Source organism: Nothoprocta perdicaria, unplaced genomic scaffold (genome assembly GCF_003342845.1).
Source record: "Nothoprocta perdicaria isolate Ctin4 unplaced genomic scaffold, notPer1 scaffold_75, whole genome shotgun sequence".
Lineage (NCBI taxonomy): Eukaryota > Metazoa > Chordata > Aves > Tinamiformes > Tinamidae > Nothoprocta > Nothoprocta perdicaria.
In genome coordinates this window covers 1,821,520-1,890,698 of record NW_020456032.1, presented here as the reverse complement: position 1 = coordinate 1,890,698, position 69,179 = coordinate 1,821,520, and the positions used below count along the sequence as shown (strand labels likewise).

Sequence of the window (69,179 nt, the reverse complement as noted above, 5' to 3'; positions counted from 1 at the left end):
TTTTTTTTTTTTTTTTTTTAATTAAGAGAAGGAATTTGCTGTTTTTTTCCCCGGCTGCCCTTGCAGGAGAAAATGACAGTGCTCCAAGGCTTTCGGACAGGCTGGGCCGCCAGAAACAGTGCGGTTATTAATGGGAATTTGGAAAAGCTTTAAGGTAGGAAATGTCAGTACCCGGCTTGATTTTTAGGGTGTTTTTTCGCAGTGTTGGGGGTCACATCGCAGTGTTGGGGGCCAGTGCTCTGGGTCCAGCCCAGAGCTACATGGGGAGCGCACAGGAACCAGGTAGGGAAGCCGGGAGCCAGGACCTGGAGCAATACGATGCTGGGCGAGGGGCTGCAAGGCACAGCAAAGACCCCATGCAGTTACATACAGCCCAGGGAAACTGCTTTGAAAGGTCAAAAAAGAGACCCCAGATCCACTGGGCATCAAAAAACAGTGAAAAAATCCGCCAGCACTTTGGAGTAACTGATGGCTGCTGGAGCAGGAAGGGCAGCCAAGGAAAGAGTACATTTATTATCCTTGTCATGTCTTTTATTAGCCGAGCTTTATTACGGGCATTTTTCTCTCTCTGCTTTCCCGTTGTTTGCAGGGGCCCTTCGCTCATCAGGACTGTGAGCACCGGCCCCGAGCGGCAATGGGGGCTTGTTTAGCCCGAAAGAGCCATGCCGGGTGGTTTATTCCCCTAATTCCTTAAAAAATGAATCTCCTGGTGCCTGCGCTTTCCATGATGGATGTCGGCCCTGAGTGGAGCTGGGCAGCTCTTGCTTTCCGTGATCGTTGTTGAGATCGAGTCCCGTTGCCTCCGTGGGTGCCGAGCCGCTGCCCCGGTTGCCTCCTCGGTGCGTGCACCGGGCACCATCCCGCTGGGAATTTACGTCAGCCACAATTTGCAGCAGCTCCATGAGCATCTCTGGGCTTTCCGCGGCAGAGTGCCTCAGCACAGGCTCCGTCTCAGATGGACTGGACCGCCAGCCCCTCAAATCCTGGAGCACGGGAGGAAAATAACCCTGGAAGCTGATGGAGCATCCTGCCTCCGACGGCCCCTCTCCCCGGACGTCAGTGCCACCCGTGGGCGCGAGCTCCAGCTCGCCCTGCTTGGCACGAAGCGCTGCCGCTGCCAGAACGCCCCGAGCAAAATATATCCTCCTAATCAATAGTCATTAATCGATTACCATGCAACGTCATTGCGAAATGTGTATTTATTGCAGCGTGTCTTGCACGGTGCAAGGGTTTGGGCTGAGTCCTGGACCCTGTTCCAACAAAAACCGGCCTCGGGCTGGTGGAACAGGCTGCCCGGAGAGGTTGTGGAGTCTCCTTCCTTGGGGATCATCCAAACCCGCTTGGATGCAGCCCTGTGGCACGTGCTCTGGGTGACCCTGTGTGTGCAGGGTTGGACTAGGTGACCTCTGAGGTCCCTTCCAACCTTAAGCGTTCTGTGATTCCATGATTCTATGGAGCTCCAGCCCTGCTGCCAGGATGGACCCGGCGCAGAGCTGGTGCCAGCGTGGTCTTCACTGACATCTAGTGGCAATGGGACACCCGGAGCCACCCAGGGCCACCCAGCGGGGTGCTCCAGGAGCGGGGTGCTCCTATTCGGCACCGCGGTGCGTCCAGCGGCTCGAGGCTGCTGGCTGCTGCACCCGGGCAGATCCCACACACACCAAAAAACACAAAAAAGGAGCAGAGGTGTTTTTTCGTTTGCAGTGGAAGCAGAGTTTATAGCGATTTTTATGGCTGTTTTCACCTATAGGGTCCAAACTTGTCCCCTGGAGCAGAGCCAGCTCAACCCCTCACCGCTGCAGAGCGCGAGTGCTGCAGCACATTATCGGATAGGAGTCGGGCCGAGTGCTTTCTTCCAGCTGGAAATCCTTATCGCTGCCCAGCCGGCACGTGTCCAGGAATGCTCTTTCCCGGCTTATCTGCTGGAGATGCAGCCGACCCGTTGGCCTCTGGGGGCTACCAGAGCTGCAGCCCCTCTCCGGCTGCCCAGCACCACACTCCGGCTGTGGTCGAAACGGACAGTTTGAAACCTCATTTTTAGCTCAATCGCTGGTGGCCCGGAGGGACCAGGAGCCTGACGTGACCCTTTGCAGAGAGCTTCAGGTCCAGGCTGGAGGTCCAGGTTCTTGCTTTAAGCCAGGCTTTACCAGGAGGAGAACTGGACCGGTGTCGGAAATCCCAAGGGAGTTTTGTGCTTATGCATGGGTGAATCTCCATGAAGAGCTGAGTTCCACGCAGTCCCTGAGGTCTCGCTCCACGTTTCCAGGTGGGTGGATAAAGGTCCTGGCAGGACCAGGTGGGTGGATAAAGGGAGGTCCCGGCAGGACCAAACCCCCTTTAGTCACCTTGTGCTCTGGGGGTTGGGTGCTCTTTCTCCTTCCTCACTTATGTGGCTCCCTCATCCAACCACCTTCTGGTGATGCTGCAGACGTTCAAAGGCCCCTGATCAACAGGACAGATTTTTAAAGCATATTTACTGTGGAGCAAAAAAAGAGAAGCATTTTGCCAAGAAAACAGGAACTAACAACAACCGGCAGAAATATTCCCATTGCTCAGCACGGTCCAGGCCCAACATCACAGGGCCCAAGATGTTTAAAGCCTGAAGCTAAATGTTTTTGACGGGGTAACATCGCCGTAATATTTGTTTGAGGCTCGTGTTTTACATACAGGCTGTGGCTTTGCTTTTTCCCTTTTTTTTTTTCCCTTACTGCTGGGGAAAAAGAATAAAAATAAATCTGCAATCCTCAAATGTCAGCAACACAAGGGATAAGCTTTGGTTGCCCCCCAAAATGCCATGGAGGAGTTATGTTCTTCCATCTTCTTTTCTCCTTCAGGTCACATCCACCTAGGGGCTTGATCTCCATGGAGGCATCATAATTTCGCCCCTCTCTTCAGGTACTGTTGTAGCTTTCTGTGCTAATTGTTGTGGGTTTTAATTCATCCTTCTTCAAAGCTTATGTATGTCTTGATCTAAGACTTCCAGATTCCTATTCCCTTTTCCTTTGAACTCCGGTAAGGGAGCCTCTGGGACCCAACAGCTCCTGCTTTACGCTTGGTTTTAATCAGCTCGCTTTTCTTCCCGCAAACAAAGACGAGCACCACTGCAGCACTTTCTCCTTGGCAATTCCTCCTCGTCTGGAAGAAGAGGTTGAAAGCCTGACTTGTTAAGGGCTGAAGTTCTTGATGTCTTTCCTCTTTTCTTCTCATTTGATGCAAAACATCCCTTTAGCCGAGCCAGCGCACCTGTAATTCAGCTGCACTCCAGGCCGGCAATTCCAGGGAATAAAGGGAAGGTGGGTTGGGGTGTTGCAGCCGATATTGGTGCAGGGGTGAATGCTCTCCCAGGAGCATCGAGCTTCCCGGGATAATTTGGGAAAGCCCTTCCCAGCTGGAGGGGCAGCCTGCGGAGAGCTCGAGGATGGAGGTGCTTGCTTTGAAGTGGGCAAAAAAAGAAGGGAAAAGCTCCTTCCTTTCTGCCCGGACAGCGCCCAGCTGCGTGTGGCCCCACCACAGGGCCTTGGACCGTATCTGCGCGGGCGCCTGCTCCGAGCCGAGCCGCGCGGGACCCCTTGTTGTGTCCCAAAGGGACGCGGTTGGGACGGTTCTGCCGCTCCTCGTGCTTGCTCCCTGCCGCGGCTGCTTTATCCCCGCCGCCCGCACGCTGCTCTCGCGAGGGGACGGGTTTCGCCTTTGTATTGCACAAGACAGCAAATTACCGGCTTCGTGGTGTCAACCAGAGCTTGTCGGGGCCCACAGAACTTTCTCGCTCTATTCCTAGAGCGAGAAAGAACAGGAACAGGCACCAGGCTGCCTGCGGCGGGCGGGCTGACGCCCAAGGGAGGATGCTTCCAGCCCCAAGGATGCTCCTGGATGACCCCTGCCACACACTCATTTGCAAGAAAATACTAATTGTGGGTGTTTGGGGTGGTGTAGGGGGAGCTACGAGGGGAAGCCACCGTGTCCCCAGATAAATGAGACAGGAGAGAGGCAGATGGGTGAGCAAGGAGCAGAGTCCAGGCTCCACACACAGCACCGCTCCCTCCTTATTTGGAAAGAGCTCTTTATTATTACTATTACTATTACTATTACTATTACTATTACTATTACTATTAATACTATTACTATTACTATTATTAATACTATTACTATTACTATTAATAGTAATAGTAATAGTAATAGTAATAGTAATAGCAATATTACTATTAATAGTAATAGTATTAATAGCAATAGTAATAGTAATAGTAATGGTAATGGTAATGGTAATGGTAATAGTAATAGTAATTATTATTACTATTACTTTATTTTTAACCCCAAACATAAAACCAGCAAGTTTATAAATCAGAGATCTCGGAGTGAAATTGCAGTGCATTCAATATATTATCTGTAAGTGAGGTGTGCAGGGCATGGAGGGGGGATCCTCCCGAGAGCCACAAAAGCTGGACTTTTAATTTAAAACTATCCTTCACTGACTCCAGTGTTTCTCCAGCGAGTCTATTTTTTATTCCCTGCCCCGTGCAGCAGTAATGAGACGGTAACAAGGGAGAAGGGGAAGCAGATTGTCTTGCGGCTCTATCTGGTTGCTTTCAGGGCTGTAAATTATAGATATATATGGTACGAAGGAGTGCTGGGATATTAATTTCTGTTGCTGAAAATCACAGACTCTCTGCTTTAATTTACGGCTAAATAATAAATGACATTGTGAGATACTCAGCAAAGATAAAGACGCCCCAGTAAATCAAACAGCTCATAAACACTTATGGATCAGTCTATCTTGTATGTGTGCTTAAGTGGTTTATACTGTTCTCGGGAAGCAGAAGCAAGCAGGCGTTTAACGGATGCTGGCTGCCAAAACAGAGGATGAGCCACTGAATCAAATGGTTTCCTGCAAATTAGCATTTGCCTTTGCAGAATTAAATGAGCAGTGGAGCTTGAGAGATTCCAAAACATCTAGACCTAAGTCCAAAAGCTGCCCCTCTGGAGGAAGCAGATTCTGGTTTAACGCATCGGAGCGAGTTTATAGTCTTGAAGGTCACAGTTTGAAGTGCCCTGTCCTGCAAACCGGTGTGGGCAAAATGCCACTCGTGTGGCTGCTAGCCCCGGGTCCAGGCCTTGCTGCAAGCCCTCCTGCTTCCCCTGGGAATGAACGTCCACCTGGGCCATCGCTGCTCCCACGAGCTCATTTGTGGGAAGAGGGGGCTCAGTTTTTTATTTGCACTGTTTAAAGCTCTTTGTTTTTACCCATTTAATTCAAATGCCTGGATAACAAGAGAGCACCTCTCTTGCTATGGATTTGCTGAAGCTGCCCGCTGGAGTCCTGCGAGCCAAATACTGCCAACCTTGGCATTTCCAGCCTTGCCCAGCAAAGAACAGGAGAGAAGCCAAAGAGACTTTAAAGAACTTGCTGAATTATGTTTCCCCTCTTGAAAAGATCATCCCGAATGTCCTGCATGAGGCAACAGAGCCCCAGCTGTATCCAACAGCTTGTGTGGACCTGGGAACCACCGTGTCAGGCTGCACCGACACAACCGGGAGCAACGAGGCTCCCACAGGTGTATGATATTTTCTTTCCTACCTCTATAGAGAAACAGCTCTGCTTTGTCCTGAATGGCCACACTACAACCTGGCGCTGCAGGGAGGGCCTGTAGAGAAAACCACATCCAACAATGAAAGCATTTGGCTGGAGCCCTGCACGGGAGAAACAAATTACAGCAGCGAAAACAAGCGAATCCACCACGGGAGGGGAGAGGAGGGGAGAAGGGGGTTAAGGAGCCACGTGTGAGGCTGTGACACTGGTCCTAGAACGGCCCTATAGATGCCAAGGCGGGTGAACACAGTTTAAGGCAACGGAGATGCTGCTAAGGCGGGCGCTGCGAGCAGACGGATGGAGAGAGCTGCTTTTATCTGCTCCCGGTAAGAAAGAAAGAGCAGAGATAACTCAGCTTCATGCTTGACCTAGTGTGTAAATCTCTGGGAGATAATGTTTTCTTTTTTTGGGGAAAAAAAAAAAAGTTAGTTTTCAGAGGCATCTCTGCTGGCAGCAGCCACACAAGTTTAGCCGTAGATGGGAGATAGCCAAGGCTGAGAGGTGTCTGCAGCCCGCACTGCGCTGTATTGAGGACGCACGGGGACACAGGGACACGGGGACACGCTAGTCAATGGGTCGAGACCCGGTGGCTCCGCATCCTGCGGCTCCATTCGGCAGCACCCCAAGGAGGAAAAGAGTGCAGCTCTTTCCCTCAATCCTCTCATTGTCCCTGCCTCCGAGGGGGCGGCAGGGAAGGGCTCTGTGCTCTGAGAAACGTGGACGGCGGCTTGTCACACTGAGCTCTGCACCGCAGCAGGGGTTTGGGGTGGCGTTCCTGCCCTTGCATCCTGCATCCATCCTCCTTGCATCTCAGTTCTCCCTTTGCAAAACGGGGATCGTCGCCTCCGCTTTGGCAGAGACTGCAAAGAAATTCCCCGGTGTTTGCAATGCCCTCACATTGTGTATTTGCAAGCGCTGGCGGGCAAATGAGGACCTTGGTATTCCGAGCAGGCTTGGAGCATCCCGCAGGCTCGCGGGAAGCCGGAGTGCAGCATTCCCTGCTCCGGAGGCCGCTCCGGCGGGAAAGCCCAGCCATAATCGTGTTTTTCCAGCCCATTCTGGGCTTTGCAAACGCGGCGCTGCTCTCTCAGGCCGGGTTTTGCACGTGCGGTTTAGATCTATAGCTGTATCTCATAAAAGGGCTGCTAAAACGAGTTGTTGCAGACAGCAGAACAAGCGCTTGTTCCTTTCCCAGCAGCCGTCAATGGGAAAGCAAACTCTGGCACGCGCCTTGCAGCGTTTCCCTTCCGTTGGGCTATTTATATTGAAGTGTCTCGGAGGGGAATTTGTGATTAAATTACATGATTGAGATACCTTTATTCACGCTGGAAAGGCTCCCTCCGTCTCCCGTGAGCGGAGCTGCCAGCGGCATTGGGAGCGGAGCACAATTCAGCTTAAACAGGGGGTCTCAAAACCCATAAACAGAAAATTAGACCTAAACAGCGATTTGCTCCATATTAATGCACATCCTAGGAAAAGCAACCCCTGAGTTCACCATGTATAGAGAGACGTGAGTTTGCACCAGCGCTTTCAGAGGATGCAGGAGATTTTTGCTGGAATGGGATCGTGCTGTAATCTCTGCTCTAACGGAGGACGTTGCCCTCATCCCTGTTTTTCAGTTCTCCCCATGTATCCCCGTATTCAGCTCAGCCCTGGGGGCAATAAGCTGAGCAGATCCCCGTCGCCTCGTCCGAGCGTATTTTCCCTTGGAGAAATGCTTCCTGACAGCGTTTACGGCTCCGCACGCCATTACGGCAGCAGCAAACTCACTTAGCAGCAGCAGGGAGAATATTATTCCTATAAATCACATGTGGGACAATCATAACCTGTCCGTGCTTGGCTTGGGATGGAGTTTGGCTCCATGAGGGACAGCGGGTGGCTGGGACAGTCCTGGTGCCTGCAAGGAGCCATCACCGCCTTTAAAACCACGGTGGCTTTAAAGCTCCCAGGGTCTTTCCCACGGGAAGTGCCCGCTCCCCTCTCCACCCAGGCTCTCCCAGCAGGGACCGGCGCCTCGTGCCGCGGCGGAGCGAGCCGGGCTCGGGGTGTCCAGCGCCGCGGGGCGGAGGGGTGACGAGGCGGTGGGTGCAGCCAGCGGGACTCGCCCCCGTGTTCGCGCTGAGCCTCAGGCTGCGCTTTGCTCGTCCCCATAGCTCTGTGGGGCCGTCCCCATAGCGATGCGGGGCATGTCCCCATGCCAGGGTTGGTCACATCCCCATAGCGGTGTAGGGCACATCCCCATAGCAGTGTCGACATGTCCCTGTACCAGTGTGGGGCCATCCCCATAGCGATGCGGGGCATGTCCCCATGCCAGTGTTGGCCACATCCCCACAGCAGTGTGGGGCACATCCCCTAGCAGTGTGGGACCATCCCCATAGCGATGCGGGGCCATCCCCATAGCGATGCGGGGCATGTCCCCATGCCAGCGTTGGCCACATCCCCATAGCGGTGTAGGGCATGTGTCTATGGCAGTGTGGGGCACATCCCCATGGCAGTGTGGGCACATCCCCACAGCGGAGTGGACACATCCCCATGGCAGAGCAGACGTCCCCATAGCCATGTGGGACACGTCCCCATGGCAGCACAGGACACATCCCCATGGTAGTGTGGGACACATCCCCATGACAGTGTGGGACACGTCCCCATGGCAGTACACAGGACACATCCCCATAGCCGTACAGGCCACGCCCCCCAGCAGCACAGGACACGCCCCCACGTCCCCACAGGCCACGCCCTCGCGGCAGGGCGGGCCGGTCTCCAGGGCGCCGGTTGCCATGGCGACGCCGGCGGCCGCGCGGCAGGGCGCTGCGCGCGCGCGCGTGGGGGCGGGGTCCCTCTAAAGGCGCGGCTCGGAGGCGCCCGCGCGGCCGGAAGCGCCGCCCCCCGCCTTCCTCTTCCGGCGCGGGGCCCGCGCGGCGGGAGCGGCGGCGGGGCCGCGCGTGAGGGAGCGGCGGCGGCGAGCGGGCCCGTGGGGCCCGTGGGGCCGTGGGGCCGTGAGGCCGTGGGGCCGTGCACGGGGCGCGGCGAGGGCGCAGGGGGGGCCCGGCGGCCCCCTCCCCGAGCCGCTCTGATTCGGGCTTTCCCTCCGCTTTCCCGCAGGTTCCCGCCCGCTCCGGCGGGTCCGCGGAGGTGAGTGCGGCGGGCGCGGGCCGGGCCGCGGCGCGGGCGGGCTGGGGAAGCGGCCGCCGCGTGGCGGGAGCCCGGCGCTCCTGCCCGTACCCGCCGGCCGCCCCCGCGCCCCACAGCAACCGCGGGCCGCGGGCCGGCCTGCGCAGCACCAGGTGTGAGCACGCACGGAGCGCTGTGGTGGTCATGTATGATGCTGCAAACACCCCCTGCGTGCCTTAAACCGAAGGGGAAAAAACCCAAAACTTTGTGGCTTGTGCGCGACTTTCTTCAATGTATGACGAATCAAACTGTTACTGCCTTTCCTTTATGAAAAACAGACCTCGGAGTCAGCCCATAGGCACCTAGCTAGTAAGTTTTTGCTTGGTTTAGCACTGAATTCCCTATCTGAATCCCTATCTGAGTTACCAAATGTTATTTTGCATGTAACAGGATATACTCCGTGTCTGGATTCTTGACTTGGGCAGTTTGTAGGACATTTTATCTGTTGTTGTGTCTTGGTCCTGCAACTGTGACTTTCCTCGGTGTTCCCTGATTTTAATTTTTTTCTTCCCCTGCAGCCAACAAGTTCAGCCGAGGAAGTTGCAGCCGAGGAGAACATGTGTGTATAATACCCGTGAAGATGGGGAAGGGGGGTGAGGGCAGCCTGTGCTGTGAACACAGCTCCAATGTGATGTAGACTTTAAAAATAAATAAAAATCTGTACGAAAACTTTTTTCTGGTTGTTCTTACCAGGTGGGTGATCTGGTTTGTAAGGAGGTTGCTCCAGATGGTTGCTCCAGTAGCTGAGAAGCTGTCAGACTGTGGGAGGTAGAAGGAGCTGCTTAAAGCAGCCCTGTGCGTGGCTGCAGCTGATGTGTTAGCAGCAGCTGAGCTCTGGGTGCAGTTCAGGGCAGACTGCTTTCACGTAACAGTGCAGAAATGGGAGCCCCAGGGGTTGAATTGCTGGAGAGCAGCTCTGTGGAGAGGGACCTGGGAGTCCTGGTTGACACCAAGTTAACCATGAGGCAGCAGAGCCCTCGTGGCCAAGGAGGCCAATGGGATCCTGGCTGCATCAGGAGGACGTTGCCAGCAGCTCAAGGGAGGGGATCCTGCCCCTCTGCTCAGCTCTGGTGAGGCCAAACCTGGAGCTTGGGGGAGCTCTGGGCTCCCCAGTGTAAAAGGGATGTGGAGCTTCTCGAGAGGGTCCAGTGGAGAGCAACTGAAATGATGGACTGGAGCATCTCGTATGAGGAGAGACTGAGTGAGTTGGGCCTGTTTAGCCTGGAGAAGAAAAGGCTGAGAGGGGATTTGATTAAAATGTATAAGTTCATGAAGGGAGAATGCAGGAAGGAAGGGGCCAAGCTCTTCTCGGTGGTGGCCAGTGACAGGACAAGGGGAAATGGGTGTGAGTTGAAACCCAGGCAGTTCCATCTCGAGGTGAGGAGGAACTTCTTCACTGTGAGGGTGCCCGAGCCCTGGCACAGGCTGCCCAGGGAGGCTGTGGAGTCTCCTGCTCTGGAGGTCTTCAAAATCTGCCTGGATGCCACCCTGTGCCACATGCTGTGGGTGACCCTGCTTGAGCAGGAAGGTTGGACTGGATGATCTCTAGAGGTCCCTTCCAACCTCAACCATTCTGTGATTTGCATATCATGAACTGACGCTAGGGTTTGTCAAGCCTCTCTGCAAACTCTTTTAACCCAATAAAACAGCAAAAAGAAGCCAAGACTGGGGGGGAAGTGGGTAGTTTTATATTATGTTAGCAAAGATGAATATTATGAAGTAACGATGCTTCTGGGAAGAGGCACTGGTATCAAAGGTGTCAGGAGGGAGAGGACAGAGTGTGAGCAGCGGAGGGAGGGAAAGCTCTTGCCCCTATTCTTCCTTCTTTCCACACTTGGCTTTGTTTTGCTGGGGATCTACGCGGAGAGCGGAGTGCGGGCTGTGTCCGTGCAGTAGCTGCTAGGCTGTGTGTTCCCTGTAGGAACAATGTTTTAAATTTTTAATCAAGTCTTACAGACACTGCATGTGAGCAGCACATGAGTGAGAAGGGTTATAGAGATGTCTGTGTCACAGGTGCTCCAGCACACTCTAGTTCTGTGTCATGCTGTTTTAACCAGCTGTCCCCGTTATTTTCTGCACAGTGTTAATTTGGGAGCCTGATGGTTTAACAAGCTCTGTGTTAATTCTTTGTGTCACACCTGCTTGTCCTTCAGGCAATGCGTTTTGGAAGAGAGGCAGCCTGTTCTTCACCTGTGACACTAGAAATGAAGCAGCACATCTGGCTGTGGGCGCTGTTCCCTGCCACACTGAGCCAGTTTAAGCTCCCTTTCCTTGTCAGTCGTGTTTGCTTAATCTGGCTCTGTTATTTTACCACAACACCACAGTCTGAGAGGAGCTTCTTCCATGCTGGAAAGGAGACGGTGGGCAAAAGTAGTGACTGGTGCTGTTTTCATGATGCTCTGGGAAGGATTTTAGGGAGAGCTGGATTGTGAGGTGCTGCTAGAGGCTTCTAGATGGTGCTTATCCACAGATGTGTCTGTATAGGGCAATGCTTTTTAGCTTTGGCTATATTTCTGGCTATAGCTTGAGCAGGTAAACTTCTCTGTTCACAAAATACTGTGTTTTATACACATGGGGCAGTCTCTGTTTTAGGGTACTTTTCTACGGCAGGTAGGAGTGGACTGGCTTCTTTTTGGGCTTACACATTATTGTGTATGAGCTGGGAGCTGTTCCTGGAAGGGTTTAGGACAGCCATAGGAAGCTTGGCTGGGATTAAGGGAGGGTTTAAAGCACAGGATTCATTGCTACAAGTGGCTTGTCTGTCAGTGCAGGGGTAGTTTGCCCTTGAAAAAGAAAGTGTCTCTGGTTGTGTGCCCCCACATGAGGAACTGGGAGCTCTAGTTTCAGAGCAGAGGAGTATCAGTGGTTCCTTCTAGGTAGAGCTGCATTAGAAAAACCTTTTTATTATCATATTTTATTCTCATATCAGAAAACCTTGCCCTTTTGTTATGAGGAGCCTGTTACTAACTGATAATTAGTTTTATACCTTGTATTTTCATTAAAAAAATCACTTGAGGGGCTGTTTGAGTATAATAAAAATAGATTGCTTTATTCATGAGATAACAAAGCAACTGCTGTAGTTAGATGTGGCAAAGTTGTGCAATCCATTTTTTTTTTTTTCACAAGTTTATTCCTGAATATGCATTATTATCTCACCCTAGTGAAACAATCCGCTTGGTTACCTGCAGCTCTCTTTAGCATAGGTGGAATGGAGCACTCTGCTTATTTTTTCCTCCTATCTATTCTATCAAGAAGCAAAAGTTATTGCTTCTTCCTACACATCACACCTAAGCAAGAACTGTCCCTTCAGCATGATTGTAACAGTGATGCAGTTTAACCAACTAACCCTTTTGGTCCTCTTTTGGGCTGTTGTGAGGAGAATATCCTGCCAGGTGGATGACTTTTGAATCAAAGCAAAATTGTCCTGCGTGATTGATGTGCAGTGGCTGAAAGATGATGGAGTTTTCAGAAGCGCTTGGGGGAGGTAATTTCACTTCTGCACTGCAAGCTGGGCTCTTGTGCCAGGTGCCTGTCAAAACTAAATGGTATTCTAAAGCTTGGAAACCTCTTTAGCTCTTCTAAAGCCTGGGAAGCTACTTCAGTGGCTTTTTGGTCTATACATGTCAAAATGTGGTAGGTGTAACACTTTCTGCTCTCCTGTTTAGGAGTTCCTGCTGATGACAAAGTGTCTGCACCCGCTCTGAGGTAACTGAGCTGAGCTGGCTGACTCTCTGGCCAGATGAGAGACTAGCAACTTGATGACAAGTTGCTTGTTTTGAACCTTTAACTGACCTTTTCTTTCTGATTTGTCTTCTAATGTTGAATTAACCTCATCTGAGCTTTAGAAAACACTTCACCTTTGTGCTGTTTCAGACATATATCCTTTGTTTGATTTTGTTTGAATGAGCATTTCCCTTCATTTCAACTAACGTCACTCTTTCCTGAGTTACGAAATGTTATTTTCTGCCACATCGAGCATATGAAGCCTTAGGTAGAGTGATTGCATAGAGTCTGGCCCTAGTTGCTGCTGGAAAAATGAGCTGTGTTTATCTTTTTAAATCCCAAATCTGTAAATATGCAGCTATATTTAAAACTTGTTGGACTTACATCCAACTTTTCTCTCTTTTATCCTAAGTCAGAAAAAGATCTTCTTAGCTTGAAGAGTCTTCATTTTACAAATGAAATTTGTATTTCATTCTATTTTTCTGAGGGTTTTCTGTCAGCTAACTTAAATGCTAAAGCATTTTCTTGTTTCATTTATCGTGCAACATACGCAAAAGGGCCCTGGATCACTAGTACTTCTTGACAGCCCTGCTCAGACTGGCTGCCTGGCACACTTTAACAGTGCTGTTACCTGCCTAGCTTTCCACACAGTACCCTTTTTTTGATTGAATATCCTACCCATTTCTTTCCAGGTGGATGAACTGGAAGATCTTCCTGCATGATGGTGAGAATCCCATTCCTGCGGTTCACTTATTCCGTGTTTAGTCCTTTCAGATAACAAGGCGGCAAGCAGGAATACAATCACTTCTCAAAGCTGACTCTTCCATTCTCCTTATTTAATGCCTGCTGTAGAGAACAAACCAAACAAAAAATTTAAATAAATTACAAGTTTCTTAAAAGTAGGCAAATAGAACTGCTTCTCTTATACTGACTCTTGTGACTTTTGTCTGGAGTAATCACACCCCAGTGATATAAAATGATCTGTAGATGTGCTTTAGGGGTCTATAGGGGTAATTCAGTCTTGGCAGTCACTAGAGGAGCTGTGAGGATCTTGAGACCATCTCCTCACCTTGGCAAGCTCTGCTCTCCACTAGAGGGTGTGGAGCTCCACGCAACGGTTGAATTTCTCTGAAACTCCAGAAGCCGGAGACTTTCTTCCTTTAATCAGCTATGCATGCGGCAAGGCCACAGTGGGATTACATTCCAGTTCAAGAATTCTGTTATCGAAATTGGCAGCTGTCCAGCTTGCTTGTGGATTATATAACCCATCAGCTGCACCAGCAGAGAGGTCCATGTGCTCTCCAGCGCTGGCCGCTGAACATCCAGGAATTACTCTTAAACAAGAGGCCCGTGGCTGGGGGAGGCAGGTCTGGGTGTTCCCTGCAGTTCACGACAGCCCCCAGCACGGCTGCCTGCAGCTGAAGCTGCACATACCAAATATTCTCCTACCTGAGTAGCAAATTGTACCCCTGACAGCAGCTAATACTGCAACTTTAATTTGGACTGTAAAGAACCTGACTGCTACATTTTCTTTCATAGTAAGAAGCGATTTCCACTGACCTCACACTGAGCAATAAGACAGTAGTATCTCCATATGCTGCAATACTGCAAGGTTCTTCTGCATTTATTTTCAAGGAAATGTTGTATCATTTTGACCTTGTGGCTTCTGGAAAAAGGTTTATTTTCTTATTTATTTATTTATTTGTTTGTTTGTTTAGTTAGGTCAAAGAGGGGATTTATTTATTTGTTAGGTCAAAGAGGGGATGGCCACCATGTTCCTGTAAGAAACCATGCTTTTTTTCCCCTGTTTTTGTGGCAAATACTCTGTCTTGTTATGGTCACAAGCACATGACTGGCAAGCACGGTTCTCAGCTTGTCCCAGCTGATCTTTTGGGTTCTTGCTGCGAGAACAGCCCAACATGTGAAGCTGATTAGTGGAGCTACGAGGGCTGTTATGGTAAAAGCCTTCCCAGGGTGCTGGATAGCCAGGGCAGAGTGTCTGCGGACTTGGTGCACTGAGGTCTCTGTTTACTGCCGTGTAGAGTGGATTAGAGACTGTAAACATCCTTAATGCTAGGAAAGCAGAACTGACTTGTGAAAAAAATGGGTCAGCTGTGTATTTTGGGCCATGCAAGTTGCAAATCATACTTAAGTATCTTGTTTTTCAGCTGAAGTGATTCTCAAATCACGTTGTGTAAGCAAGTGGCTTATCCTGGTTTGGAGCAGTGAATGGTGCATCCCTTGGTTTCCTTCCTCTTCCCTTGTTTTGCCAGCTCGGCAGCCTCTCAATCCTGGGAAGATGAGTGAGTCCAGGTTTGCTTATCAGTTGCTCATTTGATTTTCTTACAACTTAAAGCCGCCCTGAGCCTTTTATATTTATATATATGAGAATTTATTGGGAAGGCAAACAGAGCACTCGGACATCCCAGCCAGCGGGTGTTGGTTTTGCCTGGACATGTTTTTAACCCAGAGCTGTTTTACCAGGAGATCTTTGCCCTCCAACTTGCCTCGCTCGGCCCTCGGTGCGGGTGTTCTGCTGTCTGCCTCGGGGACAACCAGGAATATGTTCCCTGGTGATCCGTGGGATGCTGAGCAGGGCCAGCTCCGTTCGTTGCCCATGAACTGCTGGTGACTTCATGGTTCCTGGAGCCATCTTGTGCTTAGAAAGTGCTTGGAGAAAGAGAGGGAGCGTGTGTTGTAGAGCACCAGGGCTGTGCGCTCTGCTCTGCTCTGCTCAGGGGGCTGAGATGCCACAGCCCGAGTCAGAGATTTGTGTCGTGTTACTGCCAGACAGACCCCTGAAATGCCGCAGCCCTAAAGTCACCTTGTGTTATGTTCACCTCGGGGTGTCTCTAGCTCGCAGTTTCTTTCCAAGATGCTCATCAGGTCATGATCTTGCTGCCCTTTTATTGTAAAGTTGGTGCAGATGCCGGCCCAGCTTTGCTGCCCCTAGAGTAAGCTGGGGTGTCTCAGAGCCAGCTGCATTTCAGTCTCAAGGAGTCTTTCTGTTCTTGACCCAGTCTTTCTGCTCCGGTTAGGCTGCACGGTCCGTTCGGTGCTACGTTGAGTCAGTGGCAGTAGTTCTCTGGTGAGAGCTCTCAAATGCAGCCCTGGGGCCTTTCTTCCCTCATCCCCGGGTCCGCAAAGCTGGGATTTACCCCGACTCTCCAAGCATACTCCATTTATTTTGCTTCTCCTGCTGGGAAGTAGGTTGTGAGCCAAGTGCTTTGGTCACTACTGTAGTTCTGTTATTTTTTATTTATTATTATTTTTGCAAACCAAACCTTACCGTTGAAGCATGAGTAATTGTTTGGAGGCCTTTTCTCTGGAGTTTGCATCCTGTGCGCTGCGATAAGGTCGAGCCATGCACTTGTTTGTGCTGTTTGCAAGACATTCCTTCCTGAGTGGGTAAGAATAGTTCATCTCGCAAGTACGTGAGCCTCCAGAGGAATGAGTTATCCGCTTGGACCACTTCCACGCGCTGCGAGGAAGCGTGCTCTGCTGGAGCCAGCCCCTGGCTTGCTGGAGGGAATGCTGCTCTTCGGCTATAGCCCTGCTTGCCCCCAAGCCCTGCATTTATCCTGCCCTCAGGATGAGATTACCCTGCTTGCGCTCCTACGGCAGCAGAGCCCCGATGCTGCCCATGGGTTTCTGGAGCTGTTGACCTTTCTCTGGTGCCTTTAGCCTGCCTGAAAATTGCTCAGTGGGCTGCAGCAGCATTAACCCTGTGTGCGTGGCTGTTCCTACAGGCCTGGATGTCCCCTGTGCCCTGGTACCTCCTCGGATCCTGGAGCACAGTCAGGGCATGAGGTTTCTCATCTGGTTGGTCTGGACATACAAGCTGGAGCTGGAGCTGTGCTGCTTGTGGTGCTCTCGCTCTGCCACGTCTTGCCCCTTGCTGGGAGCTGCTGCAGCTCACGAGTCTGGGAAAAAAAGCATTTTATTGTTTTTTTTTTTTTTTTTTTTTTTTTTTTTTTTTTTTTTTGGCTTAAACAAACTGAGCTGACCCATGCAAAGTCCCTGTGGGTGCTGGGATCGGGGCAGCCAGGAGCAGGACACGGTGAGGAGCCAGACAGAGGTCTGCCTTCTGGGAGCCGTCAGATCGGCCCTGCCGCTCGCGGAGCTGCCGCCTCGCTGGCACTGCCCTCTCCTCGAGTCCTTGCTTCTGGACAGTGAGGGCACGCTTTCCTGGTCCCATGGCTCTCAGGGAAAAAGTGCTGCTCATTGTGCATTGTGCTTTTGGGGTGGGAGACGGAGGTCAATCATCAGCTCTGCTGTAATGTGAGTCTAGGACGCCCAACAGAAACTGTCTGCAAGCTTCACTCCATTTCTATCTACATATATATATATATATATTTTAAATGTCTTTAGCAGTTGTTCTTCTTGCAAAGTAAAATCCTGCAGTACCAAAGGCATGAAGATCTTGGCACTGTAGAGTGGGCAGTCCCAGGCTCCACTAACTAGTGGCCAGTGCCTAATCCCTGCCAGATTTGGGCAGAGCTTTCTGGTTTGCAAAGGGAACAGCCAGATTTTCACTCCAAGAACACATATGTGTGTGTAGCGAGGTAGGGTTACACACGCTGGCTGAGCTACACCTACTCATATCATCATTTCATATGCATTTGGGTTTGGGAAGTGCTTTTCTGCTATGCTGTGATTTCTTTTCCCTGCTGGGAAGGGGCCTGCAGGCCATGCCAGAACAGGGCTGCGATGCCATCACCGTAAATAAATAAATAAATCCCTAAAACCTGGTCAGATCCAGACTAGGATGCAACTTCCCTCCAATAACTGCTATGTCTTTAACAGGCAAGATCTTTCACTCAACTGCAGGTGCATTTGGTGCCCTCTCTGCTGCACTTGCAGCCACGAGCAGTAACTGGCAGGGCCACCCGCAGCTCCACCACCTGCAGCACCGTGAGCTAAGCAGGTCCAGGCCTGATAAAGTCCTCTTCGCAACGAGAGGGACCTGTTCCTAGGTGGTGACCCACTCCCTTCCTGTCCACCAACACAAGGCACGAGGTCCAAGCAAGACCAGCCGCTTCCCAGCAAGTCATTTTCCAGCCCAAGCTGGTCCTCTGCCTTCAGGAATGATTCTCACTTCCAGGCAAGGTTTGAGGAGGTTATTTTTGTTCTTACAAGAGAATCCAGGTTTTGAGGCCCTGGTCTGACCATCTCCATTCCTGAGCTCCGGATAGTGTGGTTGAAGTTTGGATCTTAACTCTTCCCACAGGCTTGCATGTCCTTGTGCTAAAAGTTCACAGGGAATTCCTGGGAAGAAAGGTGGATTCCTGGGCCCTGCTGCGACCTCTTCAAGAAGGGGAGTTGGACTAGATCATCTCTAGAGGTCCCTTCCAACCTCAACCGTTCTGTGATTCTGTGGTGCTTGTCCGAACTACCCCAGGCTGAAGGATGCTGCTCCAGCCAGGCTGGGATATCGCAATGCTCAGAGTGGTTCTTTTTAAAGTAATCTCCATCCCAGCGCTCTAGAAATGCAGGTTTTCGTTTTTTTTTTTTTTTAACTTCTGCAAAAGAAAGTATTTTCCCTCTGCATTTGGCTTGATCTGGGGTTTTCTGTGTTGGAATTTCCTGTGGAATTGAAAAACTGGGCCTGGCCCAGGAGCCAGAAAGATGTGGAGAAACGGAACCTGCAGCGGGGTGCCCTGCTCGCCTCCAGTCTATACACAGTGTTTGGGATTTAAACGTGGGGCCCCTTCTCTGAATCCCTTGGGATAGGGAAATGCATTGCTGCATCAGGCAGCCCGAGGCAGCAAGGATGGGTGCTGGGCGTGAAAACTGGGGTGCAGGACAGATGATTTTCTGCCTACTGACTCTCTCTTCTGTCTTTCTGATTTTCCCCAGGGTAGGAAAAGGCCGGGCGATGCGCTGTGACCTCCTGCTCTCACCTCACCTGCTCCTGGATTCTGCTTAGCTCACAAGATCCTACGTCCGTGTCTCGCTGGATGGACCTTGAGCTGGGTCAGCAGCTAGTTAATCCTCTCAGTGTATTATGCAAACGGTCAAAGTCAGATGAGGAAGCAGGGGCTTTTGCCGTGATTCGCACAGGCGTTGGGAGCGCAGAGAGCTGGGGCCACTTCTGCTGCTTACAAAGCCAGGGAACTGCCTGGTTTCCACCTTTCCTCCCTCTCCTCTCCCCACAGAACAGGCTTTGGCAGCACTCGTGGAGCTGAACATCTGCAAAGGCTGTTAGCAACTGCCAGGTCAGCTGCTGGACCCTTTCCTGGTTTGAATGTAGCTACCTCACATTTTCCAGGATTTGGGGTGTTTTTTTTTTTTTTTTCTTCCTCCACCAGCAGTTGCTGCAGCAAAATTTTTGCTGAGTAGCACAAGGGGGCCTGATCCTTTGGGTATTTGCAGGCAATGTGGGGTTGGGAGAGACTTGGTAGAGCTGCCCTGTTCCAGTCTCTTCCCGCATCCGTGGCGCCATTCCCTGGCACCAAGCGGAGACCCCATCCCAAGCAGGGATGCTGCCCAGCTCACCCTGTGTCCCTGAGCTCCAGCCTCTTTTCACAGCAAATTAAATCCTGCCATACGCAGGGGCAGAGAGGTGACGGGCACAGGGAGGCTGTGCCCGGGTTTGCCACCCCTTTGGTCCACGGGAAGAAAGGAAGAGCGTGTGAGGTGCAGATGCCACCTGAGCATCACTTGGACCCCTAATCCCTCCTGCCACGGCAAGGGCACGGGCTGCCTTCATCCACTGCACTGCGATGATGGGGGGGAGGTCGGGGGGAAATCAAAGAAAGCCTCAAAAAAAAAAAATGTTTTCAAGTTCAAGTGATAAAATCTGCTGTGCTTCCAAGTCAGGCCTTGGAGCCAAATGTGATCAGGCTTAATTTGACAGCTATTTCTTAAATATTTCAAAAGCTGCCTGGAATAAACTAAATGCTTCCGAGTAGTGACCTAAATTCCGCTTGCTGTAGATTTCATTAGAAAGTGGGTTTGTGTGGCTGCCAGGAGCCCAGCACTTTGCAGCTCCATTGCTGTGCCCCAAGCGGGGCCGCGCAAGTGCCTCCCTCAGCAGATTTTGAAAGAGCTCTCAGCTGCCGGCCCTGCTCGCAGCTCCTTCCTTCGGCCTTTCCCTCCCTCCTCGCTCCTCCCCGTGCCGATGCAGCGTTCACTTGCTAGTCACGTCGCACCGTTTGCAGCTGCACGGAGCCATCGTGCAGGCAAGGAGAGCAGCCGGGGAGAGGCGCGTGGCTCCTGACGCTCTCCCTCAGCCACCCCGATGGATTTGGCTCTCAAATCTATGGAGACATTGGTGGGGATACCCACGGGCTGCTCTGTGGGGATGCCACCTTGGGCATCTTTGAAAAAACTTCGTTCTCTGTCTCCAAAGCACTGCTATCTGTGTGCAGCACTCGGGACCTCGGGCAGGGCAGATGGCACATCCGTCACCTTCCAAAGGCAAAAACACTTGGAAAAAAACGGTGTGCCCTGTTCTTTGGATGTGCTAGCACCACGCATGTCCTGCAGCTCCAACGTGCACGCTGGCTTGTCCAGCTTAAAGGTGGTACAGGACGGAGCAGGCACCACGGTGATGGAGGCCCCATGGAAGCTACAGTCACTCCCTGGTGTTGGATGTGGGCCGAGGCTGTGCTGGCAGCGTTAACGGGAGACGTTTGATGGTACCCAGGAAGGTCTGGGCTACCATGCCCGCCCAAAGGGACCTTTCCAGCCCGCTCCACCTCAGCGAGGTGTCTGCACGTTCAACACGGGGTTGAGGAAGGAGGGAGCCCTGCGCTCCCCAGGCTGGCGTGACAGGCCCTGCTGGCTGCCAGCGCCAAGGCCTGAACTAATTTCCCGTGACTTTGAGATGCTCCAGCGGTTCCCTGGACCCTGCTTGAGTGCCTGGTTATTTATTTGCTGGAAGTTGACTGTGATGGCCAGGGGTTCGGCGAAGGCGGCAGCTCCGGCCTTTCCACAGGCCTCAGCCCAGTCGCTGCCTCGGCGCTTTGCCCGGGCCCTCGGTGGCCCTTCCTTGCCCGCTGCCATGTTAAAAGCACTCCTTTTCTTCTCATTAACATTATTATTATTGCCTGCTGAATCAAAGAAGCGTGAGGCTGTCGAGACGGCGTCACTGGCTCGCGGGCGCCCACAGCAGGGGTGAGCCAGGTGGGCCGCGCAGTCGCGTCCCTCCTCCAGCCTGGCCTTCCCGCTGCTTCCTGATCTCTGCCAACGGAGCTGGAGATGTTTTTTTTTTTTTTTTTTTTTTTTCCCCTAAATTTAGCCTTGGAGGAATTGCTCTAATCGGCTTTAGGAAACTGGGCTTGCTCTTCTATTTTATCTTTTTTTTTTATCATTAAGACTTTGTCATGTGGGCTGCAGCTCACCCGTTCTCCTTGCTTGCTGGGCTCCTTCTTTTCTTTTCTTTTTTTTTTTTTTTTCCTGAAGCCAATTAATAATCTACAGAAATAACATCTCCAGCTGTTCCCTCTGCAGCTGCTGGGTCGGAGTCTAATTACGGGGCTGGTAGCCCGGGCCCTGCTTTGCATGTCGAGGTGCCGAGGAAGAGGAACAGGCGGTGGAGACCGCAAAGCCAGAATAAAGGATTGCGGTTTGAGGGGTTATTTTTATCTTTTTTTTCAAGCTAAATGTAAAAAGACCCTCAGGCTGCTTGTGTCCTGCTAAAGCTGATCATATGCGCAATATTGTTCCCATGGCACAATGCACGGCCTCGTCTTTATTTTCAGTTTGGGCATTCGTTTAGGTGGGTTAGTTTGGGCGGTGTTGTGGGTATGAGCAGTGTGCAGGTCCACGTGCGGATGTCCGGTGGCAATCACCTGTAGCTCTCTGTGTGCTGTAAATGTGCCGGGGTGGCCATGGCACAGTCTGCATCTCCTACAGTGGTGACTGCTGGCCCAGACTCTGTCCAAAATGTCTTTTCTATTGAGAGGAATATGGAATGAATTTATTTAGAGTCTGAGTGGATGTGCAAAGACCTTATTCTGCTCCCTGCCACGTCATCCTGCTTATCCTGCACCCTCCTGCTTCCCTGACTAGATGTCCCATCTTGCTGAACACGCTGGGCAGGTGTTGTCCCTGCTCCTTGGGCAGCCTGGGAGCTCTTCATGGCCTCTGAGGAGAAGGAGCTGCGTGTCCCACGCACGGGGCCACCAGAGATAAGGGAAACAAGAGAAGATGTGGGCCAGGGCCACAGCTGAGAACGAAACTCCAGCTCCCTAGTAAGATCCTGAGGAGCAATACTAGGACCTCTGGGAGACCTTGCAGGATCTGCAGCTCCCACAGGAAGTGCCCTGACTTGAGGGCACATCTGTGTGCCCATGATGTCCTGCTGGCTGGCTCGGGGCCAGCAGAAGAAGATGGCAATAGATTCACAATGGCTCTCTCTGTTGCTGTATACCTTGAAGTACAACTCTATTTGGAGAAAGAAGGGTTTAGATAGTCTAGTTTAGCGTCCTGTGCAGATGACATTATTGCTCTGCTGGTTCTTGCTGGACTTCCACCACTGATGTCATCTTCCCCTTGCTACCTGCTTACGTTTTCGAGACCTCCCTCCTTTCTCGTTCCCAGCAGAAGCAGTGCAACACGTGCTCTCCGTTGCATATTAGGTATCTCCTCAGTCTCCTGGCTGCTCTCAGAGCTGGCCATGGTGTCAAACACAGCCCTCTGGAGTTATCTTGACCTCCCACTTGGTGGTTTTGGAGGGCTGAGCCTGCTCCAGCCCCGCTGTTGAGCACCTTGGCACCAGTGAATATTTATTCTGTGCTACAGGAGAGCACTTTGCCTGTTGCAGGTCACATAAAAGTAAGTGGTGGTATATACTGAAGGAAGAGACATGGACATTTTGCACCTCCTCATGGAGCTCCCCTGAGCGGTGGCTGAGCAGCATTTTGGGCAGCATCACAGCAATGGGAACTGACAGTGTTGGCTTTGCCCTCCAGGAGGGAGTCTTGACAGACCTGGAAGGGCTTTTGAATCTTTTGATCGAAGCCAAGAAAAAAGCTAAGTTTCTTAATTTATACTTGAAGGATTTTGAGGCAAATTCAAGAATATTCTGCTCCCATAGCAGGAAGTCATCTGTCAGAAAAACCCAAAGTCAGGCAGGGCTCTGCCAGCACTGCCGAGGAGCCAGGAGGGTTTGGATCTATTCCACGCCTTTGCTGGCCGACACGGCTGCTCCCTGCATGTGCCTGGGTGATGATAAGGGAGAAGGAGCACGTACCGTAGGATGCTGGAAACAAAACACCCGATTCAGCAAGTCTTTAGGAGCAGGACAGGACCCGTCAGCTGGCCTTGCACAAGCTGTTACCGCTTATAACCCCCCTAGACAACTGTAATGGGACACACGGCTTGTTGCTGGACTCTTGTTTAATTCAGATTCAGGCTGGTTATGACCAAAAGCAAATAAAACAGCACAGCTGCTCCTTAGTTCATTTGAATATTTAGTGGTCAGGCATTAGTCGGTAGCTACTAGCTTGAAACCATGATTGCAAATAGGCTTCCTGTGCTGGAGACCGTTCAGTTCATTTGCACCAAATTATTTAGGGACTGCTATTTAGAAGCTGCCCTCAGAAAACTCCCTGGAAAACCAGCATTGAGGAGACAGAGCTCGGCTCCTGCGGCAGCTCCACCTCTGCCTTCACGCTCGGGCTTCCCGTGCCCAATGTTAACACTAAAAGAGCCAGGAGGTGTTAAACAGCATCTCTCATCTCTGGAGAAACAGGGCCACGCTCTGGGGGTGCCACATCAGCGGAGCCCTGCCAACAGTTCATGTAACCAGGGAGAGAGGCTGCTATCAATCTCCGTTCAACCCTGGGTAGCAAAAAGGACGGCAAATGGGGCTTTGCATCACGCGGAGCACGAGCAGAGCCGGGCCCCCCGGCTACCACGTTTGGGGCGGCCGGGCGCCCCGCCGTCTGACACGGACCATTCAATCGGAAAGCACATCTGCCTCCCGATTGCTCTCGCCATTCAGGCTGGCGCTGCTGCAGGCGGGTGACTTTTTTGTATTTTTATTTCCTAAACAGCTTGCCTGCTTTTTTTAATCTCCAAAACACAGGCCCTCCTGTGGAGCACAGGAAGGTTCCTCCCCCTCAACAAGGAGAAAGAAATTAGCAAGCAGAGCGAGCGTGGCTAGCAAATAATGAGATTGCCTTGGATCCGGGGCTGGAATCCATGCAAAGAATCCCGCTGATGGCAGGAGGGAGGAGGTCTTTTCTACTGCCTGCAAGCAGCATCATGAGACTTATATTTCTCAAGTGTTTTCTAAGAGATCCTTGCATGAAGGCTGCCAACACAGGCCTGGTTCGCAGACTGCGCTGCTTTAACTATTACGCTGAGGAGTGTGATTTAAAAACCCTGAAATAGCTATGCCGCTTATTTCGGTCCGTGAGTGCCTCATAATGACACGTCTCAGTTCCTTGGGGCAGGGGAATAAGCTGCGCACACGGGAGCACTTTCCTGCTGGCAGGGCTGGAGCCACAAAGGCAGCTTGTCCTGAGCGCACTCCAGTGAAAGGGGCACAGTGTTTGCCCACCAAGGGCAATGCAAGAGCTGGCGGAGCCGAGCACACTTTAGGAGGAGCGGGATTGATGGAACACATTTAAGAACGGGTGGTTGTTTCTTATCAATCCTCTGCTATTGAAAAAAAAAAAAAAAAAAAAGGAAAAGGAAAAGGCAACATTTTAGTGGCAAACGAGGATAAAGGGATAAAGGCTATAGCTAGTTAGCAACTAAGCATCTTGATTATTGAAATAGATAGGAGTATTTATACTGTCAGATTCATTAGCAAGAGGGCTATTAAACAGCCTTTGTATTTATTTTTAAAGGAAAATTACTCATCCTTGCATATGTTATCCCTCTTGGCTGGGATCAATATTTTTCTACGGATGGAGAAGTGTCATTGACTGACTGATGAGAGCCAGGCAGTCCCTCGAGTCACCGTTTTGAAGAGGCAGCTGGTAACTGTTTTCACCGTTAGCAAGTTTTCGTTAGCAAGGTTCCAGATGGCAGCAGTCGGGCACCAGCAGTGTCACTTAGTAAAATCAGGTGTCTCACAGCCCTGGGTGCTGCTGAAGGTCCAGCAGACCCAGGTTTGCCTTCAACTTGCTATTATGAGCATGGCCTCTTCTACTGACAATAGAGTTCCTAACGAAGAGAGTATCATCCCGACATTCTGCTTCTGTAGTGGAAAATATAGTCCCCGTGCAACCTTCCCTTTCACAGTTTGGCTCCACTTGTGCCATCTCCTGTGCCCAAGGGACAAAATTACATTGTAGGTCCCCTCAGTCTTTCCAATCTCCTCCTGCTTCCAACGCGTGCACAGTCAACCTTCCAAGTGATACCAACAGCCTACAGGGGACTGGAGTAAGTGTAGGGTTTGATGCCTCATGCAGCATATACACGACGCTCGTTCTCATCACACTTTAATTATTTACATCCTGCCAGCGCCCCCCTTTCCCACCTGCTGCATTAACACTGCATCGCTTACAAGCAGCGACACTAAATTCCACGTAGGAAGCATCGGACGGGATGAGTGGTGACGGGCTTTGCTATGAGAGGATGTGAACAAGACTTAGGATGCTTTCCCCGGGCACGTGCTCATCCTGATTCATGTATTTTATGAATCAGAAGTTAGTGCTCTTTGCTCGTGCTCATCTGCTTAACTCTGAGCACGTCACTGGCATCTCTGCTCCGGTGGCTGCAGCTGGAGCCCGAGCACTGGAGCTGAGCATCTCTGGCCATCTCCCAGCCTCCCATCCAATTTTCCTCTCTGTCACTTGAAAACACAGGAAAAAAACCATGTTTCTGACTATTTGTGACATCAAAAGACAAAAGGCTCCAGGGTACAAATTCATTTGAGGCTTTTCTACGCAGTGACACATAGGTAAGTTCAGATAACTCAAATGACAGTCTAAAGTTAATGCATCTTCATTTATACTGCACTAAAATAAATTAGGGTCAGCTTATTTCTGAATTAAAATCCCTACTTGAGAGCTTAATGCCCTTTTGCTTTCATATATTAACCTCATCTTCCTGATTACAGGCAGGTCTGGACACATTTTCTCCAGTTTCCAATCTTGTCAGCAGTGGAAAACTACTGTGAAGCCGAAAGGCAGCAGCATTTGGAAATAAGGTGATCACTGTGGAAGCTGAGATCTGTGGTCTGATCTCCAGTACCGACTTACTCAGTGACTTCTTGTACAACTTTTTGAGCCTCAATATTGATATCTGCATATTGGGCTTACTATTATCTTCCCTGTCATTAAAGAGTGCTTTAAGATCTCTATGAATATGTGGAAATACTTCTCCTGAGCATAACTTGTGCAGTCTATGTTTTACAGGGACCTTGCTCAAACACTTACAGTTGCTATAGAACAGTATATTGAGACACATCCCCGGAGCACCTAACTTACATGTCGCAATTACTATTTTTCTAAAAGTGAATGAGTGCTATAATTCAGACTACATAGTACCCAGCAGCACCAGATGCCTGCTCTTTAGACTGACAAAGGGAAGAAAAAATAGTGACACCTCATTTAGTATCTACAATGTGTTTAGCACAGACTGTGTGCAAACTGAATTGCATGTCCCCAGGGGACAATCTTTTTTTTTTTTTTTTTTTTTTTTTTTTTTAAAGGCCGTTGTCACTTGGGATCTTTTTCATGTTTTAAAAGTTTAGGATCTAGGCGTTTATTTCAGGTGAGCAAGCAGTACACAAAAACACTACACTGACTCGGATGGAACAGCTTTATAGGGGATTACCCTTGAACTTCTCAACTTAAAATGTGATGCTCTGTTTCACATACTTTCCATGTACTTGGTGCTTAGCAGCAAGAACTTGAATGGATGCACGTCCTGTCTTGTCTTATTGTACAACTTCCTCCTCTCCTAAGCACAAAAGCTGTAAAGATGAGACCTCCTGGACACTAAGAAGCAATGACCACTTTGCTCTTAGTCAGACTCTCAGGGATGGGATGCAAACAAAAGAAGACAGAGCAAGTTTTGGCCTGCTGAAATCCCACATGCTTGCACTGAATTGCAGCAAGGCCTGGAGGCATTTAGCATCTTTTCTTGTATGCATGCCCAGATCATCAGCCCCTCGCTGCTTCCAGTCAACTGCCTTTTAAGTTAGTTACCAGTATTAATAAGGGACCGACTACCAACAGTTCTCATTAATTTCCATCAGAGTATTGCTTGAAACTGAATAAATAACTGAGCTTTGAGTTGCACAATCAGAACTTGCAATGAGAGGGACTGCAGCCCAGGAAACATCTTCACACGGTGGGGAGCGACTGACCTTAACTAACCGCCCCAGCCCTCAACTTCCCCTCATATCTAGCAAGTTGCATTCATTATTTGCCAAAAATATGCACTGAGTTGCATTTCAGCCTACATTCCCTGGACCTCAATCTGCAGCATGTCCCTCAGCACTCCTTGAATGTTTCACCCACCCAGTTATTCATTTCTACTCCTTCTAACAATTCATTGCTGGCGCTTTTGCAAGAGAAGAGTGAATGAGAATATAAACAGTAATAGAGGTATTTGAAAACACACTCATCTCCTTGGCCGTGCTGCTCTTGTTAGGATTATTGGTTCTGCACAAGATAGGATAGACATAGCCACAATTCGGCCTTTGAATTATGCATTGATAATTCACTTTGTCAATAAAGTTCAAATATTTTTAAAAGTCTTAATGAAGTTTTTTTTTCTGATGACATGACCATTTGGTAAAATAGGGAATAATGGCATTTCCTAAGAATTTAAAGACTCCCCGGAATCTAAAGAGAGAAGTGTTATGAGGAAAGCAGAATCTGAGTGGGCGTAAATTCCTCCGCCTGCTCCGCCAGCAGGATTGTATCTCCGGCTTTCAGAGCAGGAAAAGGATGTTGCCGGCGTAATGGCAGGGAATATCAATCAGATAACTGTAATTACGAAGCTACTAGATTAACCAGTGCAGTTCAGCTAGGTGAACGCTGCTGGAAGGCCACACAGAACCGGGAGTTAGAGAAACGGGGTTCTCATCAAACAACTTCTTGTGTAATGACTGGTTTCAAATTGTTACAGACTATTCTCGACTGGCTTTAAAATACATATGGTTTGTGTAAGAAAGGGCTGTGGCTGAATAACTAATTAGTGGTAACCGCAAGCTCAACCTTCCTAGAAATGGAATGGCACCAATATGATGGTATGACGATTCTTCATATTGGGGGTTTCTTTTCTGAGGGAGCATTTGGGTAAGGAAGCATGTTTGGGGTGACAAGGCACTGAAAGGAGCAGATGGACAGGCCTCGAGTCTTCAGGCTGTTATTTTGAGGCAGATTGTGATGTACTGGTGCTGGAAAAACGCAGTTGTACTTTTTGCCTTTAGTTCATCATGGTATTAGCAGGCTAGATAGGCATTGACTAAAATGCCTCTCATAAACCCAGAACTGTGGAACACCCCAGTCTGGGGCTCAACGGCTGACGGCAGTGCCAGAAGAAGGGGATGGAAACCAACGCTCAGGTTGTGACAGGAGCTGGCACCTCGGCGCTGCCAGGTCGCCTCAGCGGCTCCCATTAACGCCATTAACCGTCGCGGGGCTGCATCTCGCTGTTAAGGCCGCGCTTTAGGCCAAGGTCGCCTCTGCCACCGCAGCAGGACCGACCGCGCGGGACACCCTGAGGCGCCGCCATACACGCTCCCGCCGCCCACTGCGCATGCGCCCCCGCCACAATGCCCCCTCCCCGCACACACACCAGTGCGCAGGCGCGGGCAGACGCTGCCCGCTGCTCCCCCCCACCCGCACAGCGTGGCGCTGGGCGGCGACTGCGCATGCGCCGCCGGCTGGCGGGCGGCCAGGCCCCGCCCCCGCCCTGTCACTAGTAACAACAGGCGGCGGCGGCGCCCCTCCCCCCGCCGGAACCGGCGCGCGGCCCCGCGCCGACATGAGGGCAGAGCGCGCGGCCGCGCCGAGCGCAGCGGTAAGAGGCGACCCCGCTCTCCCCCCGCCCGTTAACGACCGTTAACGGTCGCCCGCCCGCCGGGGCGCCCCGGCCCCCTGCGCGCGCGGCCCGGGCGCGCTGAGCCCCGCGGCGCTCGGGGAGGCGCCGGGCGGCCGCGGGCTGCCGGCTCCGCGCAGGTGGAAGCCGCCGCGCTCGGCGCTCCGCGGTGCTCCGCGGCTCTCGGGAGCGGCGGGAAGCGGCGCCGCTGCGTGCGGGGCTTGCTGCCGTCCGAGCAAGCGGGGCTTGGTGCGGAGTCCGCTTTTATTTCGCGTCTTTATTTAGTATTTATTTATTTTTTTTTAATACGGAGCAGCTACGGGTGAAGCGCTCGGGAAGTTTCTTACGGCTCTCCCTGGAGCTGGGGCCGGCAGGACTTTCCCCAAGCGCATCGCCGGGCAGAGGCTGCAGCAGCCTCTTATTAAACCCGTTTCTCTCCCAAATTGCCCTGGCTCGCGGCCCGCGCTCGCACCCGTGCCAGCGTCTTTCAATTAACTCGCTTCGCCTTAGAGAGAAGTTTGGGCCGAGCTCTGTCCTGGAAAAACAGGGTAAAAGTACTCGGTTTTCTTTATCCCAAGGAGTTTTCAGGGGCTGTCTGCCGTGTGTGTAACTTCACTGGCGCTCGCTTCCTCCTCAGGAAGTTCTCAAAAATCATATTTCTTTTATTCAATTTGGAGATGGTGAGAGAACACAGTATCTCTAGTGATGCTTTATTTCTCTTTTTGAAAACAATAGTGTTTAACACTCAGTTCTCTTTTCTAGCTGGAGAAATACTTCTCTTTTTTATTTTTTTTTTCTTTCACTGATACACCTTTTTCCCCCCAAATGGTGTCTTTAACCCGGCATTGCTGCTCTGCCCTTAGCAATATTTGATAGCGAGCAGCACCTCAGGAAGTCTCGTCACCTGAGTGCGCAATTCCAAGGGATTGATTGTTGAGCGCGTTAATGCTATGTTGCTAAACCACGAAAACGTGCTGATTTTTCCCTGGTTTTGGAAGCAATTACAACAGGTCACTTTTGACAAAAGTGTAGGGGGCTCTTCAGGTGCTATGGGGGAGTGATAAATAATTTTAAAAATAGCCTAATTAACCTCTGCTGTTTCTTCCAAAAAGTTTTTGAGGAACTGTGGAGCTTTTCCGATAGAATTGCTAACCCAATATCATGCACGGAATGATTATCTGTAATATAAGATGGAAACAGTCTTCCTACATTTAACAGGTGATTTTTAAACGTGTCTTTTTCAGATCTGACTTGATCATACCAAACTGCAGTCATGGTGCAGAAGTATCAATCCCCCGTGCGGGTGTATAAACACCCTTTTGAGTTGATTATGGCTGTAAGTACTGCTTTTTACTATAGTTTTCTTCTTGATTGTTCTTTGTGTTGCTAACTGCTTAGCCCAATTTGGCAGGTACCATAGAACATATTTTGTATATTTTTTCAGATTTATATGAGGGGTATATGTTTTCCGTTTTCACTTTTCCTAGAGGCTTTTTTACATAGTATTTTCTTCTCTTTCCCCCACCTTCAGTGTTTAGATGAAGTTTGTGGTCAAGTCTATTTTAAAGTTGCATGCAAAAGTAGGCTTGAAGTGTACTAGTGTGTTGATTATTGGGAGTAATAATCTCCCAATCTAATTCTGGCGTAGGAGAAATTTTGAAGTTTGTTGATTAAGAGATTGTTGCAGCTGTGTCTTCAACTATAGAATTTTCAGGAATAGACAGCAGAGAATGAAATCAAGATTAAGAATCCTGAATGAAAGAGGAAAAGGTATTTAACAATAATTTTGAGGAGAGGAGGGTGAGGGAAAGATCTCTGGCTAAGTGGTCAGAGATAGATCCTCTTGGGTGTGTGGTTGGTATGATTTGTATGCTGATGTTAAAAGTGGTAGCTGAAAAATGAAAAATATACTTGAATTCCCTATATTTTTCCTTCTGTATATATATATATATATATATATATATGTGTGTGTAAAAATTATTAAAGGACCAGAAAGGGTGTAGGTCTTTCACATTTCTAAGTATATTTAACCAAAACCACAGCTATATGGCTCTCATGAGTTAGAAGGAGCTAAGTCAGCTTATTCTCAGTGTGGAACAGTTAAAATATAAATAAGAATCATTTTGTGTTTTGTTTGCTGAAAGCTTTGTGTTTAATGGCTTCAGAGAACAGTTCTGATTGTGTTCATAGTATAAATATTTGATATATCAAATGGCTTGAAGTGTAGAGGTTCTTACAGAAGCAAACCTTTGCTGTCATAGGGCAAATAAGGATTAAATCACTCTGCATGGAATGCTTCATTTTCTTTGTATCATATTCCTGAAACTACTTCCAATATGACATGTGCAGGTCTTGCTCTTGCAAACACATAAAGGCAGAGAGTGGTTATTCTCATGAGTGATGAAGAATCTGGCTGTGATGATAACTTGAAGATGTTTTGTGCTTTACTACATTGTTACAACTAGGTTTTCAGCTGTTTTAAAAATTCAGATGTTTAATTAACTGTTTACATTCAGGAAGGTGTATTGGTTCTTATACTGATGAACAAAAATTCTTGTTTCCTGAACTGAAATCTCTTTACCTTGCTGTTGGGCTGATATCAAAAAATAACTTTAAGGGTTTTTAAGAATAAATCAAAATGGTCATGGCAGGATTTTTCACAATGTGTTATTAACTATAATTAGAAACACTTTTGACTATGTTAGTATAAGCTTTGGGTTCTCAAAGTGTTCTGTATCTTGGGGATAACTATTTCAGTAGTGACTATTAACAGATACTTAGTCTTATGTGCCATTGAAGTCTATTTTGCCTTCTCAAAAAGTGTGTATTATGTATGTAAGTAGGAAAAAACAATAGAGGAAAAATTACAGTGCTGAACTAAGATTAAGAATGTTTATAAAAAGAAACAGCTGAACATGATACTTTCTGAGACTAGAAGTTTAGATTAGTGAAAATGTGTGATTGATTTCATATATGTCAGTGTGATGAGTTCTCACTAGAGCTTGTTCAGAATGTGATCACTGACTAAACGTCTTTATCCTGTCATGTCACTTCTGGTATGCTGTTAGGTTTTAAGACACATAAAATTGCTGCTTCTCATCTATCCAAACTGTTTGTGCATTTTCTGATACAGGCAGAAGTGTGTCTCCCTGCGCCAAGTTATTTAAAGAATGAGCAATGCAGTGGCTTGATATTTTCTGCTGCTGTTTTCACTTGGTTAAATACTGAGTGTGCAAATAGTCAGATGTTAGAGATACAAGTCTGTTGTATATTCTCAAGAACAAAGTGTATTTTACTGTAAAGTTATTTGAAGTGGTAGCCCTTTTGGATTGAGGAACAAAGTTGCATATATATCAGGTCTGAGCTGACGGCACCCAGCAAATAGGACTTTAATGGTATGCTTTTTATGTTTGATTTTTTTCCCCCCTCCCACTGTCCACCTGTTACATTCAAAATGTGAAGGGTATCCTCAAAGAGTTTTAAACGTTTGCCACAAAACTCAATGGTCAGTGAAAAGTCTCCAAAGTAGCTTTGGGTTGATAGGCAGCAATGTCATTTATGCTAGAGTGTCTTAACAAATATCATTGTTTTTAGCTTGGCTGTTGTTGCAGAGGAGCTTGATTTGGTCCCAAGGGGCTGAGAGGTTTTAACAATTTTCTCTGTAAATTCTTTCTTCCTTTTTGGAGAGTTCCATGAAACTGAACAAGCAATTCACTCAATAAAGAATGGTAGGTAGTGATCGCTAAAGTCAGTGAAACCCATTTGAATCTTAAAGATTTTCTAGGATGATGTGTGAAGGCCTGAGTCACTCCTGGGATTCGGAACTGATCATGTCAAACTGTTCAGAAAAAATAAATCAGTTTACAATTTGTGTAGGAAGCAATAGATCCATTGCTGCATGTTTCTAGCCTTCTCTGAACATTAAAGAGAAGCTACATCAGGTCTAATATAAGCTACTTTCCTTGATTTATTTTTAATGTCAAATTGTGTGGGTTTTAGATACTAAGTTGCTTTGAGAGTGAGCGATTTTATTAAAAGATTTGTTCCCAGTTAGAAATATCTCCTGAACCTCAAAAGGTGAACTTGAAGAGATAAGGCTCCAGAAATTACCTGTTTCAGTCTGAAAGCACTAACGCAGGCAATAGAATTTTAGCAAACGGTTCCTGAACCGGGCAGGATGCCTTCTGGCTGCTCTGTTTTGTATCCGTCATAATCAGCTTCTTGAAAACTATGTGTGTGTGTGTATGTGTATATATATATATATGTATATGTGTGTATATATATATACACACACACACATATATATAGGTAACTATAAGTTAGCCGCTATATAGCTGTACAATGTATATATTCATATGAACTGTATAGCTGTTCAATCAGACTGAATAAAATACCACCTAATTTTTCCTCTTGTCCTTGTTGAAGTTTAATGCTTGAAGTAGCAGAAATGTGGAAAACGACTATTTACTTAGACTCTTCTCGTTAAGTTATCAAGCCGAAATACATCTGGGAAGAGTGGAGAAACTGCTTTTTATGTTTTTTTATAAATTACTTAAAGAAGTTTACTTTTAAAGTAATGTTGAAACTTTGTTGAATGAGCATTTCTTGATGTTAAAAGACAGTTGTGATGTTGGAAACCTTAACACACATGATTCTAGAGTTAATTTGAGAGTTTCACAGCTCATGTTTTCTATCCTGCATGCATTAGGTAATTCCACTTGAATTTAATTTATGAAGTAAAATTAAATAATGAATAATCAGCCGTTATGGTGTTTCAAGGGTGGCATTTATGCAAATGAAAAAATAAATGAGATTTTTGAGAAAACCAAACCCTGTTGTTACGGGATCAGAGGTTTTCTTCAAGTTTCTGGCAACTGAGGAGAACGTATTGCTCTTTAAGCCTGTTTTATTTGAAGCAATAAATCACTTAGTTTCTGAAATAATTGTGACCAGTAATGTAACTGAACATGGTAAACATGATCTAAAGATGTCCTGTTAATTGTAGTCCAGTTGATGTGCATGAGTTTGTAGGTCCGTGAAAGCTAATATTTTTCAAGTGTGCCTTTGGCAAGAGACAGACTTGCAAATATCCTGATGTTTTTTGAATGCCTAAAAGAAAGTTTCAACTTAAATACTGAATATTTGTCAGATGGCACTGCTGTTAAATGATAAAGAAAAGTCTTAGGTAAACCACCCATCGGTGTCAAGAGCTTCTGGTTTTGGGAGTACCTTTGGTTTTATTTTAAAATTAAAAAAAAAAAAAAAAAAAAAGCAGTCTTGTCTAGTGATTGAAATATTTCCTGCCAAGCTCTGTATTCTCATCAAAATAATTAAAAATGTGTCTTTTTCTTTGTTAATAGACTATCTAAAGTACCTTAAACGAGTGTCTCAATGAATTAAATATAATAGTATCTTTTTTTTTTTTTTAGATAAGATACTGGTCATGAAAAGCAGAATGAGTGGCTGCCTTTCTTTGGTTTGGTAGATGACATAAATACACTTCAGTGATAGAGTAGATTAAGAAAATATACTTTGTCAAACTGAAGACAGCTATAATCCATTGATCTAGATTGTGATGATTTCTGATTGCAATCAGACTGTATTATCTCTTTTTTAAATGTCATTTTAAAATAGTTGCCTTTAAAAGAAAAAGCTGTGTACTTAAGTGCCACACCTGCTCATAAATCCATGCAGTTTCTTTTTCTCTTAATCACTTTTTTTTTTTTTTGGAAAAAAAAATGCATTCCATTTATCATGTGAAGAAGGGCTGACAAGCTGGTCAGCAAAAGGAAGCTGGGAAGCCAGCCATTCTCCAAGTGCTTTTGAAAGCACAAAGTAGACTAAAAGTACAGAGAAGTAATTTATTCCCTTAATGAAGTATACCTTAAGGGGTTTTTTTTAAGCTGCTTGTATATTGAGGGCAGTGAAAGGGAGCAAATTTAGTGTCCTCTCCTGGATCTACTGCACTGTTTTTTCTTGACAGACAAACCCTCTACTTTGTTTCCTTTCTTTGCTGAAAGTTCAGGCTTAGGTGCTATTGGAAAGGAGTTGGTAGCACTGCTGTGAAATAGTTCTGCATATGGATTTTTGTATTTGAGTAAGTGCCTGTAGTTTAACTCATGTTTTATGCTGTCTTTGGTGTTGCCGCATATTGTTAGGACAGATGAATTTTGGGCCACTTGTTTTGAGTGAGCAGTCGTTAAACATGACTGAGGTAAGTACCAGGGAAAAATATTGATTTAGCAGCCCGCTTACTGTGCGATTCACATGTTATTTTATGGCGTGCTTAGATATTTCCATGGCTAGCTGTTTCCTGTTTTTGTGGGCAAACACATGACCTGACTGTAGCTGACAGCTGCAGTTCCCTTTCTCACCAAATGCTTTTAGTTGATGTTTTTTAACAAGACTCTTACACTTTCAGAATTTGACGTTTTTAGCTTTGAGAGGTGTTGATAAAAGAAAAATATGCATCAGAACTTCCTGTTGCGTCGTTCTGAAAGGACCCAGACTATTTCAGCATTTGCAGGTGTGGGTTAGCTGTGAGGCTGGTGTGAAGTGCTGTGATGGGATCAGTTGATCAAGCCAAGCAGCATTATCTTTGCATAGAAAAAGCAAATCCCAAAGTTAAACAGATGGGAAGCAGGTAGAGAGGAAGTGGGGGATGGATTCTGTAGTCCCGGCCACCTGTGATTTCATACTTGTGATCTCCGAAGGGTCATGCTCATATTTTAATATGTGGTAAGCAATTATGAAGCACATGTAAAAGGCCTAAAAATCGTGGAAAATGATTGGATTTGTTTAACAAAAAGGCAGCACAGTCAGGGGCTATTTAGAGGTCCCAGACATTAACTGTAGATAGAGGAGATAGCTGTTATCTGTACCTCCAGCTTGAGCAATGTGCACTTCCTATTTCTTCAGGGAATTTACTGCTCTGAACTAAAGGAGCTGCTACAGCAGAATATTTTAGTTGGTCCTTTTTTTAAGGAAATGAGCGTATAATGAAAGAGGAGGCAAGAAGAGGAACCTGAGGGATTGGAGGCAACACTGAGGACTTTGCATAAAACACTCTTTAATCGGAATCCAGTTTTTGGAACTCAGGGTGCTCATTGTGGGTTTTTAAGCAGGACTCAGGATTTTGCTTTGCACATAGCTTGAATTCATCCTGGTTCTGGAGGGAGGTGATGCATACTTGTAACTCTTGCACTCCGAATATAGTCGGAATCTGCCGAGAATTTACAAGTAAATCTCTTAATTAGCCCATGACAAAATTAATTACAGGTCGGCCTTAAATGATCTATTTTCTTTTTTCTCCCCTCCAAGTTGATCTTAATATTTTTTCATCTAGTTTAAAATTAACTGTATATATTCTAAATAAATTAGGCTGTTACACTGAATTATTAACTATTTTATTTCCTATTTTATGTCAGAGTTTAGACAGGGTTAGACTGGAGCCCGGGTAAATGTTAAGTAGGGCCTATTACGGGTAACTTAATCCCTGTCTGCTTTCTCACAGCTAGTTTGCATGCAACTTTGTGCAGTTGTAATGAATCAGTGGTGTGTTAGAGGTGAAAGTCATGCCAAGATTTCACTGATGTAAGATACAGTGACAACATAGCTTGAAAGTCTGTCTGATAACACCTGGCCTCATCTGCAATTTAAGATGCCAAAAGAGTAGAAGCGAGCCATGAGCCATCAAAATTTAAGATTAATCCCAAGGTCTTGGCTTTCCTCAGCTTTTCTTTCTCTCAAGTAATACTGATTTTCAGCATGGTCCGTAGAGGTTTTTCAGCCTGCAGTTCATGGACTGCCTTTTCTAAGGATTAGAATAAGATAAGAGGTGTGTGGTTTGCTATTTTAGCCAAGCTGGTGTACCAGCTCGCCCTTGCTTTCCTTGCAAAGGTGCAGAGTTCATCAGTGAGGCAGTTCAGGCTGGCAAAAAAAATTCTTAGAAAAAATTTTAAAAAAGAAATGTTTTGCCAACTTAATTTCCTCAACAGGCTCAGCTCAAGCTGAGTGCCCCTGTGTGAGCGGGTGCATAGCCCCTTCCCTCCAGTGTTAGTGAGATTGTGGCACCTCGCCCCAAGAAGGCAAGTGAGCAAGGCCTTAGTGCTTGTTGCGCTGCAGGAATCTTTGCTTCCCCATGGAGGTGGTTGGAGATCTGCAGTTGAAAAATGTTGAGCACCGTCACTGTAACGGTAAGTTGAAGGCCCATGAGAAATTTGCTTCATTAGCCCTGATGTTAGTCAGCACTGCAGCGCCTGCAAATTGAGCTTAATAGCTTAGTGGTGAGGGCTTGGAGCTGACTTACTGTGCGGGAGAATCTGTCCTTATTTATCAAAAATAAAAGATAAAGTATGATCAATTTGGAGTAGCTTGGGAGCAGAGCATTTGGCTTTCTTGTTTTGTATTCATTTATGAAACTTCAGAACTCTGAACATTTTCTCTGTTGGGTTCCTCTTGGGATTCTTTTATGATAATTAGATTTAGAGAGTATATATTGGTAAGTTTAAAAATAAAAATATCACAGGGCTTTTGGCACTTAACAGCTTTTACTCCCTCTGGTGTTAACAGAGGGATCGTGGGAGTGAATAAAGAGAATCTACTCTTTTTATGTTAAAATTGAATTTTTGCTTTAAAATGTTTTAATTCCCAAACTAAATTATATATGTTTGAGTTCTCTAAAATTGACATTTCAGGGTCTTGATGTAGTTGGATTTTTTAAGTCAAAAATTAAAATCCGTGGGGTTATGTAGGTTTTGGTTGTTTCTCCTGGATAATTACAGCACTGTTTTCATTCTGACACCGTTGATTTATGTTCCCGAGGTTTGAGTGTAGCATGTTTTTTTGAATATATGCAGATTGGTCTGTGTAACAGTTTGGAGACTGCATATTGTGGAATTATCCGAACATCTCGGCCATGGTGACTTGCTGCTTTGCTGCTGCGGCTGTAATAATCGGCTCCTACTGTTCTGGTTGTCGCAGATCCCATTTTTGTGAGAAGCAGCATTTCTGTGAGTGGATTCACTGGATGTTAGTGTGTCCTGCTGCCATTTGTTTATGCCACAACAGGAGGGGAACAAGTAGTTTCCTGATGAGTATGTTTCATTTTCACAGTGTGTTGTGCTGCTTCGTTTAGTGCAAAATGTGGATGCCACAAACATTAAGGCCCGTTCAGGAACATCAGTCACTGGCATCCCTTTTAGAGGCCGTTTGGTTGGCTCTTTCAGCCAGTGTCTAAATTGTACTTCTTAATTTGCAAAACTATCTCTCTTGCTGCACAATTCATTGGGCTGTGGATAAGGCCTTCATTACTAAATTCATGGCTCTATGAAATTACCTATTTCTTTTGAAGTGTTTCATGGTCTGCATGTTGCAGGCATTGATGCTGTAATGAGTAGAATTTAATGCAATTTCACTTGAATTTGTTCGTTCTGTGCTAAGACGATTCTTGCTTTTGTTTGCACTTCCTTATTTTAACAGAGGGGAAAGAAGAGAGGACTGATGTTTATGTAAATGTTGGTTTAATTGCTTTTTTGAAAGGAATCAAAGGAATCTTGGCTGTTCTTTTTTTAATTAGCTCATCATTTGAAGCGAGGTGGTATCTTTTTTGTATTTCACGGCAAAGTCAATTCAGGGGCATCATGCTAACACATCAATCATGCAGTTAGTGTTTGTGTTAGTTATTGATATCCTAAAGATATGTTTGGATGTGGGGAGGAGGACTTTAGACCTTCAGGTGCAGCTCAGTGTTGCTGTTCTCGTCAAGAGAGGATTTTTCTAGTGTGCTCTGTATCTGCCAGTGGCAGTACTTGACTTGAGGGAGGAGAGGAAGAATGAGACAAGCAGAAGGAAATACTGCCTCAGAACATGCTTTCAATCTACGGCTGTGTGTCCTGACAGCAATTATGTAGCAAGAAGTGCCTGGTATGTCTAATAACACCGCATGCATTTCTCCTGTTTGCTCAATTACGTTCTGGAGCTAAGCAAACTCTGTCATGCTGTGCTCTTGCTTCATGTTTGTGCTTCAGGACACACTAGCCTACACTTTCTTTATCTGTAGCCTGGGTTTTTCTAGTTGAAGCTCACACCTAATATTGGAATAAGCAGTAAAATGCCATTTGGGTTTCATGCTGCTTGCTGTTTTATGGATCTGTCATATTTCCCTCGGGCTTTAAATTCTTCTTTATGTTGAAGACTCCTAGTTGAAGGTTCTGTATGAGGAGCCACTTTCCGTCTATGCTGCCGACCTTCACTCCCTCTCACCCCAACCATTTAGAGCTGTCTCCTGATATGACAGATGTGGTGGGCCTTTTTTAGCTAAGATGCTTGAAAAAATGTTTTATTAAGTAGCACTTGTCTGTAGGACCCAGACCCAGCATACGGCATTTTGATGACATTGCCTTGATATTAACAAATGGTCAAATTTTGATGTACTGCATAGATTTTTAATTCGTTTATTTAATAAAACACTCTTGGTTTCTGCATGTAAGTTGGTATTTTGCTGTTTCTGTAAGCTGAAGTTGTCCCTCTTCACAGTTAAGCCACACTTTGTTGAATTTTCCCTTTTAGGAAGATTTCTGAACTGACTGTGTTCCTGGTAGAGCAACATCACTGTTGCACTAGGAGAGACTCGTTGCCTCTGGGCCAAATGAGATCTGGTGGGTGCAGCGGGGACAATGAAGTCAAACCTGTTTCACTGAACTCTCACATGGTGCTCTAGGGGGAGGTGATTTAAATGACGATCAGGAGACTGTTCATTGTGTAGTGCAAGTTTCTTAACCTTCTTAATAAAGGTGGTTGGAGGTTGTTTAATGCCGAACTAAAACATACTTTCAGCCCTGCTTTTGGAAAGTATCTCTGGCTGCAAGATATCCAGCTTCTAGAAATGAGGCTTAAGCCTGGAGCAATAGATTGGAAAGGAATATTTGACTTTCCAAACATAGATCCTCTGTGGACATTGCAGGATTGCAGCTGAATTTTAAAGTAGTACTTGTGCCTTGGAGGATCCAGATGTGCATTTCTCTTAACTGAAGAAGATTGGGGAAGCTAAATGCCATAATTTGCTTTCAGTATGACAGCATACTCTGTTCTTGCGAGATGTGTTAGCCATGTTGAGCATAGCTGTCAGTTTTTTAGCTGCTGCAGGACTAGTAATGATTCCTAACAAGTCCGAGTGTGACAAGCTTAATAGCTTACAGTCCTTTAATGCACTATATATCTTAAAATTCCAAAGAAAGATATGCTCCTATGTAGTATAAAGGCTTTTCTATTACAGTTGTTCCAGGGAAATAGGAAGTGCTCCAAAATAGCTAATGTTCCCCAGTAATCACATGATGGTCTCCAAGCATTTAAGCTTTTCCTGGCCTGTTGCCCGCTTTTCTGGGACATTCTTTAAGAGGTCAGACTCTTCTTTATAGTCCTTTAACCTTGATCGAAAGCAGTTGTCCCATACAATTAGGGCTGGAACACAAGCTTCCTATCCTAGAAGCTACTGAAGCTGATTGCAATTGCATGGCACATTCTGTCAAATGAAGTGTTGTGCTTGCACAGCCACATGGCTTCTGGGCCAGAACTAATTTCTGTCTGTCTTGCTTGCAACATGGGGAGAGCAAATGCTCGCTTTTAGATATGCGCATGCATTTAATATACACCAAGTAAAATTGCAAGTCAATTTGATGTTGCTGTAACCAATGCTAAGTCAGCCAAGGTCTGTGCATGCTAAAATATCTACAGCATAACTATAAAATCTGTCTTTGATGCTTCGCTTGCAGCCTGGACCAGAGCAATGTCATTTTTCTGCCATCCAGCAATTTGATGCTCATCTGCCTGTCACAACCTAGACTAGTCTGAATGGTCAGGTTTTTCCCAGCTTATTCCAATGCAAAGGAAGGCTGAAATTACTTCATTTGTGTTCAACATGTTGTGTTTTTCTCTCCTTCTTCCTTGTTCTCCCTACAGAAGGGAAAGGAGGGGTACTTGCCCAAATTCTTTATTCAGCTTCTTGTGTGAGATCCTCATCTCAAGCTTGTGTGCAGGTTGTAGCTGAGGTTGTAGATGTTAGGCTTGCTTTATTAAGTGGAGTGGCACTATGCCCTGGCTCTTTTCAGGCTTTCTACACTCCTTGAAGTGAGGAGAAGAATGAATGATCCTCTTGTAAGCATCTGAAGTAAGAGAATGTAGCTCTTAAATGCTGTAGTGGCTCTAAACCCATTCCCCCACTTCACACCCTCATCATTCAGCTGCTCTCTGACGCTGGACGTTCAGCCTTCCGCACAGAGAAGCAAGTATTACACGGGTGCAGCTGTGCAGATTTATTTCAGCAGACCACAAATGACTCCTATCCGTTATAAAGAAGTCACTCTGCAGTTGAAGTGTTGTTGAGGCATGCATGTGGTTATTAAAGATCCACTTTTGTAGATTAAAAGTGGAATGTGAGCACGTGTCTTCACGTCAGGTTCTGTATCCCTAAACTGTGTCCTGCCTGCTGATTTGATGCACCCTTCCGCTGAATATCTGAAAAGCATAAATTAAAAGTTGCATTAAATCCCAGGAGAGTATGTTTAGTTCAGAGGTGGTTTTGTCTTTGCCTGTAGGCAAAGTGACTTCTAGGTGTTTAAGATTCAGTTACATTATATGCTGCTCCCGCTTCAGTTACATTATATGCAGCTGTATAGAACAACAGTTCTGCTATAATTTGCTAGTGAAGTTTTCCAGTGTGAACGCTTCCCTGAAATGGAAATGGTTACTAAGGAATAGCATCCGTGCAAGAAGGGTACGCAATAGGGTAGAACAGTAATCCATGTAGAAAGAACCCATGTGTGGCTTGACTGTGCACATAGCTCTGCAGAATAGAGGTTTCTGTGTCTCTGCTTCTGTGCAGGAAAGCAGAAGTCTGAGGCTCCCCATTCTGTCCTGCAAGTTGGTTACCACAGTTGCATGACTCAACAGTGAATTAACAGTAAAATTCTGTGAATTAATGGCACTTAGATGGATGATTACTTTGTAGACTTGCTTTGAGTCTCCTGCTCTTCTGCTGCATCCTAAATTATTTTAATGAAATATTAAAATAACTTTATACTCCAGCTTGAAAATGCTGGACTGAACTCTGAAACTGTGATTCACTTCCCCTGTAGCCTTTATGTGCTAATCGAAGATACCCCAGAGCTTCCTACTCCCTTATAACCCTTTGCTTCTGCTTTTTTTCTTCTCTTCTGCCTTGGTTTTGGTTTGGGGCAGTCATAAGTAAACAGACTAATGTCTCTTTAAGTTACACTCAAATCTGTCAACGCTTTGTGAATATGTAGTATCAAGTGTTTCCTTTGATATGCTCAGAGTTCAGTAAGCACCTAGAGCAGTTCTTCATGGTAAGAACACTCTCATTGTGACTGGCAGCTAGGACACTGTCCCAAAGTCCTCTACTGTACATATGGGCCAGGGGCATGTGGTTTTGCAGTAAATACTATATTTTGAGTAAGACTCTTAATGCTGTTGCAGTATGGTGTCCTGCAAGCAAGCTTAAGCACAAACTAAAAGAACCTATTTAAGGGGTGCAGCACTTTTAGAATACTGTGTATGAGGTTTCATAAAGGTCTGGCCACTTGTGGTTACTTCTACAAATGGCCTGGCTGTTCTAATAAACACTTTGCTCATTAAATTTTCAGGTGGCACTATGGCACGGGATTTGGGTGCATTACACACCTTTGAGAGATTTGAGCTGACTTACAGGAACCAGCTCGCATGGTAGTTATTGGGGCTGTTTAAAACGCGGAGCTGCGCACTTGATCTATATTTGGAATGTATTTAAAGCCAATAACGATCAACACCGTAACCATGGAAATGCTGCTTGAACTAAGGAGATGAACAGCAAGGCAGTATTTGTGCATTAGAGAGCCTGTTATATTCACCCCAAAGTGCTTTGTAGCCACGTTGACACATGAAAGGTCCTGTTGTCAGAAACCAAGGGCAGTAGTGTGATGGGCTCGTACAAGCCTCGTTCTGACTGCAGACTGCTTGGAATACAGCTCCACTTGCAATCCCATTTCAGTGGGGTTTCGTGTTTTTGGTTTTTTCTTTATGGCTGGCTGTATGTATAAACTGTTAGGTCTGAAATTTAACATGAAGCGCTTTGTGCCTATTCAATAGCTTCCAAGTCTTCAGTAGCGTGAAAGGATCCAGGCTATGTCCACTTAGCTACGTTGAGATGTTGATACTCACCGTTAGTGATAACCTTGTCTGCTTTTATTCCTTGTGCAGAATTGTGCAGAACCTCTATTCCGAAGGGTGCCCTTTGTACCACCTGTACAACCTATACTTAGGATATATAAAGATGGATTGTTTGAAATGGTGATCCGAAAGCAAATGTGAAATAGTTTCTGAAGTTTCACAGCCTCAAATAAGTAAGTGTGAACTAAAGCAGGTGAGGTCTTTGCTTTCAGGCAACCTTGGCTGCATTTTCAGTTTTGAGACTGTGCGGAATGAGTATGAGGAGCAGACTCCTTCCTTGCTGCGTTTCTAGGACTCAAGCAGCAGTTCTGTCCGCTTCATGCGTGGCAAGACCTGCTAACCAACCTGGGGAAAGAAATAAACAGTAAACCAGTTCTGTGAGTACACTGAATATCTAGAGCTGTGCAGAGCTAAAGAGTCTGGGATCATCATCTCTGCCTTGGTGTTTTATTCTCTTTTGAATCAACTGGGCCCTTGAAGTTTCAAAGATACGAGAGACCTTCGTTAGAAATCTGAGCACTGCTTCAATAGAAATTTTTAAATATAGCAGAAATGTTTACAAAGTTTTAGGGGCATCTCTTAAACATCATAGTAAGATGAGTGCGCATTTCATCTTGAAAGAATGTGATATGCAGCAATTATTTCTTAAACTATTTATTACCAACTTTTCTTCCCAGATGCTCCTTACCTGAAAGCTCTGCTCACCAGATTAAAGAACATCTGAGATTATTTTTCAAACTACTGTCACTGTTTGAGGAGTGAAATAACCTTTAATTAGAATTCATGAACATAATCTCTGCACAGGAGGCTCTCATTAGTACCTGTCCCTAATTAGGGTTGTACATTTGTGTAGTCCGTATTTAACTGCTTTACTGCCCACCCATTAAAACGTCAAGAGTGAAAAGTGGTTGTAGTTCATAGATTTTCTGCTTAGTTCTATAAACCTTTAGTAGCTCACTTTATGAAAGTTAAAGGCAGTTAATGGTTTTTTTTTGTGAAGGCTTAAAGCTGGAGGGTTATTATTTAGCAGGTATTTGGGCTGTTTGACTTATTTGAGGTGCTTCTCTTTGCATGTCACATGGAAAGCCCGGGCACTGCTTGTTCCCTGACTTGTGAGTTTATGCTCTAAATGTACTAATGAGTTCATATCAATAACATTTTGTTCACTTACAGAATAAACAAGAAAAAATCTTTATGATCTAAGAAGCAGCTTATCTTCTTTTGTATCTAGTCTTATTGTTAGTACCTTTATGGAAAAGTAGGTCATTTTCTCTTGGATATATTTGTTGCCAATACTTAAAGAGCTATTTGTTTTTAATCTAGGAATGCTGAGTGAACAGAACGTTCTCATTTGTGAACTAGTTAAGCAGGAATGGGGGAAAATTGTTTTTGGATTGTAATAGAGGGAGCACTGGAAGGGGACGAAAGTGAAGTAAGACCAGGATGTAGCTGGTGGTGTGTAGCAGTGTGTGGAAAAAAAAGTTGTCTTGCAACAGTTCTTTTTTTTTTTTTAATCTTTCTTTTTTTCCCCTGTAGTTTAGGATGAGAGGTTACTCAAATACAGCTGAATGTCAGTCAGCTCTCCAAGAAAACCAGAATAAATCCCACCATGAGCCAGGGCTGTCCCCACCGAGCCATCTGCCTGGCTGTCAAAGTGAATGTTCTGCCAGTTCTTTTCAGCTATTCACACCCTTTGCAAGCAGAGTCCTTTTTGCAGAGGCTGGATTTTCCTTTCACTGAAATTTTTGGAGGGGAAGATTTATTTTTTTTTTCCCCCTCCACCAAAATGAAGGTAAAGGAGTATTAAGATTTGGTGTATTTTTTAAGCAAAAAAGTATAATGCAAGAACTTTTTCTTTAATGAACACTTGCTCTCTGCTTGTTCTTCATTCCTGAAATATTTGAAGTAGATATTCCGGGTAAAGGATTATCATTCTTAGTTGAGACAAAGGGCCTCCACACCAGCATGTTTCTGATGTAGTTTCTCATTGCTTCAATCTAGTTCACTGATAAGTTGTTATGCAACCATCTTGTTTGCTGATCTTGCTGCGATAGCCGGCAGCTTTGCCAGAAAGAGTCGCTGATAGTTAAGCTCTGGAGCAAGCAGAGCATGTTTTAGTCCTAATTTTAACCTTTTTTTTTTTTTTCCAATCAAACCTCAGAAATTAGGAGTCTTAAATTCACATTTTTTTTCCCCTTTGTAAAGCAAGTCATAATCTTTTTTTCCCTGCACCCTTGAAAAGGAATAGGGGAGGTCTCTTGCATCTGTGATGCAGTTCCTATACAAATAGCAGTTATGCAGTATCTTCCCAATACTTGGAAAGTCTGAGTAGTTTTGTATTCAGAGCAGAGGCATTGGGCCAGAATTTACCAAAAAAGGCGTCGGGGGGAAGTAAGCTAAGTATTACAGAACTGCATATTGTGGAGTAAGGATGTGTGTAGGGGTGATTTTTGTTTCAGATGATGCACAGTAATTAATATTTTGATTCTTCTTCCATAGGTAGTCCTAAATAAAGCTCACCACCCTGTGACTAAAGCCTTCCTGGTCTTCTCTAAAGGCAACTCTTTATAGAGACTCTGCCAAACAGCCTTTCGTTCACAGAAATAAGAAAATAACTTCACTGTCAAGGACAGCACTTGAAGTGCCACAGTGGAGAGTCACATTTAAGCCTGCCCAAACAGGCAGCTGGTGCAAGGGAAATTCTCGCCTCTTCTGCTCCTTCTTTGCCCAAAATTAGTTATTAACCTGTGAACTAGTAGAGTTTTGCTCTGAGTTATATGCATGTTCTTTGTAAAAGTATAATGCTCTTAAATAATTCATTGTAAAGAGACTAGCAAACAGGAGTGAACAGGGGTATATGAAGGATGGGAAGATACTTGCTGATTTATGAGTTGAAAATTATGTGTGTTTTTAAAATACAGCTGGTGTTTTGAAACCTCTTAGTCTTCCAGAAATCAGCATTTTTCTTACCCCTCATCAGAGCACTAAAGATCAGTAAGGTGGATATGAGGAATGTTAGGCCAGAATGATCAAGCTGGCAGCGTGGTCTGGACTCGTGTGACCATTCCTGTTTCTCTAGGTTTATGAATAATCCAGAAATTGCACATATTTGCAATGGATAGGAAGGCACGATGAGCATTGGTATGCACTTGTAGATCAGCAGCCACACAGGGGCAGGTGTTGCAAGCATAAATTAAAAGTTCACATGTGGCATACAAAAAAAAAAGAGGAGTGATTGGATTGACAAAATGTCTTTTATGTTCCCTCAGGGCGCACTGGAGGATGTGGAGCTACTCTTTACAAGGTTACTGTTCTTGCAGTTTCAATCAGAAAACATTAAAAAGAAATACAACCTCCCAGCAGCCCGTTTCATGCAATTAAGCTATTAAGAAAGCACTTGACATACTTAAATTTTCTGAATGGTAACTAGAGCCCTTATGTACACTTCACCAGACTAAAAGTGTTATTCAAAGCATTCAACTACTGTGGAAATAATAGCACTGTGTAAGATTTCTTGCAAGTTTTGTCTGATTTTTTTTTTTTTTTTTTCTTACCATGTGAATTGATTTTGAGTCATCTAATGGAAATGCAATCCCTATTCTTTAAAATGGGAACCTGGGCCTTTGGGATAGCGAGCATATGCTACCTGTGCTACCTAGTGAACATATACTGATCTGATCAGAGAAGCTGGGTATTGTTTATACAAATAAATTATTCAGCTTCTCTGAACAGATTAGTATGACTTGCGTTTTCCACCTGTAACTGAATAAATGCCTAGTCTTAAATTGTCAACATTATATTAGCTGTGGCAAAATTTGAAGAACAAAAAGCTGTATCACCGTTTTGGTCTTCTTGAAAGTTGGATTTGGATTGTACCTAAATGGCGCTCTAAACGTTGTATTTTGAAAGGATCCCATTATTGCTAATACTATAATTAAAAAAAAAGCAGGAATTTTACTTCTGTTGCTATTTTGACTGTGCTGTGAACATGAGTGGCAAGGCGAAGTGCTTGGAAGAGATGCCTTGATACAGATTGAAATCAAGTTTACTGCTAATATCCGTTAGAGAAGTTACAGGTTTATGTAATGAACCCATTAATTTGAAGTTGAAGCTGCTTCATGTACTTTTTCCTTGAAGTAAAAGTTCTTGATGTATGTGAGTACACAAATGTTCCAGGGGCTAGTGTGAAAAGCTGCATTCTCTGGGAACAGCAGAATTGCAGGCGTGATGTCTTTGATGGTCTGTACATGCGTGTTTCACTTGGCTGACAGTGTGATGTGTCTTCATGCACAGCCCAGGACTGATCGGAGGTTTTGGGATGTGCACACCCGTTTCCTTTCATTTTCAGAAGTCTGATTCTGCACAGACTTTTTGAATGCACCTGAGTAATTGGTGTGAAATTAAGAAATGTCCTTGCAACATCCTTCCCAGAGTGTAAAAGTTAATCCTTGAGCAGCAGCTTGACAGGAAAAAATGTATGTAGCATTTATGTGATACTGTGGTATCAGACTCTGGAAAACATATTGGCTAATGCAGTTAAATTGCTGTATGCAAAGTTCGACTTGAGACAATTTCTGGTTCAAACCACAAAATCGTTTGGGTTTTATTATTAAGAAAGAAAAAACACCTGATTGTTCTTAATCTTGTCATGCTCCCCTTTAATAAATGCGGTCTTGGTGACCCGTGCTGCTGTGACCCAGGATCTTGTACTGATCAGGTAGTGTTGCACCGTGTCCCACCTGGGCTCTCCAGTGCAAGGCAGACATGGACCTCCTGAAACGAGCCCAGCGAGGGACCATAAAGTTGATTAAGGGACCGGAGGAGCATCTCTTGCCTGAGGAGAGATTGAGAGAGCTGGGACTCCTCAATGTGGAGAAAGAGACCAATTGGAATGTGTGGGTTAAAAAAAAAAAAAAAAAAAAAAAAAAAAAAGCTGCTGATAGGGTGGTGAGAGGATGAGGTCAAACCTGATACCCAGGAAACTAAACTGCATTTGAAGGCCAAAAAATCCTTCCTCACTGTGAGGGTGGTCGATCTTTGGAAAAGGTTGCTCAGAGAGGCTTAGTCTCCAGCATGGGGCTGCTCAGTATCTGCCTGGACCCCAACTTGGGCTGTCTCCCTCTCTGGAGGATCCTTCCAGCCTCTCTGTGGTTTGTTGTTTCTGTGCTATTAAACCTTTTTTTTTTTTTTTTTTTCCCCTCTACCATTTTTATCCATGGTGAAGAAAGATCTGCCAGGATCCAGTGGTCTCTAGCAGCTTTTTCCTGCCTGCTCTGCAGGGTGAAGGAGACCTGTGTTTACCACACATGGAAGTGGCTACTCTGTTTATTGCTTTATGGAAAGTTACAGGGCACAGGTTTAGCTCAGATGCAAAATTTTCATTGCAGCCGAGGTTTACTCTAATCACCTTGTCTGACAAGACTGTGCTGAGAAGTGATGCGTTGCAGAAATACATGGACAGTTGTATGCGACTTAAATAAAAGCAGCCCAGCTAAAGAACCTAAATAAAATTGTCTATGTACAGTTTTCAATAGTGTTTGTGTGTGCATGTCCTTAGGAAAGAAAGAATCCTTTGTTGCTGTTAATCTGTCCGAAACCTTCAAGTATTTTGTTGATCTAAGCATTAAGCCTGTCAGTTTTTGGCAGCTAATTATTTTGTTCTTTTGCAACTCAAACACACTCACCTCTTTTTTTTTTCCCATTCAATAAAATAGATGCTTTTTTTAGGTAGGATTTTCTTGCCTTACAGTTTGGCTAAGTGGTTTTGAGCAGGTACCACTGTAATTTTCTGGTGCTCCTAGGTTAGAGAGAAGCATTTTGAGGAATAAGATGAGGAATTCATCTGTATGTGCAAGGAAGGAGACTTGGAAGGGCTTGTAAAGGGGCTTACTGGAAGGGGGGAAGTTCTTTCATCCAAGTGTAAAAATACTTTGTGAAATGTTATATGGGTTTTATAACATTGAAGGGAAGGAAGCGTAGATGATTAGTGTAAGTTGTCTTAAATGGAGCAATCTGAAAAACAGGAATACTTACCCTGCTTTTTTTGGCAGTCTTCCCCCCATCCCCTCCTTTCCTAGCTTAGGGTAGCGTTTAACCTCAGTCTTAATATAGTTGCAATAATGATTAATTTAGAAAGAACATTCTCACCCACTTGGGGAGAGAGCTGAGAAATTCATGAGTGCCTGGGAAATGTATTGCCTTCTGTCCAGAGAAACAAGAGCCTCATCAAAGGAATAAATGAGAAACGCAGCTTCTTACACCATGATATTAATAGGACCCGGCCTCCCGTTTTCCTGGAGCTGTGAAACTTTCTTCCCGTGCTTGTTACTGCATTACAGCACTGCTGCTTTGTCACTATTTTTGTGTGTGTCTGAACCCAGAATTTACTTCTGTTAATTTAAACAAAACCAGTCGCGTGCAGAGCCACGTTTTGAAAAATGGTCTGTAGTCACGGGTAGGAGTTACAGCGCGTTACAGAAGAGCTTTTTGTGCTTGGGATAATCGTGCTGTGAAAAAACGGTTTAGATGAACGGGGAGGGGGAAGAAAAAGGCTCTGTTTTAGTGCATTGCACCACCATCACCATAGTAACACTGCTGCTTTTGAACACTTTTAGAAAATTATGTATTTGGTATCTTCTAAAGGAAAAATTAAGAGACCTTGTCTTTCCACTGCTGCATACTCTCTGCAGCTGCTGCATATTTTCTTCCACACCATCTCCTTCTTGAGATGTTGTTGCCATGACCTAGCTAAATAAAGAGCTATTATTATTTAAAGGGGCTTATGTGTGTTTTAGTGCTTTAAATAATTTCAAGTTACACGTTGTGCTCTCAGATGTACTTTGTTTTACTGGTATTTTTCTTCTGTGTGTCCAGTTGCCTTGCAAATCCTCTTCCCTAAAGCTAACAAGGTTTTGTTACTCGTAACAAAAAGGAGAGATTTCAGAGTTTGAAAAGCAAGCTAGAGAATTGGTTATTTTACTGCCCTTTTACCAAAGAGGAGCAAAATAATGAAGGGAAAAAAAAAAGGGGAAGGGGAGCTAACTTGAGTATGGAGGTAAAGCTTTGCTGACAGGAATAATTTTTCCTGTTTCTAGGCTTCTGATGAAGGTGTCTGATTAGTACCAATGTCTCTGTGTGTATCATTTAGGAGATGAACTCATTAATATAACTGTGTTCTTTACCTATGGGTTTCTCTGCCTTTTTACAAAACATTTAAATTGACTCATTTTGGTGGAAAGCTTTGCAATCTGTTGTCAAAATTGTAAACTGATAAAAGGTGCAGTGAAATCATTGGGAATACCCTGTGCAGTAGTGGCTTGAGAGCTTGATTAACTTAAGAAACAAGCTTTGAAATGGTTTTATTGGACGTTTGGGAGCTCTATGGGAAACCCTCTAGACATCTTGGTGGAGCACAGATAATTAGCCTGTGGTTTTTCCTAACCAAAGACATTGTTTTCTCTTGCAGCATTCTAGAAAGAGAGGGTCTTAAGATTTTAGTTTGCTGTTAATAGTGAAAAGCAGGTTGTCACTGTATGTAGAGTGGGAGAGAAGAGAAATGGGATGTTTCCTGTATAGTTTTAAAGAATGCTTTGCTGTATGAGCAATCAGGGCTCTGTGAGGGACACCTTAGTAAATGGTTTGTCTAGAACGTAACTGTGATTTTCAGCCATGGCCAGGACTTCAGAAAGAAGAGGTGGAAGGCGCTCAGCTGTTTCTATGAAAAGGACAAGGATGTCATACTTTAAAACTTGGTTATGTCAATGAAAGGCACAATCCCCACCTCAGAATTAACTGTTTATTTTCTTCTCTTTCTATGTTTGCAGGCATATGAAAGAAGATTTCCTACATGTCCTCTAATACCTATGTTTGTAGCTAGTGACACTGTAAATGAATACAAGAGCGAGGATGAGGCTATCCATGTGATTGAAAGACGTTGCAAGCTGGATGTAGATGCTCCCCGGCTATTGAAAAAGGTAGGTAGGTTTGAAGGAGGTGTCTCTTTCAAATCATTTCATGTGAATGTTATACCTTAACAGAGCCTGTGACATCTTCCTCAGATTGCAGGAGTGGATTATGTCTACTTTGTCCAGAAGAATTCCCTGAACAGACGAGAGCGGACTTTGCATATCGAGGCCTACAATGAAACCTTCTCCAACAGGGTCATTATTAATGAGCACTGCTGCTACACAGTGAGTAACAGGCTCTTGGTGGTGCTGCAGATGGAATTAAGTCAGTGCTTAGATTTCCTCCAACAGAAGTTGGATTGTTCTTGGCTTTTGCTTTACGAGAAAAAAAACCCAACACAACAGTGCGAGTGATAATTGTTGTTAGCGCTAAATCTAACACACTGGGCTGAAGATACGAAGCCAGTTTGACACCCTTGTTGTTGAGCACCTTATATTGCAGAAAACGACGAAATAACTTGCTGCATTTGGCAGCTCTGTTTAGGCAAGTCTGTGGTCTAGTAGCAGGGAGGGCCTTGTTGAAGCTGATGATACCTTGACAGAGCTGCTAAAGGAAGGTTGAATGTGGCTTATTTGCCTTCTGTGCAATTCCAGACAAATATGCAGCAAGTGAGCTATGTTTTAACCCAGTTCTTTCCACTGTGGTTTTTCTTGGACTTTGTGTTCTGTCACAGGGGAGTGTGGTGGCATGCTTCTTGCTGTGGACATATTTTTCTAACACCCATAGGCTGCTACAATAGGCATTTATAGAAGTAATATTTGAAGTGGATGGTGCAGGTCAAATCCTAGCTGGCAATTGGAAGCCAATTATTTGCACTGTAGCAGTCTTTTTAAGTGCAGGTAACAAATATTTTGTGTTGTGTGCAAAATCATGCTTAAAAGGTCAGTGGAAACCTGCTTGACACTGTTAAGTGATTTCTTAAAAAAAAAGCATTTATTTCTAAGGCCCAATCTCCGACTAAAAATCTGTTTCTACTTGCATTTTTTTTTCTGTGAAAGGTCCCTTTAAACAGGGAAAATTTTATGCAAAAATGTACATGTGGTAAATGCATTCAAAACACAATGCTTCTCCCTGCCCTTACTGGATTTGGTTAAGAAAATGAGCAGTGACTGGCAAATGGAGCATCAGAAATACGATTCAGGAAGAAATTGTTTTTTAAAATTCCTTTTTAGTTAAATTCAATTATACAATAATTCATTTATGATTGAATGGAAGCATTCTTACAGGCTGTTTTCATGGCTTGTACTTGCTTAGGTGGTGCACCTAAAAATCTCTTTCTTTTAGAGTAGTAGTATAGACTGAAACTGGTTGTCATCTGATAGCTAATTTTTGATAAAATCTAGGAACTGGCTGGGATGCTCTAAGCATAAAAAGGTAAGAAAGTAGAAAAGGCTTTCCAAGTAGCTGCAAAGTCCAGCTTGTTCAGCTAAAACTGAACGAAGAGGTTGATTTTGCTTCTTTCTTTAGTATTATCATAAGAGAATGAAGTAAAATACTTCTCTGTCTACAACATACTAAGATACTTTGTAAGTTAATGGGGGAACGGTCTGTTACTGTCTGTCTTCGCAAATATGTCTACAGAGCTTGGAAATCGTACACTGTATTTGCTGCTGTCTTATCAGCCCAAGATACAACAGCCCAGAGTTCATTGTGAGCTATCCTACCTGCTTCACAGATGGTCTGTGACTGTCATGTGGATCTGTCTCCAGAATGAAATGCTGTAAATTGTACAAACGTGCTAGTCTATTGACTCTTGCTTGGTGCAGACAGAAAAAGGCAACACCGAGGAACAAAAATCTTAGAAGCCATCTCAGTGTTCCCCTTTTCTATCTGTGTATTGTGAAGGGAGCAAAAGATTGAAAATTCTGCTTAGACACTTCTGACTGTGTGAATCTGAAAAACATGAGATAACCATTTAAAATACTGTGAGAGAATAAATACCAAATGTGTAACTAATCTGTGCGTCCTCCTGTTAACTAACAGGTTCATCCTGACAATGAAGACTGGACCTGTTTTGAACAGTCAGCAAGTCTGGACATAAAATCCTTCTTTGGTTTTGAAAGCACAGTGGAAAAGATTGCCATGAAGCAGTACACCAGCAATATTAAAAAGGTGAGGTGAAAGTCATGAAGGAGGTGTCTGGCTCTAACTCATAAAAAGACTGAGTAGCTGCAGTGAAGTAACAGGTTGCTGCCCTGGAAAAGCTGGGCTACCTGCCCTTTAGCCGAGGGCAATGTGTGTTTCTGTATTTGGAAGTGGAATCTTTAAAGAGATTTGGACATTTAATGGGTTTCTAGTCCGATTCTTTTTGTGTCTAAATGAGGATTTTTATTAGCTAAAGTAAAGTTTCTGTTTTGAAGGGCAAAGAAATAATAGAATACTACCTGAAGCAGCTGGAGGAAGAAGGAATAACCTTTGTTCCTCGCTGGACTCCTCCTGTTGCATGTAAATTGGAGCGCAGCTCGTCGCACACAAGACGACCAGTTTCCCCTGCCATTAATATACCGGACTCTGCCACAAAGGAGGCCTTGAACAAGGAGATCCTCAACACCTCAAGCAGCCCTGCGGAGCCTACGGCCGGAACACCTGACGGTACTGTTGTCTGTCTCACTTTTTAATGGGGTTTGTTTGGACTGCAGGGGCTCCCAGCGTTGTGCTTCTGATGTGCAGCTGGGCCAGTTGTGACCACTCTAATTTTACTATGTCTTCTTTTTAGACAAGCTAGATGCAGACTATATCAAGCGTTATCTGGGTGACTTGACACCGATGCAAGAAAGCTGCCTCATTCGACTTAGAAAATGGCTGCAGGAGACGCACAAGGGCAAAGTAAGTTCTTGTTAGTCTCCTGTGCCTCTTCATTGCAGAATGTGTGAGATGCAAGATGAGTTTGAAACATGTTACCGCACCTCATCTGGTCCTGCTCAGTGCCTCTCTGTGGTCAAGAGAGGGAGGCTCCTGCAGAAGTGGAACAGCTACATTAAATCTCCACGCTGGTCATAAAAGGATTTTTTGCAGCTGTCCAGCTGGCTTGGCTGGCTGAGGTGCTTAAATTATTAACATGACTGCCTCCCAGAATGTCAGTAGGCCAGTACAGGAAAATGACGTCAATTTTATAAGTCTGTCTGATTCTAGGATAACCTCCTTTTTATGTTTTTGGCCAAACATTCTTAAATTTATGTCTGTAAGCGTAGAATGGAAAGGAAGATAATATGACCCAGCAGAGCACTGAAAGCTGATATAGACTTAGATATTTCCATGGCTTGCAATTCACATGCTTCCATGCTTTCCTTTATGCAGCAATGAAATGCAATTTGTGCTTTGCACCCAGATTCCTACAAATTGGACCAACTCAGCATGGTCATACAACTGTAAATGATTACGTTAAAGTTGTTTCTTAAACTATATCCCTCAAATCAAGGTAGCCACGGTACCTGATGGCACTTGTGACTTTGTTGCAAGCAAAGAATGATTTACTTGAGTGATGTGCAGTGTTTTATGCTGTCCCTTTGCACTGTCTCAGGGATAGATCTTCAGGTTCTGTTGTTTTCTCACTTGTTTTCATTACAAGCATTGAATATGAAATTTTTTTGCTAGATTCCAAAGGACGAGCACATTCTACGATTTTTGCGTGCCCGGGACTTCAACATTGATAAAGCCAGAGAGATTCTTTGTCAGTCATTAACGTGGCGTAAACAGCATCAGGTGGACTATATTCTGGACACCTGGAACCCTCCTCAAGTTCTCCTGGATTACTACGCAGGAGGCTGGCATCACCATGACAAAGGTATGCTCTGTACTGGAGACAGCGAAAACATATTTACGCTCTGAATTAGCAGTGATAGTTGTTGCCCCTCTGCTAACTGGAGAAGGCCAGAAAGATTAGTTGAACTGCTCAGTGATTGTGTATTAAATGCGTTTAAATTGGTATTGCTAGCATCTTGGTTGTCTGAGCCAGACTCCCATTTCCTGATCTTTATCTGACTAATACCAGGCGTGACACTGATCTCTGAAGAGCTGTGCTTTGCTAGTAGCATAAAAAAAGCTATTAATTGCATTTCTACAGTGCTCTAAGATGCTTAGAAGAAGGTTATGCAGATATGCAGAAGGTTATGATGAGTATTCTCTTTCGGTGATTTTAATCACTGCATGTTTGTAAATAAACCTATCTTTCTAATCAGCTTACTCCTGATGTTGAGTATCTGCTTGATGGCATAAATGAATGCTTGCTTGGCGTCAAAATCAATTTAATGCTAAGTGTAGTGTTACAAAACATCAAGTAGAGCAGGTTTATTGAAGAAGGCGAAAGAAAAGCTTTGGCTGATTTCACGTTGCAGGGTGAGCTGTGGCCACATCTTCAAGCTATGGCTCCTCCCCGCCCCCAAAGATTCTTCAGCCTGCTTTGTCGGGCTCTCAGCTTGTTGCTACCACGTGCACATTTTTGGAATTTGTTGCTTGAGGCAGGGTGGACTCTCTGGGAAAGGAAATGATCTCTTACTGCGAGTTATCTGTGTTCTCATTTAGTCTTTTCCCCACTAGGCACCACTGTTCCTGCCAGCTCTTCCTGTCACAAGAAGCGTTATGAAACAGGACAGGAAGCTGTCAGCAATAGTGGCCAAGAGCCAGGCAGGGCCAAGGAGAAGTTCAGTCAGTGCAAGGCTCAAAGGGCCTCAGTAGGTCTCCCTTGCTGCTTTGCATCTGACAAACCTCAAACTAGGAAGGAAAATGAGAATGCACTTGTAGAAGCTGGGAAAAAGAAATCTTGACGTGCCCTTCCTTTCTGTCGCTTCCTTGTCCTTGCTTCCCAAAATCTTCCTCCATCAGTAGCATGGAACCGGGTCCAACCGGCAAGGGAAAAAAGCACAGAACGTTTCAGAAGGATGCTTAATATCTTCTGAGTTCTTCAGTCTCATTGCAAACTCTTAATTCTGCCCCTTGATTCCTTCTGTTTCTTGTAGCAGACCCATAATTAAAGCAGGATTTGTCAATAGTAGAAACAGTAGAGAACTTCAAGATGAGGAATTTTCTGTAATTAAAAAACTGTACAGTGGGTTGGTTCTTTTATAAAGCCCTCTTTTCTTCCTCCTTTCCACCCACATGTGCAAAATGTGCCAAAGCTGAATTCTTAGTAGCTTTTAGCTACTAAGCAAAGAAGACAGCAGTTATAAAGCATATTGTCTTGAATGAGCTATTAGTGCTAAGGAATGATTTTGTTGCTTGTAATTAGTATAGTTTTCTGTGTGTCTAAGTGGCTTTTCTTTTGGTAAGACTGCCTTAGTCAAACTTTTTAACTCAGAAAGCTCTAATGAATTATAAAACATACGGAGCTAATGCACCACTGCCAGTTTTTGCTTTGTGCATCATTTGGGTGGAGTAGGATAGTAAACTATTATTTTGTTTCTGCATCTGTGTGCATCAGAGGGTGAGGGAAACCTGCCATGAAGCAGCACTTTTCTTCCCTGTTTGCAAAGCTAAACAATATCTTCCAAGATAAACCTATGCTTTAATGTTAAAATAACGTTTTCTTTTAGACCACCTAGTAAAATGGAAGAGACTCGGTGAACTTTCACTGTGGTACTGTTGGAGCTGAATAAATAACTCAATTTAATTCTGCAAATATTTTTCTTATACAGTGTATCCTGGCAATTCATTTCCCTGTGTCCAAAAAACTCACTGATAATTTGATGCTTCTCTTCTTGCAGTTGTTGGAGGGAAATAAAGTTAAACACAACAGAACTTTGGTCAGATGGTTTTATGTAAAAAACCTTTCTATTCTTGCCCTAGCCTATTTAGTTCTCTAAGTTGGTGGTTAAGCTCTTGTGTTAGGTTAGATGGAACAAAGCTCTAAAATGCATCCTGGCTTTGAAGATAAAAGATATTTCAATGGTACCAGTTCCTTGAATATTACAAAGAGGTAGAAACGCACAATTTTGCTTCTCAGATTCAGCCAACGTAGCTGTTTTTTCTTAAGGCCTTTATCCTTGACAGTATCGGGATGCCCTGGTGTGCAGCAAGATGACTGTGGAAAGACAAGTCCTTGAACACAAGGGCCTCTCCGAAGCTCCTCTCTGGAACAGATTCTGTTCTCACCAGGCTTAACCTGGATTAGTGAGGCTGCCAGCGTAATACTTAATGGCATAGCTAAAAGGTGCGACTTCAGCGAATACTGAAGGAAGCAGGACTCTGGATTAACACTTGGTTGCCATCAACTCTCAGAACTCCAATGCCTTTCCAAAGAGGTTGCTGTAGGCCGTCTGGAGGAATAGCGTGGCATGTGTCATGGAAAGGTTCCCTCCTTCACTGCAAGTCACTAGGTTAAACTAACGGACGTAAAATTTTCCTGCATCTTAGCAATGCTGAAAACTAATTGTAGACTTATGTCCTTGACTGTGTGTGCCAAGATCTATAAAAAGTACTTGCTGAAGTCCTTTGGGCTTCCCTTGTAGGTAGTGGAAGTACTGAGCTTTTCACTTGAGCCATAGTTTGATGTAGCCAGACAGGGCAAATTTTGCTTTGCCACCTGCTCTAGGAGCTCCAAGTCGTACCTTAAGGTTTGAATGAGCTATGGCTTATTTCCATTTGGATTTTTGCATAAAGCTAATTCAGTTTATCTTTGATTGTAAAAATAAGTAATTTGCACTGAGGCTTATGCTGTTATATTTGTTCTTGTTACTCAGATGGTCGCCCACTGTATGTGCTGAGACTGGGACAGATGGATACCAAAGGCTTAGTGCGAGCTCTTGGGGAAGAGGCCTTGCTTCGATACGTAAGTATTTCTGGAGCCAGCAAGTTACTAACAATGTGATATTTTCATTTAGAGATTTCCTGCTCTGCCAGAACATTTATCACACTGAGTATTTTGATGTACTCTTGGGCCGTCTGTTTTTGGTTTGAGTAGATCTGAAAGCTCCTGGTCTTCTGCATTCGTTCCAACTGCAAGCGATGGCGGAAAGGCGTCGTTCTTGGCAGCTCCTGTAGTTATTGGTTAGCATTTTCACAGATTCTTCTGCAGTTTGTGCAGTGCCTCAAAGATAAGTCTCTAATGTGTGCAGGAGAGAAAATGCCATGCTAAGGTTTTTTTTTCCCCCAAATCTGTATTTCAAGGAGAATAGTTTATTTTTAAGGAAAAGTACTTGCTTCTAATGTTAGTTTCTTTAAAGGCATCGCCCAGACACTCTGATGTGGATCTGCTCTGTTTCCAAGCAGAAAGCTGGCAGCAGTTCAAGTTCTGAAGAATTTTTTGACTCCCAAGTACTGACATGGCCATAGTAGCCACCAGAAGCAGGGGCTGAATTGTTTCAGCCACTTCAAGCCAGTGGCAGGTTCCAGGCACATGCAGAATTTGACTTGCCCTAGTTGTGTTTCAAGGTTACTTGCTCAGGCTTGAAAAACAGCGTGTTTAATTTTTCTGCCTCAGAAAACTTGAGTTTCTGAGTAGATTGGAAATCAAAGCTTGAAGAGAGGCACATGTAGAGAGCAGTGGTTTAGAAGTTCAGAGAGGCAGACTTGCCTGTAGCACTCTGGGGTCTCAGCTTTCTAGAGGGTATTATTTACATGTTACCACTTTTATAGAAAGGCATGCTCATTTTATAAACAAGCTCAACCAGTGGGCTAAATATAGTAACTTCTGCGTTATCTTTTGAAAGAGGGTAGTTTGATTGCAGGAGGTAGAACTCCCTGCTGCAGTATTCAAGTAAAGTGCAGGACCTTAGTATTCTTTGATCTTTGTAATCCTTCTAGAAATCATTAATCCTGAATCTCTCACATATTTTTTCCACTCAAGTTAGTGTATGGTGGCCAGAACTTGTAGTTTTGGCTAAGCTTCAGTTACCAACATGTTTTTTCTTTATCCCACCTGCTCAGTTTTGGCCTTCTCTAAAAAGTGTGCTTTCTTGTACAGGTTCTTTCTATCAATGAAGAAGGACTGAGGCGATGTGAGGAGAACACTAAAGTATTTGGCAGGCCAATAAGGTAAAATAAAATAATGGGGAGAGGAGAAGGAAATATCAGGTAGTGTGACACTGCTGAGCTCCATTTAAGTGGCTCAAGCAAAGGTCTGTCTCTCTTGCATGCAGACATCTATACAGTTGTACTTAAATGGGAGCCACCCCAGTTCCCACTTCAGTGATTTGGCGCAGCTGAGCCCTGGGGGGAACACGTGTGTGTTATGCTCACAGTGGTTCCACCTGGGGTACTCTCCTTCTGTGTAGTGTTGGGTGTCTGCAAACCAATGCACCCCCCCCCCCCTTTCCCTTCTCTGTTTTTAGGAGATTTTATAGCCAGGAGTGAAAGGGAGTGGAATGAATGGAAGACGTGGCCTTGTAATGAAACTACATTTCTTGGGCTCTCTTCAGTTTCTGACTCCTTCCCTTGATCTGTAAAAGGATGCATGTGTCTCAGTACTCAGCAGGAAACCAAACCCAAAAGATGGATTTCATGTGTGTGTCTATGAACTAATGCTGCCCACTGGACCTTTGCTTGCAGAAGTGGTGCTCTGAGCTTTGCAATACCTACATTTTAAATGTTTAAACAAAGAATTGTTTGCTACTTCATAGAATCCTAGGGTATCGTTTCGTGTTAGTAGATGGTGCAGCACAGCTGTAAATATGGAATCCATGCCTGGAGCAAGAACTGAACTTGGGAAGTAGCTAAAGCATATGCTGAAGCTCGGTATTTGGAGTCCATCTCTTACATAAAAAGCATCTTTCAGGGAGATCTGATAATAGAATTAGCTTTGAAGTGCAGTGGCGGTCTTAAGACACACACTTAGCACGGGAAATCTGCACCTTGAATGTTAAACTGTTCCTTAGCAGCGTGGCCACTTCAATAATTTACCAATAAAAGTAATGATTTAGCATTTGGGCAGGGTGATGATAGCTGGTGTTGGCTGGAGTCCTGAGTCTGAAATCTCCGTGGGGAGATGTGATTGATGCATAAAGCGACCTGTGTCTGTGCTCTGCGAGATGCCTGGCACGCTGCTGGGCATTCCTGCTCTAAGGATCTTCAATTCCAGCGGGCAGAATTGACACAAAACCAAGAGATAAGGTGGAAGGAACCACAACACAAACATGCGGTGGAGTCCACACATTTCAGGACATTGGGCATTTGAATAAAAATGAGAGTTATGATGCCACTGGTTTCTCTTCCTACTTTCTATTTTTTTATGTTATCTTGTTTTTCTCTCTCAAATTCAGTTCTTGGACCTGTCTGGTAGATCTAGAAGGCTTGAACATGAGGCATTTATGGAGACCTGGTGTCAAAGCCTTGCTAAGAATCATTGAGGTGGTTGAAGCCAATTACCCTGAGACTCTGGGCCGTCTTCTTATCCTGAGAGCACCCCGAGTATTCCCAGTTCTTTGGACGCTGGTATGTCTGCAGTTTCAGATCTTCTGCAGGATAAGCACTTTGAAAGTCAGACTTTAGAAAGAGACGTAAGCAGGACATGTTAGCACTTGAGCTTGTCACTTCCCTGGGATTCCTAATTCCTGGAATGGATGTGAAAGTGCCACCTGAGAACTTACTCAGATAATTATAGCTTCCCTGTGATGTGAACTTTGCACAACAATGGTGGTAACACTTAATGTGATTTAACTGATTTCATCTGAATTTACGCAAGAAAAATCTGGTGACCTGACCTGTTCTGTTTTCCATTGTTTATAGGTTAGTCCTTTCATTGATGACAATACTAGAAAGAAATTTCTTATTTATGCTGGAAATGACTACCAGGGTCCTGGGGGTCTGCTGGATTACATCGATAAAGAAATTATCCCTGATTTCCTTGGTGGAGAGTGCATGGTATGTGTGTGTTCTTTCCTTATTCCCCCTATCCCCCCCCCAATGAGCACAGAATAATTGCCAGTAAAGCACAGAAGAGTTGCTGGTGTAATTTGGCAGATAGTCTTAGGTCTGCTACAGGTGATTTGGGGGGACTAAGATGTAGGACTCCCAAGTTTTATCCTGGAAACCAGTGCATTATCACTAGCTTAGCATTTGCTTTATCAAAGACAACTTCATGTTCATCGTCAGTCCTGCCTCCACTTCGTCATTGCTATCAAGGTCCTTTCAATATAGGCAAGTGGCACCACTATGAAACACTCTTCTCTTGAGGACTTTTGAGCAGTTAACTGCTGTTAAATTTTTGAAATATTCTAGGCACCAAATACTGCAAATCAGTTAATTAAGAGGCTCTGAGCAACAGCTTTTGAAATACATATTAGTGTGTTTTCCCAGTGTCACAGAATGGTTGAGACTGGAAGGACCATTAAATATCATCTAGTCCAACCCTCCTGCTCAGGCAGGATCACTTACAACAATATTTCAAGGACCCTGTTCAAGCAGATTTTGAATATCTCCAACAGGGGAGACTCCAGCACCTCTCTTGGCAACCTGCTCCAGTCATCAGTCACCATTACAGTTAAAAAAATAAATAAATAAAAATCCTCATGTTTAGGAGGAATTACTTGTGTTTCATCTGGCTACCTGTGTATAGTAGTCTTAATTGTCCAAGAAAACAGGATTATATTGAGGCATATGGTTTCCAATATGCTTGGGCCCATGTGTAAGTAACTCATGCTGACTACCACGCTTTATTGGCCAGTGTCACTGCCGCCTAATGGGAAGAGCCTGTGTGACCTGGGAGAACTAACTGATACCAGAAGGAGCTTGAGGAAGGACGTGGCACATCTGCTAGCAGGGCACCACAAGTAGCCTGCTCTCCTGTGCATGATATGCACGGATACTGGGATCCCTGTTGACCACAACATGCTGAAAATTTATTTTACTGCAGGATATCAGCCCTTCTTCCCCAGACTTGAGCAGTTTCTCTTGCCTCCATCATAAAAATAGTTGTTTCCCCTACATCTTTTTTAAAACTCGACTGTGTTAAAGCATGATAATTTCAGGCTTGCTTGCTTTCTAAGTCCCTGTTATATTTTGTAGATTAATTTCTGTGTCTTTCATGAAAATTCATCCCGTTCTGTTTCATCAAAATACAGTCTCAAATTATAATGTAGTCCTTCTGTGTTAGCATTTTGGAGCAAAGCATGTGGTTATGTTCTGTGGGCTGCTTTTTACAGCAGCTGTAGCTTTCAGTGGAAGAGTCTGTGCTGTCTAACTTGAAAGTTGAGAAACTGGCAAAATCCACTGCTTAACTAAGCAAAAGTGAATGTTACCAGAAAGCAAATTGCTACAATGCTTCCTGCCAGTCACAGGCAGTAATAGTTGTCGTGGTATTGGTTTTTTGCTGGTTTGTTTTTTAATTCTTCTGGATATTTGACCAAAAATGACTTCTCAAATGCCCTTTCAACCCTCTGTTCTGTATTTCGGTTATCTAATGTGTCTGCATCCACAAACAATTCTGGGTAACCAGTTTCTGAGTAGCTCACTGGAGAATTCTTTTTAAAAAGAAAATGACTTCAGGAAATTGTGTCATCATTTCTAACACTAGGCTTTTGTGACTGCTTTAGCTTGAAAAACTGTTACCTTCCTCATTGCAATATTCTTTTACCTGCTTGGAAACTGTTTCTGTACCCCCTCCCTCCATCTCTACTCCTTACATTTATCAGCCCCAATCCTGTAAGTTCTTTATAGGCTTCATTTTTTTAAATAAATGCTGTTCTCCTCAGCATTCTTAAGTGTAATATCTTTCCTCGATACAGAGCAGCATCACTAGCATTTACTGTCATTGTGTATCTATTAAATTTATTATTCTTGGCACCTGGTTCTGCAAACTCCCCAAAAACAGATCATAGCAGCTGTTTTATTGGAATACGTAAAACAAATACATCTGTAAGCAAGATATACAAGCCGTGAGTTGTCCACGTCTCATTTTTCAGAACACTGGCTGAATGTGAGTTTTCATTTCTGAGACTAGTAGGCAGAGGATCTATGGAGGGAATCAACTTATTAATGACTGCTTATGTTTCTAGTGTGAAGTTCCAGAGGGTGGGCTGGTTCCCAAATCCCTCTACCGGACAGCGGAAGAGTTGGAGAATGAAGACATAAAGCTCTGGACTGAAACGATCTACCAGTCTGCAAGTGTCTTCAAAGGAGCTCCGCATGAGGTATGGTTGCAGGCAGCCCTTCTTTCATCTGGATCCACTGGCCTGGAGTCTGGCTTTTGCCAGAGCCTCGTAGTTAAGTCCATGTGATGAGGAAGCAGGGATTCAAGGCTTCCTAAACAGATACTTGATTTAAAAAATCAGGGTTTGTCTCTCTCCCTGTGAATGTTTGGTCTAACTTTAAGGGTAGGCAGGGCCGCTCTTTCTCATAACGTGACTCAAAATGCTTCCCCAGGCCTTGTCTAGCTTAAGAATTAGCTGGAGCTGTTCTTGCAGAGGTGTTTTAAAGCAGTTACTGGTAGGTGCATTAAATCACAATGGGAACTCTGTGGTCCAAAATGAGACATTCATAGTATGAATGCAAGTTCAGGGCTGTGCACCACTTGGTAGGTGCCAGTCTGGCAAATCGTGGTCTCCCTGTGCTGCAGGAGTTAAGCTCCATAGGTCTTGGATAAGGCTCCGTTAGGTAACTGTGTGGGGGGGATGATGAGGAATTTTTTCAACTATTAACACAAAAGCTGAACAGAGCGCTAGTTATCTGGATAATACTGCCTCACGTTTTTCTAATCTTATCTTAATGTTAAGATTTCTTAAGAGGTTTTCTTGAGAGTTCTCCCTTAAGAGAATACTGGTACATAATAATGGTTTAGCAGCTGAAGTTGAGACCATTTCTGGTATCATCTTGTTGTCATTTAGGGAATGTCAGTGTTTAGAATGACGCTGCTTTGAATAGAATGGCTGACAAAGACAAATGGTATCCTGAGAAATTAGTTGGGAGCTTTGAAAGGTCATATGTTAAATAAGGATACTCCATAGAGAGAGAGAAGGTGCATCTTTTATTAGTCTAAATGGCTATTAGTCTCAGTTGAGCCACAAAGCTCTGTTCTTCTGTTCTCTCTTTTTCTCCTAAGAGCTTTTGTCTATACTAAGCAAATTGTTTTCTAATCTGATTTTTCCTCTGTCCCAGGTTCTCATTCAGATTGTGGATGCATCATCTGTGATCACATGGGATTTTGATGTGTGTAAAGGCGACATTGTCTTTAACATCTTTCATTCCAAGAGAGCCCCACAGCCTCCTAAGAAGGACTCTCTGGGAGCTCACAGTATCACATCTCCTGGTGGGAACAACGTCCAGCTAATAGACAAGCTCTGGCAGCTGGGACGTGACTACAGCATGGTGGAATCTGCCCTTATCTGCAAAGAAGGGGAGAGTGTGCAGGTAAGATCACTTAATCCCAGTGCAGGAGCAGATGGAGGTTTGTTTCAAAACTAGATGTTCTAATTCACCAATGTTATTGATGACTTGCGGTGATGATTCAACTCTGCTTCCTTTTGGCCGACATTTCCGCTTCTGTTGCTAGCAGAAGGCTGCGAGGAATGGGGGGGATGATATTGCATGGGATCTGCTGTGAAAGGAAGGTTGTGTTAGTTTGAGAGTGACTGAGATTGATCAACAAAGAATGTAGAAGCCCCCTAGAACATAGTGCACATCCAGAAGGTTGTAAGACACATGCTTTGTGCTGCAGTTTTGACTGTTACTCTCTTAAACCAAGCTGTGTTTAAAGAACACCATAATGCCTTACATCAGTAATGAGAAGTGTGGAAATTAAGACTAACTTCCCGTGTGGTTATCCCTCTACAGAGCAAATTAGGTCCCTATGTCCAGAGTCCCTAAAGTTTTTATGACAGTTGCACTCTTTCCATTACTGAATTTGACATTTATGTGCAGCACACTTGCTATTACACATTGCAGCTGCTGTTTGAAATGGGGGTTTGACAAAGGTGCTCCTTAAATTATATAAATGGAGGTATTTAGCTTTGGAAACAAGGGCAGCGACCTGTTGAACTCTGCCTTTTCTTTCTCTGAGGTGGGAACCTTGACTGCTTTTTTTCATGTTCCTGTTAATGAAAATAAATGGGGAAAGTGGATATTGCTTTAAGCATGGGCTTTGTTGTTTTAATGTATTTAAATTCACACCCCTCTGTGATATGTAAAGCAGGAGGAAGCTCTGCTTTTCTGTCATAATTTTTATAAGGATGTTGTCTGAGGACAACAACCAGCCAGTTGGCTGAAGAACTGAAGTATTAACATTTGCAAAAAAAAATATGGGCACATAAGCAATTTTTTTTCCCCTGCATGTGGCAAAAGTATTACAAAACTGACAAACTTGGGCTGTGTTAAGTTAATTTTTGCCGTGGCTGTTTCCAGGGATCGCATGTGACCAGGTGGCCTGGCTTCTATATTCTCCAGTGGAAATTTCACAACATGCCTGCCTGTGCTGCAACCAACCTGCCTCGTGTGGATGATGTACTGGCATCTCTACAGGTCTCCTCTCATAAATGTAAAGTGATGTACTATACAGAAGTGATAGGATCAGAAGACTTCAGGTACGTCTGGCCAAGGTCGATGAAGGTCAGCAATGTCAAGCCTTTCTGATGTGATTCTTGGTGTCCTTAGGGAAGCAAACCAGTGCAAGTCCTCTTAAAAGAAATACACATAATTTGTGAGGTCTCGTTTTCTGATGGAGGATCACTAGATTTATAAACCAAGCTAGATAACCTCAAAAAAAATACAGCTGATATTAGCATCAAAGACAACTAGTGTCAAAAATGGATTAATTAGTTATTTCATTCTAATCATTCCTGAATACTTTGCCCAGTTTTAAAAGCATTGTGCAAGTCGTTGGCTTGGCAGGCTGTCGTGCAGAAACTGATGCAACTCGGAATGGAATTGAGTCAGTAGAGCTGCCTGCCAGTGATCAGCTTGGCTGAAGCTGCATTCCAGGCTCTCAGAAAGCATCTGGTTTTTGTAAGAAGGCATTCTGGTGTCCACATTATCTTACGTGATGACACAGGAAAGCTTTTGAGCATCTGCACCAAAGTCATTGTTGCCTGCTTTATTCAATGTGCTAACAGGTTATAGATAATGTAGCAGAAATCCAAATCTTTGTATGCTCTGAAGCTTAAAACATCTTTCCTTTTATTGCAGAGGATCCATGACCAGCCTTGAATCAAGCCACAGTGGATTCTCCCAGCTCAGTGCTGCCACAACCTCTTCCAGCCAGTCCCATTCCAGCTCCATGATTTCCAGGTAGTGCCACAACAGATGAGAAGCAAATGGATGAGCTGGCTGGACCCTCACCTGTGGCAGCTGACTGCAATACAGCATATTCAAGTGGCAATTGCAAAAAGAAAAAAAAAAAAAAGAAAAAGAAAAAAATGGAAAAAAAAAACCCACAAAAACAAAAGCTTTTTATAGATAGTAAAGTAGCTGTTTGAATTTTAAATTTAGTGGTTTTGGTCCTTGTTAGATCCAACAGCTTGTCTCCTAACTTTAACCCTTTATCCTAACTCAGCCATAGACATTTTTGCAAGTGCGCTTGCACAGATCCTAACTTTGAAAACAAGGGCTCTCATGGAAGGAAAAATGATCAGTGCATCAGTTTAGAATAATTTTTTAAATTGTGTAAATGTTAAGAAGCAAAAAAGAGAAACCCTACCAAAAATGCTCCATAGTGCATTAGAAATCAACTGCAAGTCTCCTGTCAGGACATTCCTTGCCACCTGATGAAATCCCCCGTGATCTTCCAGTGCTGCAAACTGTCCTCATTGCCAGTAAGTGATGTCCGAGACAAAGAAAAGCAGTTGCTGGATACTTGATTTTTGCGTCCATTTTTTTCAAGGCGTGCCCACCGAGCTGTGGACAGGCTCTTAACACTAATACCTTTTGTATGCACGTTGTTGGGGAATTTCAGCTCTGGGTATTGATGGGTTAAAGCAATTCACATTCTTTCCTTGGATTTGCACTTGAAACACTGTGGAGAGAGAGGCAGAGAGCAGGCTCTCCCTCGCTGTGTCACACCGGACTGGTCCACACTTGCTCTGGGGATTTGTTCCCTGTTTCATGCTGGAGCTTCACTCCACTTTCCCAGTGCACTCCACGTGGATTCATTTTAGTGAGACTCTGCTCTTAGCAGGAATATCAGCAGAGTCTGAACTTGCTTTTTAGATCAGTCCAGAGGAGGTATCCTTACATCCTTCCGGCGCACTTCTCGGTCCCTGTTGCCTCCTATCCAGAAAAAAAAGCAGAGCTTTACACAGACAGGGAGCATGGGGATCTTCATTCTAAGTGATACAGCAAAAGAAACTCTCAGCAGTGCCTACTCTACCATTTTCACTGTTGCTACTGCCAGTAGTGAATTGCCATTGTGTATTTTTGTCCCTGCTATACCCAGGCCCAAACAATCCTACTTGAACTCCTTGTGTAAAGCTAGTTCAGATATCTTCCACTCTGGGCTGCCTCTCCCGGGCATAGCAACGAGTTCCTAAATCTCCAAGGCATGAAAGACGTAAGTGTTGAGCATGATGCAACCACAGACCGTAATCTTGCAGTGGAGCCATGAGGATTTCTGTGAGGAGCACAGCAGGAGTTGCCTAGTTGGACCCTGCTGGTGTGTCCCTACCCCTCTGAAGAGGACAACTCTTCCTCTAGGCAGAAGGAGCTGCTGTTGCTGCTGCAGGCCCTGCTGCAAGGCTGGGTAGAGTCTTTGAGGTCCTGCAGTAGTCTTGAGGCAGCGGTGTAAGGAGAGGAGTTTGCTGAGGTCTTGCCCATGTGTTTTAACTGCAGAGCTTCTGAGAGGCAGGTTACTAAGCTCTTAACTAAAACCACATCTCCTGCAGGTGAGATAGGGCTGTGGAGCAGGGCAGATGAGGATAAAAAGATATAAAGCTTGATTTTAGTGCTAGGTTGAATAAGAGCGTGAGAGATAGGACTCCTCCACCCTACCAGACTGGTCACTTGTGTCTTTCTGTGCCGTTAAAACATGGAGATGGAGGTTAGACTGTTGCCTTGGCTGCCCAAACCTGCTCCAGTGGGAGACAAACCAGCGCTTGGGTGTCAGACAGCTCCCCGCCAGCATCTGCCGCGATTCGCACACTGTCTAGGAGGAAAGCAGCTTGCCGGAGAGGTGGATTCCTGACGCAGGAGCCAGGATGCCCGGCACAGGGGAGCTCCTGCAGCAGGAGAAACCATGAGATGTAACCTGACGTCGCTTGTGGCCCTTTCCAGGCGCCACTTCCATTGACTCCGGGGGTCTGCTTTGAAGACGCCCCCCCCTTTCGGTCGTTCGCTTTTCTCTCCCTCCCAGCTGGTGATTTTGCTGACAACTGTAAAGAACCTGCTTCATTTGGCGCTCCACATCTGTCCACAGGAGTCTGGCTTTGTAGCCCTCTTGAGTTGCAGCCACTCTTCCAAGTCTGCAGATCGGTTTTGTTGCTCACTTGAGCTGGCTCAAAAGTGGCACTTTGGGTTTTTCCTCCTATAAAGCTAACACATCTTTCAGAGCTCAAAGCACATGACAGCACCAATAGCTGGGGAGATAAAATTCCCAAAAACAAGAGTTAATTCTCCTCTTAAGTGCTGTGCAATATGACTTGATCATTGCAGCCTAATTTCCCATAGCCTGTTTTTTTTCCCTGTATGATATTATTGCTATCCCTAATTCTCCCTGCGGGTGACCATTCTGTTGGCTCTTTTCCCCTGTTATCAGTGTCCTTCTACACTTCCCCTCTGTATTCATGACTTGCATATCAAATTCTGTAAATGTTTTGTATACATAATACCTCATTCTTGGTAATACAAATAGTCTTTAAAAGATTTTTTTTTATTGTTATCAATAATAAATGTGAACTGTTTGGAGAAAAAAAGGTTTGAACTGTTTTATTTCATTCAGTGGGATGCAAAGCTGGAAGTTTCCAGGTCAGTGGCCGTGCGGAAAGCGGAGCCGCGAGAGCTGCAGAAACAGGAGGCCCTTTGGCGCAGCCTCGGGGGAGCCGTCTGGGCAAAGCAGACATCAGTTCTGGGGAACAGCAACCAGAGCCTGTGGGAGGTGTGAGGAAAGGGAGCTTTTGGAAGGAACAATTCCCTTGGGAGTGTGTAACAAATTCCTCGCTCTGCACCCCCACACACACGTGCTGGGTTTTGTTCCTCTCGAGTATGCACAACTAAAGCTTTGGCTGAACGAGGACAGTGGTGGCCCTAAAAAGAAAGTGGCTTTGGTGCTTTTATGCAGGTACAGTCACTTGACAGTCCTTCATACACCTGCAAAGGCAGATTCAATCCAGCATGTTGCAGCAGGGGTATATTTTGTGCATCAAATAGAAAGCTTCCCTGGGACTGGCAGCTTAGCAGGACACGGCTGCAAGGGCTCAGGTGCCTCTCCTGCATCCCTGTCCTGGCACTGGATCTAACATCCTCAGAGCTGTTTTCCTGCTTCCACCTGGTTAATTCTTTTCCCTCAGCGTTACTGCCACGGAAATAGCGGCAGACGAAGCCTGTCCCTGTGCTGGACATGCCCCTTTGCGGCAGGATGCGAGTGCCCCGTCCTGCCGCACGCTCCGTGTCCAGAGCAGGAAAACAGCCTGGGAGCTCCCTGCTCCCGCTGCCGCCCTGAGCGCGGGGCTGAGCCAGGCGCCTTTGGGGGATTAAGATTTTTCATTAT

The 69,179-nt window shown here is 45.1% G+C and overlaps 1 protein-coding gene across 2 annotated transcripts; it reads left to right on the top strand.

The window, feature by feature from the left end:
- Nucleotides 1–28,394: 28,394 nt before the first annotated feature.
- SEC14L1 (SEC14 like lipid binding 1) lies at nucleotides 28,395–65,855 on the top strand. Of its 2 annotated transcripts, none has more exons than XM_026051363.1 (16): nucleotides 28,395–28,417; nucleotides 29,680–29,771; nucleotides 50,482–50,631; nucleotides 50,716–50,847; nucleotides 52,607–52,735; nucleotides 52,984–53,215; nucleotides 53,340–53,449; nucleotides 54,218–54,407; nucleotides 57,298–57,386; nucleotides 58,521–58,591; nucleotides 59,815–59,986; nucleotides 60,281–60,415; nucleotides 62,548–62,682; nucleotides 63,647–63,898; nucleotides 64,889–65,067; nucleotides 65,669–65,855. In XM_026051363.1, exons 2-16 carry the CDS (start codon nucleotides 29,709–29,711, stop codon nucleotides 65,772–65,774), a joined length of 2,145 nt encoding a protein of 714 aa, XP_025907148.1. In that variant the 5' UTR covers nucleotides 28,395–28,417; nucleotides 29,680–29,708; the 3' UTR covers nucleotides 65,775–65,855. The 2 variants fall into 2 exon arrangements, with proteins under 2 accessions (XP_025907148.1, XP_025907149.1); XM_026051364.1 differs by lacking the exon at nucleotides 28,395–28,417 and adding an exon at nucleotides 28,826–28,983.
- The last annotated feature ends 3,324 nt before the right edge of the window (nucleotides 65,856–69,179 follow it).

What these genes read in the sequence shown, in the direction of transcription:
- SEC14L1 (XM_026051363.1), top strand. Translation starts at nt 29,709, where the DNA reads ATGGTGCAGAAGTATCAATCCCCCGTGCGGGTGTATAAACACCCTTTT. An exon ending in TCCCAGTTCTTTGGACGCTG is followed by an intron (nt 59,987 to 60,280) that starts GTATGTCTGCAG and finishes CATTGTTTATAG; the next exon opens with GTTAGTCCTTTCATTGATGA. An exon ending in ATAGGATCAGAAGACTTCAG is followed by an intron (nt 65,068 to 65,668) that starts GTACGTCTGGCC and finishes CTTTTATTGCAG; the next exon opens with AGGATCCATGACCAGCCTTG.